Here is a 72,089-nt window from a genome sequence, read left to right as displayed (position 1 = left end):
TCATAAAAGTGCAAAGAAGGTGCTGAGTGGTCTTAATTGGGATATGAACAAATTCACGCGTATAAAAATAATTGCATTTTGTTCTACAAAGAGAATAAAGTGTTGGATACATGCCTTGTATGTAATGAGTCGCGGTTTAAAATGACCTCTTAGAATAGAACAACGAAGATTCCACAAAAAGTTATGCGTTATCTCCCATTAACGCCCAGGTTGCAGCGATTGTATATGTTGACACACACTGCATGCGACATCAGGTGGCATAAGGACAGATGAGTGGATAATGATGTTATGAGACATCCTGCAGATGGAGAGGCTTGGAAAGAGTTTGATCGGTTGTACCTTGATTTTGCACGTGAGCCCCAAAATGTTAGATTAGGACTTGCAACAGACGGGTTTAATCCGTTTGGGGTTCTAAACCAAAACCACAACACTTGGCCAATCTTCGCAATTCTGTATAATTTGTTGCCTTGGAAGTGCATGAAAAAAGAATATATGATGATGCCGTTGTTGATAACTGAAGATCCGAGCACGTTTATTGATTTGTATTTACAATCATTGGTCGATGAACTAAAAAAATTATGGGAAAATGGTGTTCCCACGTATGATAAATCTACCAGGAAGATGTTCACTGTGAGAATAGTAGTGATGTGGACTATAAACGATTTTCATGCGTACGTTATGATGTCTGGGAGTAGCATTAAGGGTTATTACGCATGCCCAGTTTGTAAAGAGAACACAACGTCTAATTGGTACGCGAGATAAGTTTGTTACTGAGGGCATCATAGATGGTTGTCGTGGGACCACGAGTGGCGTCAAAATAAGACAGCCTTCTTCAGTGGCATAAAGATTCAGCCAAGACCTAGAGAAAGGTCTGGAGATGAAATTTTGGCTCAGGTGAATAAGTTGGATTTTGCTCCGTTGGGCAAATTCGAAAATAGGACAAGACCAGACACACATCTGAACTGGACACAGAAGACGAGGTTGTTCGAGCTCCTGTACTGGTCCAAATTAAAATTGAGACACAACATCGATGTAATGCATGTTGAGAAAAATATGTTTGATACACTGGTCAGAACTATACTAGACATCGAGGGCAAAACAAATGACACAATAAAAGCTCAGATCGATCTGAAAAAAATGGGCATTAGGCCAGGTTTATGGATGACGATGGACAGAGACATAGCCAGAAAGAAACTTGCATCGTTTTTAGTGAAACCGGATAAGAGGAAAAAGTTTTTGCAGTTTCTATCTTCTGTAAAGTTTCCTGATGGGTATGCTTCAAACATCAGCCGTTGCGCAAACGTGGATGGAGGCAAATTTTCTAGCCTCAAAAGTCATGATTGTCATGTCATACTTAAATGCCTTATCCCAGTGGGAATTCAACATCTCTTGCCTGAAGATGTGGTAAAGCCGATTATGTTGTTGGCGAGATATTTTTCTTAATTAATTGCAAGATCTTTGCGCAAGTCCTATGTTAAACAATTGTGCAACGATATTATTGAAGTGCTATGCAAGTTTGAACAAATACTTCATCCATCTTTCTTCACAAGCATGATCCACGTCATGATTCACTTGTCGAATGAGGCACTTCCAACCAGACTTGTCAACTATCGATAGATGTACTGGGTGAATTAAGAAAGAGTGTACAGAACAGGGCAAAGGCTGAAGGATCAATCATGGAGGCATGGGTCACATTTGAGTCGCTTACATCATGGAGGCATGGGTCACATTTGAGTCGCTTACATTTTGTGCAATGTACCTACAAGACATTAAGACTATGTTCAATAGACAACAACGTAATAATGACGGTGGTGTGAGAAGCGAAAAACTTTCTATTTTTGCCCAAATTGCACGTTCATTTTCCTTGTCTTCTTCTTAAATAGTACTGTCGCGGGGCAGCCGTTGGGGTGGTGCGGTACGTCGGCTAATAGGGCCAGGAGTTGGCTCAGCATGAACCGAGGAGGTGTTGTGGCAGGGACCACTGCTTGGGCTGCTTGGTTTAGCTAAAGCCAAAGGCAGCTATGCGGCTAAGGCCATAGATTAAGGATCTGGGGTGCAATGCTAGGCGAGTCGCATGGCTCATGTCCTTTGGGCTCCTGGACTTGACGCGTGCTAGGTTGGCGATTGAGAGAAATGAGGAGGTCGCATGCCTTATGGGCTGCTAGAATGTTGGGCATGTAGGCCTTCTGCCAACTGGTTCGAGAGAAAAAATGAGGGAAAAACCAACATGGGTTGAGCTCATCTACTAAGTACTGTGAATGGCGTTGGCTGCTTAGTTATGTTTGTTGGAAGAAAGGTGGGCTGCCGCTGAGAAAGGAGATAAAATGAATCAAGGGATAGACGTTGGCTAGTCCGATCACTGTAGTAGAGCTTGCTACGAATAAAGATGGGAAAAAGAGATCTTCCTTGCCTGCTCAAGAAATGCCGGTAGAGAAAAAACCAAAGACTTATTCTATTACTCGTGATGGTTCGCTGGCTGCCCCCAGGCTTGTGATTGACTTGATTTCTTCCAAAGGGAAGAAAGATGGGGTTACTAGATCTGAATCAGTGACGCGTGTTATGCCAAAGATGGCTAGTTCGATTACTGATAGGATTTCTCAGCGTAGAGGCTCCATCGTGCCCCTAATACCGAAGTAATGCCAAGACGTCTGTTGGGAGCTAAGTCTAGTTCACCTTGTGAAGAGCGATAAGGTGGACTACTGGGAATGAGAAGATTGCTGAGACTGATTTGCCTACTGGGAAGGAGAAGATTGCTTGCATGGGCAGTTGTCAGAAATCCACTAAGCTTGCTTGTGGGGAGGCTGCTAAAATTTATACGCTTTTGAAACCATATCTGCTTGAAGACATGGACGCTTGTGCCAAGTTTGTCGATGGTGTTAGAGGGGTTATTTGCCCAAGTTCCTTTGCGAAGAATACAACCGAGTATAGGAAGACTACCCTACTTGCCATGATGCAGAAGATGGTATTTTGGCAGCCGAGTCTATGCTCCTTGACCAAAAGGATACCAAGAGGTTGGAATCTGAGCTCGTTGCTTCAAAAGGGTCTAATATCTCAACCCCCACTTCTCTGCAGCTTGAGATTGCTCGTCAAGAGATCGTTAACTTGAAGACTAGGTTTAATACGATACAAATTAAGTATAAAAGTGCAGAGAAGGAGATCGGATGTTATATACCTCATATTCAAGATCTTGAGCATGCTGTTTATGAGCTTCATTCCACTGCTTATGCAAAGGATGAAGAGTTGATTGCTGCTTATAACCGAGTGATCTACTTCAAGAAGGTTGTTGATAGGCTTGAACCCCAAGTGTTGGAACTCTAAGGTGCACTGAAGATCAATGAAAGTTTGAAGAAATAAGTGGATGAACTGCAGCGCGTCCATGTTGGTCTGCTTAAGGAGAATGAGCAGCTGAAATGTGATAAAGATGGGCTCAAGGCTTCGCTTGTTTAGAGTCAGGCTGATTTCTACAAGCTGGGTTGTGTAGATCATTAATTTGGTAGGCCGTCTGACTTCAAGCTTGTTGGGAAAGACTTCGAAACCTTATCTATTTCTCCGGAAGACTTGCTTACCTTTACTTTTGAGGCCCCCATTGGTGAAGTCAGAAAGGTTTATGCCCTAGTTGGAGCAACTGGGGGTGATGCGCCAGATGATGCAGCTGTTGGGAGTATTGCGGTTGCTGAACGTGTCGCGGCCGAATAGTCGTGGGATGTCCAAGCTGCTGAAGGATAATATTCTAGGTAGCCTTTATGATTTTCTTTGTTTTCCTTGTTGCTTTTTGCTTTTTTTGAACTCCTTCGATCTTTGTTAGTCGTTTATCAATTTTGCTAGAAAATTTAATAAACTTGTTTCCTTCGCTTTTCTCCATCTTCACTTGTTTTGTTCGTGCCCTAACCTTTAGGCTTTACAGACTAGTGGCAGTCGTGCTACTTTTCTATAAACAGATAGGCCCACGTAGCCTATACAACCATGGGTGTTGTTGTAGAACTTTGCAAAGTTGTTAGCCATAGGGTCAACAACCAGACTCCTTACTTATAGAAGTAGACAAGTCCGCTTGACCACTAGGCTATTAACCATAGCTTTCTTCAATCCTTTGAGCTGTGTGCCCTGCATCACAACGTACTAAAGATTTTTGGGTTGTGAAATTGGCTAAGCTTTTGTATCAAAAGTACGCGGTTGTGTGGAATTTTGAGATAACTCATTGATTTTATGTAACCAATTCTGTAGGTTGTGTAGCAAGTATCACAACACTTTAGAATTAGTGTAAATCCAAATGATCATTCTATGCTTGGCAAAGGTGAAGCTTATCGACTGCGTAACATGTCAACAATATATAAATGTCACATCCCGGCCCGGGCCGGATCACTTCCCGGGCCCGCTCCACCACCGTAGCACGATATTGTCCGCTTTGGGCTTACCATTCCCTCACGGTTTTGTTTTTTGGGAACTCACGAGCAACTTCCCAGTGGGTCACTCATCATGGGATTGCTCTAGCCCCCTTCTCGCTTAACTTCGGAATTCCTACGGAACCCGAAACCAGTGAGCTCCCAAAAGACCTCGTGCTAGGTAAGGATGAGAATATACATTTAAGGATCACTACCCTGGGCGATGTGTGATGTCACAATCCACCCTCCTTAGGGGCCCGACGTCCTCGTCGGCACACACACGACCAGGGTTAGGCTCTGATACCAATTGTCACATCTCGGCCCGGGCCGGACCACTTCCCGGACCCGCTCCACCACCGTAACACGATATTGTCCGCTTTGGGCTTACCATTCCCTCACGGTTTTGTTTTTTGGGAACTCACGAGCAACTTCCCAGTGGGTCACCCATCATGGGATTGTTCTAGCCCCCTTCTTGCTTAACTTTGGAGTTCCTACTGAACCCGAAGCCAGTGAGCTCCCAAAAGGCCTCGTGCTAGGTAAGGATGAGAATATACATTTAAGGATCACTCCCCTGGGCGATGTGTGATGTCACAATAAAACTTTGTATATGCACGCTAGCTTGTTTTACCTTTCACAAGAATGTGCGGTTGTATAAGTCTAATGTGGCTTTACTGCTCAAAAGGCAAGTCATAGGTAGTCTTCCGGAAACTGCAGGCTACCTTAGTGCACTCGGTAGCAGTTTTAGGGTTCTAGGGCAGTTGTCCATAGGGTGTACTGCATAATGTGCCTTTTTCATCTCTAAAGCCTGATTTCCCACGGATTAGGCCAAGAGACCCAAAATCCTTTAGTTAGCTAAACCTTGAAAAAGACTATTGTGGCTACTTCCAGGAATCCCGGCGCAAGCCATCGTGTACCTAGTTATACCAAGACAGCCCGACTCATCCATGTCTAGATATTCAGAGTGTAAAGTTTATCCTCCTGTATTGGAGAGCAAACCCATGTGGATGTCGGGGAATTGATTTACCCTCTCGCACTGAAGAGTAGATCCAGATAGGTGTCGGGGAATTGGTCTACCCTCTTGCACTGGAGAACATGGTTGGTCCCTCGGGGGGTGCAATTTATACGATGAGTCTCTAAGAAGGGCACGATCTTCTTTTGAAGTGTAGGAGTGATCAGTTGTTGTAAGCATACAGCTGAGCCAAGTTGCAAATAACAACTGGATAGTCCTCGACTTGCGAAGTGGTGCCCGTCGAGCTACCTGAGTCTTCGAGCTTTGATGTAGCGGGAGGTCACACATGGTACTTCCTCATATTGTAGGCATTCTGTTGCTTTTCAATCTTTTTGTCGTTTATGATGGCGATGGTGTAACTACCCTTGTTGCATACTTTGTTGATCTTATACGGTCATTCCAAAATGGGATCCATTTTTTTGGAGGCTTCTCTACGGGCAGTGATGAAAGTTTTTCTTCGGATCAGATTTCCAGGCTATAACTGCTGGATCTTAGCCCTTTTGTTGTAGCTGGAGATGAGTTGCTGCCAGTAGGCTGCAATGTAGGTGATGGTCTGTTCGCGTTTATCCTCTGCCAAATATAAGCTTGCGGCCATCTCTTTACTATTCAGCTCGATGCTTGGCAGTAGAATGCTGATACTGGGCACAATGACATTGGGAAGAATGATTGCTTTTGAACCAAATGTCGAAGAGAAATGAGTCTTACCAGTGGCTTGTCGTTTGGCAGTGCGATATGCCGATAGACATCTAGGGAGTTCATCTAGCCATTTTCCCTTCTTGTCGGATAGGGACTTCTTGAGGCAATCGAGGATCATCTTGTTGGATGCTTTGGCCTACCCATTACTTTAAGGATATCTTGGCATGGACATGTGCTGCTTGATGCCATTCTTTTGAAAGAACTTCGCCAAATCTTTGCCTATGAATTGCGGGTCGTTGTTTGTGACAATAGATTGAGGGATGCCAAATTGGTAAATGATGTTCCTCCATATGAAGCACTCTATGTCTGTCTGAGTCGTGGTTGTCATGGGCTTTGCTTCTACCAATTTGGTGAAGTACTCGGTTGCCACAATCATATACCTCTGCCCCTAGTAGTGGGCGGCATTGGCTTTACCAAGTCGATTGCCCACTGCATGAATGGCCAATGACTCATATGCGGGTGTAGTTCACTAGCAAGTAGTGCTAGTACTGGCTTATAGTGTTGGTAGCTGTCACACTTTTGTACTAACTCCTTAGCGTCTTGTTGCATGGTTGGCCAATAATAGCTTGCGTTAAGAGCCTTTTGCGCTAAAGATCGGACTTCAAAATGATTTCCACAAACACCTTCATGGATTGAGCTTAGAACTTTTAGGTTGTTAAGATGCGCTAGGCAACAGAGATGTGGTCCAATGTAGGATCTTCGGACAAGAATGTTGCTCCACATATAAAATCTTGCTAGTTTAAAGTTATACTAACCTATTACACATCGGCTGCTAGCTCCGCCTCTATGCTTGGCTTATTTGGATAATCCACCAGAATAGAGCGTTTGAGTTGGTGGTCGAGGGCAGAGCCTAGGCTGGCTAGCGCATCCGCATAGGCATTGTCTACTCGCGAAACTTGAGTGAGGGTGTAAGTCTGAAACGCCTCAAGTTGCTTTCGTACCTTTTTTAGGTATTGCGCCATCTTCAAAATTTTTTGGCATGTATTCCCTAGTAATCTGGCTGGTGATTAGCTGGGAATCATAATGGATCGGAAGTTTTTTTACAGCCAAGTGTTTTACCATTCAGAGGCCTGCTAGTAGGGCCTCATATTCTACTTCGTTGTTGGATGCTTTGATGCCTAGAGTGATTGCCTGCTCGAGAATCAAACAATATGGGGTGACAATGACCACGCCTGCTCTGGAACCCTTGTGGTTGGATGCACCGTCGACGTGCAAATGCCAGAAGTCTCTATTGGGTTAAGCAGGCATGGCTAGGTGTGCTCGGTTGCCTTCGAGGTGTCGTTGGGTCACTCTGTTGGTCGCCTGGGCTAGGCGTGAAGGTGCAGTAGGGAACCGTGGAGTTAGGTCCATGTTACATGCAGCATGAGATGCTCAACTGCCGGTATTAGGCCACTCTAGAGCTGAAATATAGAGCAAGGGTCGGCTGGGGCCGTGTGACATGCAACAGGAGGTAGTGTTCAGCTGCCGGTACATGTTACCCATATGTACAATCTTTTGGGGCGACGATGACAAAACTTACTTTCGAGTGTGTCCTTCTAGTGTTCATCTGCCCTTGGCGCACTTTGTAGGCTCAGTTGTTGTAGAGTGGTGGCAAATATCTTGCACATGATATCGTCATTATTTTGATAAAAGATCATTGCACTTCGGTAGTGCTTCAAGTGTCTCCCCGGATCTCCATCTCATTTGAAAGATGTGAAATGTGGCATGCTAAACTTGCGTAGAGGCTCTGCCTGCTCGATCTCGTTTGTGAAGTATGACCTGTTTATGTTAGTCATGTCTCATTGTAGTGCCTTATTGGTGACCTCGTTGCATTGGAAATCGCACAATCGCTCGGTCAAGATCTCTACTTCTTCATGAATTTGCCTTTGTTAGGGTAGCGGAGCTCTCGACTGCACTTAGTCGTTACCTGCTGGTCTAAGCTACTCATCCATGTGTTCAGCTCGTCTATGCCACAGCTGTGGTGCATGTGGTACGTTACTAGCGGGCGAGCAAGTTCTTCGCAAGCTACTTGTTGAACCTAAGCCCAATTGAGTGATTGATTTTCTTCGTCCGTCGTTCTGCTTACTGCGATGTGAGGTGGAGAATGCTCATCGCGGGCCTAGCCGTGAATGAACACTTCGCCTAAAAGGTTGCTCATGTTGATTATAAGAGAATGAACCCAACCATGAGTGTATGCTCATTCGTGGGCCTAACTAAAAGTGCACACTCCTCAGCACACTAAGACGAGAGTATACGCTATCTCGGGGGCGTAGTTAGGAGCATACACCGCCAGAATGCTCGGTTAACAGTTGGTCGAGTGGCTGCTTGTCGAGATGCTGCTGGAAAGCTTCTTCATATGCCCTTGTCCTATTTCAGGACACTTCATCAAGGGCACGTTGCATCTCGGTGCGCTGCAAGAGTTAGTTCACCAAGGTCGTCTGCTATGCGAGGGCACTTGTCAACTTCATGACTTGTCGAGACAAGTGTTAATCTCCATTCGGGTTGGAAAAGCTTTAGACGAAATGCGTCTTCTTGAGTAACGAAAATGTAAACGCCAAATCCGCGGAGAAATGTGGTGAAAATGCCCTTGGTTCAATCGTCGGCCAATAAATCTAAAGTTGGGATAGTTGAACCAATCTTAGAACAGTTTGGGCTGCTTGGGAAGCCACTGGTATGGGTTGGATCTGCTAGTCCTAGACTCGACCTTGGTGCGCACTGGGCCTGCGGTGGCCTTAGGCTCGAGAGGTCTAGGCTGCTCCAAGTGTTGCTGCTGCTTGGGCTGCAGCTGCCATTACAGCATCGTGGGCTTAAATGTGGGCTGCCTTGTGGCACGGGCCTAGGTCTACTGCTACGAGGTGGCCTGCTCACTATGGGCAGTGGGCTCGCTGAGGGTCGCTTCCGTGGTTGTTACCATGGTGGCTGCCACGGTGGTGCCCCGTAAGGGTGGTGCTCCTCTACTCGTTGTCGGGTTGAGCGTCACTAATCGTCATGGTCCAAATCCTTGAACGTAGGAAGTTTTGTTCATCGTGGTTTCCAAATTTCTTGTCATTGTACTTTTCTTTTTTTGTTTATTCAAAGAATTTTTGTATAAAAAATTCTAGGAATGAGAGCGTACGAAAAATCAACGAATGAACAAAAAATTAGAAACCTTGAATGTGAGAGTCTTCTTCAAGCGTGTTAATCAAGACTCTCAAGGAAAGCACTAATTTGTGAATGCAAATTTCTGCCTTCTTCTTCTTGAACGAAGTTAGAATTTGAGGGAAAAATGTTTAGAGAAATTTGGAGAATTTTGCAAGACAGTTGAAATTAGGTTTTTGGGAGAAATGAAGGCCATTTATAAGGGTGCGGCCGGCCCCTATTTGTAGAAAAGGGGTCCGACCACTTATGGTGGTTTTTGGATGTAATTGTAAGATATTATGCCAATTTGTATGTCACATCCCGGCCCGGGCGAGACCACTTCCCGGGCCCGACTCTATCGTAGCACGATATTGTCTGCTTTAGGCTTACCATTCCCTCACGTTTTGTTTTTGGGAACTCACGAGCAACTTCCCAGTAGGTCACCCATCATGGGATTGCTCTAGCCCCCTTCTCGCTTAACTTCGGAGTTCCTACGGAACTCGAAGCCAGTGAGCTCCCAAAAGGCCTCGTGCTAGGTAGGGATGGGAATACACATATAAGGATCACTCCCTTGGGCGATGTGGGATGTCACAATCCATCCCCCTTAGGGGCCCGACGTCCTCGTCGGCACACCAAGGCTAGGGTTAGGCTCTGATACCAAATTGTCACATCCCGGCCCGGGGCAGATCACTTCCAGGGCCCGCTCCACCACCGTAGCACGATATTGTCCGCTTTGGGCTTACCATTCCCTCACGGTTTTGATTTTGGGAACTCACGAGCAACTTCCCAGTGGGTCACCCATCATGGGATTGCTCTAGCCCCCTTCTTGCTTAACTTTGGAGTTCTTACGGAACCCAAAGCCAGTGAGCTCCCAAAAGGTCTCGTGCTAGGTAGGGATGAGAATATACATTTAAGGATCACTTCCTTGGGCGATGTTGGATGTCACAATCCACCCCCCCTCAGGGGCCCAACGCCCTTGTCGACACACACGCGACCAGGGTTAGGCTCTGGTACCAAATAGTCACATCCCGGCCCGGGGTGGTCACTTCCCAGGCCCACTCCGCCACCGTAGCACGATATTGTCCGCTTTGGGCTTACCATTCCCTCACGGTTTTGTTTTTAGGAACTCACGAGCAACTTCCCAGTGGGTCACCCATCATGGCATTGCTCTAGCCCCCTTCTCGATTAACTTCGGAGTTCCTACGGAACCCGAAGCCAGTGAGCTCCCAAAAGGCCTCGTGCTAGGTAGGGATGGGAAAACACATATATGGATCACTCCCCTGGGCGATGTGGGATGTCACATTGTAATCAATTAAGAAATTAATTAGAAAATTAATCAATTAATTTAGGTAATTAACCCTAATTTGAATGAATAATTGAGGGTTACCTTGTGGGGAGGATTTGATGAGGATGGATGAAATAGGTATTAAATAAATACCTATTTTGATCATTTTTGACCTTGATTGAGTCGTGATTGTCTGCTGCTTGAGCGTGGGAGTTCCAGTAATTTTGTCATGTTTACCCAAAAATCCACATGTCGTCTCCATATTCTTCTTGATTATTTTTCGCTCCATGGTTATAGTTTTAGGGGAGGTTCTGCCGAATTTTCAGTAGAAAATAGAATTAATCTAATGTTTACTTTGTTTATTTTGTAGTTCAAAAAAAAAAAAAAAAAAAAAAAAGGGGCCCTTGCAGACTACTGAAGACGTCACAAACCACTCGCACCACGACTGAGAAGATCACCTTTACATGGGATCCTTGACATCGTGCTGCTGCAACAAAGGAGCAACACAGTGCGTAGGCCAGCGGCATTGGGTCGGTGATCAAGAATCATTACCCCCTCTATGGGAGTTATGGAAAGCTATCCCACATGAAGTCAAGGAAACAGTTCTTCATGAATTATCTGTAAGTATTTTCAACCTCAAAAACTAAATTTATTAAAGTATACAAATATTACAAATTTTAACTACTATTTATATGTTGAGTTTTGCAACATTACTATGACCTCACAAACCTTGATGCCAATCAAACGCAGTACATCAACGACCTTTGCGCCGGTAGGTTCACCTAATGGAAGAGCAACCTCAACAAGCATTATAAGCTACATGACGGTCTTGAGGTCGCTCTAGCAGTTGGGTGCCCTATAGAGTTGGTGGACCACTGGGATGAATGGGAGTGGCTCTACGGCCATTTTCAAGACAAGAAATACCTCGTAAGTATAATATATATTTCAATCATATATTAATCAACATTTTTACAATTTTAAAAATAATTTTCATTTTTTCATTCATTTGTTATAAATATCTAAACTAATATATATATATATATATATATATATATATTTTTTTTTTTTTTAATTCAATAGAAAAAAGTGAAGGCAAACTCGATCAATTGGTCGAAGAAGAAAACGTTCCGGCTCATGATGCTTCTTTTATAGGTTGGAAGAGCAATGTAAGGTAACCGTATATTTATTTTAAGTTTCATTCTTTTTACTCTCTATTACACAATTGGTAATCTAGGCTAACAATTTTTAAATTTTTTCAGGGGGGTCAAAGTTTCCTGAGATGGACATGTTCAAGGAGGTGTACGTTCAGCCTGGGGTTGAGCTGACGAAGCAGCTTCATGTAAGTTATTTCGATTTTTTTAATATTCAATTAGTATTAATATTAATTACATGTATATTCAAATTAGTTTGTTTATTTCATTGTTCTAGTCCACCTTGGTGTTGAAAGGCTCACCCTTCTGGAGGAGGTTGCTTCCCAACTTCCCTTATAGGCCCCGATCGAGGAGGTGTTTCCCTTGAGGATGCCAGATTTCAGATCATGACAGACACACTCGATCATACGCTCTGTCGTAGGCATGAGAATGTTTACCAGGAGTTTGGGAACGCCCGTTTTCGGGACCCATCTGCCTCATCCTCCAGGCAGATAACATAAGAGGTCGAAACGCTGACATTTGAAGTGGTGGACCTGAAGGAGCGGATTGCTGCCCCGCAATCTTAGATTGCGGCCCAAAGCAATTTGATGAACCAAATTCATCGTGCACTTCAAATCTCTGGCATTCAGTTCCCTGATGTTGAACCACCTCCAGAAATGACCTCCCAGCCCCCCCTCCGCCGCAGCAGCAACACCACAAGCAGGCGATTGTGATATAGACCACTACTTATTTTAGTTTTTTTTAAAATTGTTTTCAAATTTAAAAATACTTTTTTCCATTGTATGTACATTTTCAATAATTTTTTAATTCAATATTCTTCTTTACATTTTCTATTTTTAATTTCATTAAATTAATTTTTACATAAAACAATATTAGCAACATTTAAAAGGAAAAAAATAATTAATAAATATTTAAAAAAACTAAGTTTAAAATCTTACTACGACGACCTCTATGTCCATCACGCAAGAGTTTGGGGGTCGAACACCTATGTCCGTCAAGCAAAAGTTTGGGGGTCGAAACTCTATGTCCATCTCGCAATAGTTTGGGGGTCGAACTTTTATGTCTGTCGTGTAACAATTTGGGGGTCGAAACCCAGTTTCGTTGCTTGATCACATGCAATGACCATCAATTCCGTCACGCAACCTTCATTTGGTGCAACAAAGCTATTTCCTCTGTCACGCAATGTCTGACGTCACGAGCTTTGCGCGATAGAATTTACGTGAGACTTCACCGCCCAATGTTTCCGGCGACAATATTGGCCTTTGTGCGACGCTTGCCTCTTCGTCGCCCAAGCAGTTATTCTTAGTAGTGAAACTAACAATAAAATACAAAATTTAATTACAAAATATATAATTTAGACCTAATTTAACTTAAATTAATGAAATAAATCACCATAAGACATAAATACATGTGGAGATGCTTCATGAAGATTTTGGTGACCATGTTCGTATGGATAAACCAAACCATGTAGGTGAATCTTCTTCCACCAAAAATCAAACGCCTGCTGAGCAACAATTTATAACATTCTACAAGAAGGAGACCATAAATTGTATCCAATTAGTATTAAAAAAAAAAGAACTTTGTGGTGAATTTATATCAGGCAAAGTTGTTATATTAGATGATTGATGTTGCATTTGCTACAATGTTAGCAATAATAAAAAAGCATTTTCCTATATGCGAGACTCTTTATCCAAATTTATACTATACAAAGAAGATCATCAAGGATTGGGGTTGGATTACTTATGCTGAAATTATTGCATGCTCTTTTGGAACGATTACGCAAATGACATTGTTATGCAAAACGTGGCAATAATATATATATATATATATATATATATATATATATATATAAATCTACATAGCTACCAAAAAATGTTTTATGCTACTTCCCAATTGGTCATAGACTACAAAGGATGTACATGTCCAGTTACTACACGGCTGAGTCCAAGATATGGCATTGAAAGATGAGAACCCACGGTGGTGTTTTTAGGCACCCTATGGATACCCCTGTTTGGAAGAATTTGGACAAGACATCCAGATTATTCAAGGGTGTGTTGCAATGTCCGCCTTGGACTTGCAAGTGAGCCCTTGGATCATATTCCAAGTGTGCATTTCAGATTCATTCTTAGTTAAGTAACAGATTTTGACACTTGTAACTATCTCATAGGATAGATTACAAGAATGGCTGGATTTGGTTGATGTAAGAGCAAGAAACTCTATTTTTCTCTCCTTGTGACGGTAATATGCTCAACACACATTGTGTGTGAGTTGTAAGTAATTGGAATCCAATTCTTGATGGTTCTCTCTGCAAGCATCCATCCATTTTCCCAGAAATTCAAAACCTTACACTCTCAATCACTCAAAGAAATAAACTAACAAATTCACAAACTCTAACATGGCCTCAAAGCCAAGTTCCTTCGTCTAATCTGGGCATTTGAATTTGTGTATTACTGCTGGAAAGCTTGAAGAAATTTCTCAGAGTTGAGCTTGTGCTTTCCTCATATCCAAGTCTAACATGGCAAGATCTGGTAGTGGTGAGCTGACAGCACCAATTTTTAACTGTGACAACTATGAGTTTGGAGTATAAGGATGAAAACCATCTTTAAATCTCATGGGCTCTGATAATTTGTAGAGAATGGGTTTGACAACCCAAAATCAAAGAAGAATGAAGGCATGGATATGAAAAAGAAGGATAAGGAAGAAGCTAATCGTTATGAGAAGCTATCCTCCACTGAAAGACTAATGAAGGAATGCTAAGGCATTGGGTCTTATTCAGAAGCTATCTCAAACAAATATCTCCTAGAATCTCCCAATAAGAAACTTCAAAAGGAGCATGAGATGTTTTACAACAAGAATTTCGTGGCGATAAACATGTCAGAAGTGTTAAATTGCAAGGCCTTTGAAGAGAATTTGAATATGCTTGAATGATGGATGTTGAACCATTATCTGTTTATCTTACAAAACTTTTAGATTTAATAAACCAAATGAAGAGCTATGGAGAGGAATTGTCTACAGAGGGTTGTACAGAAGCTACTTATTAGCTTACCATCTTTTTATAACTCTATGCTCAGTAAGTGAACATTCAAAGGATTTAGATGTGATTGAAGTATAGGAAGTTGTTGCTTCTTTGAAGAGTTTTGAGCAAAGGTTAGAGAGGCATACTGAAAATAAGACTAAAAGAGCTTCTGCTCATCTAAGTGTTACTTCCAAGCAACCTAAAGTTGGTGGTTATCTGAATGTGAAGGCTAAAAAAGAATTGGAAAGCAAAAGGGAAGAAGTGGTAAAATAAAACTAATCATCAACAACTGAAAGCTACTAGTACTGGTGATGCACGTAAAAAGGCTTGTAAAATATGTGATAAACTACATTTTGGAGATTGCTGGTTTAAAGGCAAAACCAAGTGCCATAACTGTGATAGGTATGGACACATTGCTAAGGATTGCAGCAGTAAGAAGGCTGTTAAACATGTAAATTATGCAAATCATGTTGATGACACTCCGATCATGTTTTATGCATATAATGCCGCAACTATGAAGTCTATTAAAGATGTTTGGTATGTGGATAATGGTTCTAGTAACCACATAACTAGTGGAGAAGATTTGCTAGTTGACATAATATAACAGCTAAAGTTGAAATCAGTACTGGACAACTTGTGGATGTTATAGGGAAAGGAAATCTCATTGTAGAAACCAAGATGGGTAGAAGATTCATTAGAGAGGTTATGCTTGTCCTTGGTTTGAAAGAAAAGCCACTAAGTATAGGCCAGGTCATGGAATATGGCTATTACCTTAAGTTTGGTGGAAATAAGGTTGAAATTTATGGTGATAGGTCATTTACAACTCTTATTACCAAGATACCAATGAAAGGAAATATAAGCTTTCCACTGAAGCTGCAACCTAGAATGCAAATGGCATTAAGGGCCAATATTTGTCAATTTACATTTATTTGTCATAGAAGGTTTGATCACCTAAACATGAAAAGTCTCAGATAATTGCAGTGTAACATCCCACATCGACCAACGGAGAGGGTGTAATGTGCCTTATATGTACATGCCCACCTCCACATAGCACGAGGCCTTTTGGGAGCTCAATGGCTTCGGGTTCCATCGGAAGTCCGAAGTTAAGTGAGTTTGCGCGAGAGCATTCCTAGGATGGGTGACCCACTGGAAAGTTCTCGTGTGAGTTCCTAGAAACAAAATCGTGAGGGTGTGGTGATGTCATAAATAATAGCACTCAAATTAAACCCTCTTGTTGACAATTGTTGTAAAGATGCAAGTAGGGATCGTTCTAGGCTGGGGATTAGGAGGGATTGCTAATCTAATAAAAACTGACTCAAGGATACAAAACTAGGCTTAAAAACACTTAAACAAACTCAAAGACTCTTAAATAAACTTATATGACTGAAAACAAACTAAAATGACTCAAAACATCACAAAACAATCAAATAGACTCAAACTAGACTCTAGGACTTATTTTGGACGAAAATTGAATTAGTTTTGACTCAAAACACTTAAAAACACAAATAGGACATATTCTAACTAATTTGACACAACAAAGTAAAGGGGATTGGGTTTTTGACAAATTTAAAGTAAAAACAAGTAACTTAAAGACTGAAACAAAGTTTGGCACAAAATTGAGTGAATGGATGGGTGATAAGCTAGCTAGAGGGTCCTTTTCCACACATGACACACTTGAACACAAATTGATTTCCTGTTGCTTTTTCAATAAACCATGAACCTCAACACCCCAGATTAACCGTGACATCACTAATTAACCCTCAGATTTTCCTTAAGTCATTGAATTGGATGGACAACGCATCGGCAACCAAATTATTCTTCCCAAGTTCCCTACATGAACTGCATAATAGAGACACAAGCAAAGATCATTAAGTTTCGTGAAAATCATAAGCATTGACAAGGCATTCATAACTATAACATCATGATACTCATGCCAGGAATTTAACTTAACATGATTGTGACAAGCAACCTTTACTACTTGTGAATATAAGTTTGTAACGATTATGTGAAACTCCCTAATATTCTAGCATAAAATTCAAGCATGCAAACTAAGTAGGCCTCCTTAATCAACATACAAAAACAAGTTCTTAATCCAACAGTTAAGTAAATTGCATTCACAATTTATGAAATCACAACTGGAATTAATCAATTCATATCACAAATATAATCATGGTTTCAAAGTCTCCCCTAGCTAAAACAAGTTTAGCCTCTCATGTTCACAACAAAACAAAGAGAACTTAAATTAAACATTGAAAACAAAAGATAGATTACACCTAAACATGTTCCAACAATCCAACTTGAATGCCAAAAACGTCCAAGGCTGCTTCTCCTCTCCTTCTTCCTTGCTATGCTGCGGCACAAGGGTTAAGGGTGTGAAAAGTGGGTTGTGGTGTGTTATGGTGAATGATAGATGAATGGTAGGTAGATATGGTGGAATAAGAGGTGTGGAATGGTATATGGAAGGTGATGAAGACTGCAGATGGATGTGTGGAAGGATGAATGATGGCTGGTTGTGTAAGTGAATGAATAGATGTGTGTATGGGTGTGGCACAAGGTATATATTTTAGGGAAAGGATCTAAACTTTAATTCAATGTTTTAGGAAATAATTGGACCTCAAATCCACAAGGAAAAGGAGAATTAAAGTTAGAATCCCAAGGGAAAAGGGATAAGAACTTGCGGCAAGGAAAATAGGAAAGGGAATGTTGTTTCCCTTGCACGGAAAGGAAGGATAAAGGCTAAGTTGGGTGTGGCATCCCCCTTTTGCTGGGATTAAGGCTTCTAGAACTTATATTTAAGTGTCCTAAATTAATTAGGGACCCTTTTTGGCAGCTGGAACTTATGTAGGAAAGATTTAGGGAAACAAAGTCAAAATAAGGAAGTTTGACTCATGTTTCCTTCTTTATGGCTGATTTCTTTACTTCCAAATCTTGAATTAATTTCTTCCATCTCTTTAGCAAATTCCTAGCCTCCTTTGGTCTTCAATTTCATCCATCCACCTTACTCCAAGCATATGCTATCCATTCCAAGCACAAAACTGATCCAAAATGCACCAAAATACACTTTCTTGCTACTCTAGCCATTTGAACCTACAAACACACGAAAATAGCTCAAAATACTAAAATAACTATGAACTAACAACATAAATGTAAAAAAAAAACAAGCTAACTAAGTCGCCTAAATATGCTCCTATCAAATTCCCCCCACACTTAGCTTTTGCTAGTCCTCGAGCAAAACAAAACAAACAAAACACAATCTAGACCTTCCAACAATTGTCTCAGGGATGTCCAATGAACATGACACATTAAAGAACATTAATCCCACATATTTTAGTCCTCTTTACACTTAAGCAAACACTTAACCATAGTTACCACTTACTAGCTCACATTTAATCAATTAAAACAACATTTTGAATGTAGTAACATGCCTTAGAGAATTCCCTCAATTCCTCACTAGATATACTCTTTATTTTCACACAGATTTTCTAACTACACTCCTTACACTAGGTATATGTGAGAAGATTGATGTAAACATGTAGACTAGCATTCACATATATTATAACAAAGAAAGCATTTTTTGGAATTATTACAATGACATGTATATGATCTCATGAATGAAATGCTACTACTTAGAATGAGAACTAGGGATTCCATATGCTCATACCAATTTCAAATTCCACATATTGAACACATAACATCAAGATAGAAGTCAAGGGGTTGTAATAAGGCTAAGGTATTGGTTAACAAAGAAAGGTAAAGGATAATCGAAGGTTCTTCAAGCAATAGGAAGCAAAGTAATGAAATTGACACTTAAATTCACTTTTGATGGCAGAGATTAACTTAAACACAAGGGGAAAATGCATGTAACACTTGGGGTCAAATTAAGATTTTTGGACCCTTTCTTCAACAATGAATACTTGCGAGTTCATTCTCACTTATTTCTTAACTCTCTTTCTTTCTTTTCACAACTTTTCTTCTTTTTTTCTTTCTTTCTTTCTTTCTTTTCTTTCTTTCTTTTCTTTCTTTGCCATGCCCTTTTAAACTCCCCACACTTGTTTTCTGCAATATGTAAGTCAAAAGGAATTCCTTCTAAGTCATGCTTCACTTTTCTTTAAGAACAAGGGTATGGATAATCCTAATCTAGGTTAGGTGAGGATAATGCGGTTAACAAAGAAAATAGGCTAGATAAGGCTTAAAAGGGTTAATCCTACAATACATATGCAAAAGGGTTAGGCTTTTTGGCTTTGGTTTAACTAAACAAGTTCATCTTATTGTATGTTATGCAATCAATATCATGCTTTGAATGAAATGGGCATGAGTTCTAGTATTTGGAACTATAATGATGAAACGCATTCTAAGTAGCAACCAAGCAAAGAATAATGAGATCATGCAACGACTCTAGAAAACAATAATCCACAGATTTATAACTCTCCAAGCAAAGTTTAGGCTCAAGTCTCTCGAGGTTGTAGCGTTAGTTTGAGTTCCTTCCTTCAAGCATGTTACAAAAATTGATTTTTTTTTTCTTTGTGATTACATGTAAATTCTTAAACAACAACTATAACTAAGCATAAACCAAAGAGAAAATCAAACTTCTATCCATGTTTGTAACTTTCTTTAATAGTCATGCAATTAAAAACCAAATCCTCATCATTGTGTTGGAGGGTACCCTAAAACACACAAACATACAAAAAACAACTCTAAAACAACTCTTTTTGGGTTTTTTTGAAAACTGTTTTCAACATTTTTTTTTAAATTTTCGTATTTTCTGAATAAGAGACATGAAAACACTTCAAAACACATTAAAATCACTTAAAAACAGTGAGAAACAACATTAGAAGTGATAGGTGATAAAATCCCACGAAAATCATGCAAAAACAGCTTGTTTACCCCCCCCCCCCCCCAAAAAAAAACACTTAAATCAAACATTGTCCTCAATGTTTCAAGCAAAGACTCACATTCAAACAAACAACACAAACTAACAAATGCAACTATCATGGCAAAGTAAAAGCAATGAAGAGAAGGGTTTAGCGTTCCACCAAGTATTGAGGCCTCTTCTTTGATGTCTCCCGCTTCGATGCCTTCCGCTCCTAGAGTTTTGCCCAGTAGAGGGGCTTCAAGCAAACGACCTTTGTGAAGGCTCCAGCCTATTATTTGTTTAGCAGTGCCTATCAATAAATCAAACATTTTCTCAATGTTCCAATCATATTCTCACACAATTAACAAACAAACAAACAAAATAACAACTAAACAACCTAACATGGCAGAAACGAAAAAGCAACAAAGAAAAGAGTTTTAGGAATCTGGAATTGGAGTGCTTTCTAAGTCTTCCTTTGTTGAATGCATGGGTTGCCTCCCAAGTAGCGCTTTCTTTTACGTCTTGCAGCCGGACGGTACCTCCGTTTAAGCTTGACTAGGTTCCACGGCATAGAGGGGTACCTCCTCCACGACATGCTCCTCAAACGTCTCGTAATAGGGCTTCAATCGATGCCCATTCACTTTGAATTCTTGCTGCGTCCTTGAACTTTTGATTTGTACTGCACCATGAGGGAAAACATTAGTGACAATAAAAGGACCAACCCATTTGGAACGCAACTTACCCAGAAACAACCGAAGGCGAGAATTGAACAACAACACTTTCTGCCCAATAGAGAATGTCTTGGCACGAATCATCTTGTCATGGAATGCCTTCGTTTTCTCCTTGTAAATCCAGGCATTCTCATATGCTTCATTTCGGATTTCATCAAGCTCACACAATTGAAGCTTCCTATGTAAACTTGCGGCATCAAGGTCCATATTGAACGTTTTGACGGCCCAATGTGCACGATGCTCTAATTCGACGGGAATATGGCATGGCTTCCCATAGATGAGCCGAAAAGGTGATATCCCAATGGGGGTTTTGTAGGCAGTGCGATACGCCCACAATGCGTCGTTTAAGCGCAAACTCCAATCCTTCCTTGTAGACCCCACGGTCTTCTCAAGAATCTGCTTGATTTCCCTATTCGAAACCTCGGCTTGCCCGCTCGTTTGAGGATGATAAGGTGTGGCCACCTTATGCATGACATTGTATTTCTTGAGCAACGCCTCGATGGTTCGATTGCAAAAATGGGAACCTCCATCACTGATTAGCACTCGTGGCATTCCAAACCTTGCAAAAATGTTAGTTTTCACAAAATCTGCAACCACTCGAGAATCATTAGTTCGGGTGGCTTTTGCTTCCACCCATTTCGACACATAGTCCACAGCAAGCAATATATAAAGAAACCCATGTGACGAAGGAAAGGGACCCATAAAATCAATACCCCAAACGTCAAAGATTTCAACACTAAAAATGGGGGTTTGCGGCATTTGTTGTTTAGGACCAATATTGCCCGTTCTTTGGCATCTATCACAAGACATGCAAAATGTTCTAGCATCCCTAAAGATGGTAGGCCAATAGAAACCACATTCTAACACCTTAAGTGCTGTTCTTTGAGTGCCAAAGTGTCCCCCACAAGCATAAGTGTGACAAAAGGTTAGAATAGCATTAAACTCAGAATCGTGCACACACCTACGTATAACTTGGTCAGGGCAATATTTCCATAAATACGGGTCATCCCACACATAAAACCGTGCCTCTTTCTTTAATTTATCACATTGGTGTTTAAGTAATTCACTAGGAACATGTTTAGACACTAAATAATTCACCAAATCAGCATACCAGGGTTCACTTACCTTGACGGACATCAGTTGCTCATCTGGGAATGTCTCTATGATAGGCACGGCATCCTCCTCATGCACCATACGGCTCAAGTGGTCAGCCACCACGTTTTCACTTCCTTTCTTGTCCCGGATTTCGATATCGAATTCTTGGAGAAGAAGCATCCAACGAATAAGTCGTGGTTTGGCCTCTTTCTTGGTGAACAAATACTTCAATGCTGCATGGTCAGTATAAATAATAACTTTAGTGCCAAGCAAATAAGAACGGAATTTATCTAAAGCAAATACAACAGCAAGAAGTTCTTTTTCAGTGGTAGAATAATTCAATTGTGCATCATTTAAAGTCCGAGAGGCATAATAGATAACATGCGGCCTCTTTTCCTTCCTTTGCCCCAAAACAGCTCCTAATGCGTAATCGGAAGCATCGCACATAAGCTCAAAAGGAAGGCTCCAATCTGGTGGAACTATGATAGGGGCCGAAGTTAGCATTTCTTTGAGGTGATTGAACGCCTTCTCACACTCCTCGTTGAAGTCAAATGCCACATCTTTCTGGAGGAGACGGCAAAGAGGGTTTGAGATCTTGGAGAAGTCCTTGATAAATCGCCTATAAAATCCTGCATGACCAAGAAACGAACGAACCTCTCGAACCGAAGTAGGAGAGGGTAAGTAGCGCACAAGATCTATTTTCGATTTATCCACTTCAATTCCTCTTTCAGAAACAATATGCCCTAGAACTATGCCTTGTCTAACCATAAAGTGACATTTTTCCCAATTAAGCATAAGGTTAGTTTCTACACATCGTTTCAAAATTATTGTGAGATTTTCCAAACAACCATCAAATGAATCACCAAACACACTGAAATCATCCATAAATACCTCAATAATCTTTTCCACAAAATCTGAAAAGATACTTACCATACACCTTTGAAACGTGGCCGGAGCATTGCATAAACCAAAAGGCATGCGACAATAAGCAAAAGTACCAAAGGGGCACGTGAAAGTTGTCTTTTCTTGGTCATCCGGCGCTATGACAATCTGATTATATCCAGAATAACCATCAAGGAAACAATAAAAAGAATGACCGGCTAACCTTTCAAGCATTTGATCAATGAACGGCAAAGGGAAGTGATCCTTCCTTGTGGTGGCGTTGAGCTTCCTATAATCAATGCACACTCGCCAACCTGTTTGGATACGGGTTGGCACAAGTTCATTCTCGGCATTCTTCACCACTGTCACTCCGGACTTCTTTGGAACACATTGCACCGGTGACACACAACGACTATCAGAGATCGGATAAATCACTCCACAATCAAGAAGTTTGATAATCTCCTTTTTCACAACTTCCATCATTGGAGGGTTGAGACGGCGCTGAGCCTCTCGAGTTGGTTTAGCCCCCTCCTCTAGAAGTATGCGATGCATGCACGTAGTCGGGCTAATTCCCCTAATATCGGCCAAAGTCCACCCAATGGCCGTCTTGTGCTCTTTCAACACTCGGATCAACTTCTCCTCCTCTATGGCGGTGAGTGATGAGGAGACAATGACGGGCAATGTCTCGTTGTCTCCCAGATAGACGTACTTTAAATGATCGGGCAACGGTTTAAGCTCAAGTACGGGTGCCTGAATCACTGAGGGTAACAACTTATTAGTGGAAACTGAAATTGAAATTGGGTTAGAAGGCTTACCATGGTGTTGAGGTAGTGACTCAAGGGCAGCCACTATCTCGGCCTCCTCTACACTTCTAGGCACGGCAAAACCAGATTTTTGCCCAATTCCTTGTGAAATTGTTGTTTCAAGTGTATCCCTCTCCAAACAATCGAGAAAATCCTGCGCCAAATCATCAATTATATCAATAGAAAAGCAAGAATGATCGTCCTTAGGAAATTTAATACTTTCAGAAAGATTGAAATCAATGACTTCCCCATCAAATTCCATCGTTAAAGTTCCTTTAAATACATCTATCTTGGTGCGGGCTGTTTTCATGAAGGGCCTCCCTAATAGAATCGGCAATGGGGTGGAATGGGGTGAATCCTCCATGTCAAGCACGTAGAAATCCGCTGGAAAAATCAAGTTACCAACCTGTACCAAAACATCTTCCAAAACACCCTTTGGATATGCATTAGAACGATCGGCTAATTGAATTATCACACCATCATTTTTAAGCTCACCTAAGTTTATAGATGCATAAATAGAGTATGGCATAACATTAATCGAAGCCCCTAAGTCTAGCATGCATTGTTCAAACTTAGTATTACCAATAACGCACGGAATTGTAAAACTACCCGGATCTTTGCATTTAGGGGGTAATTTCCTTTGTAACACAGCAGAGACATTTTCACTTACTTGAACCACCTCTTTGTTTGAAATCCTTCTCCTTGTTGTACAAAGTTCTTTTAAAAACTTAGCATACCTCGGGACTTGCTTAATCGCATCAAGGAGCGGGATATTGACTTGAACTTTCCGAAAGGTCTCTAGAATGTCCTTCTCAGCTTTTTCCTTCTTTGATTGCCTAAACCTACTAGGAAAAGGCACATTTAGTGGAATAGAACTAGAAAAAGTTGAATTGGGACTTACCTTGGTGGTTTGGAACGGTTTAGGAGGACTAGATGAATTCGGCAAGGTTTGGTCATCCTTGGCCGTGGGCTTTGCTCCCCGTGCTTCTTCTTGCAGCAACTTGTCCTCCTCGTCTTGACTTGATTTGGATGTATTTGAGTCCGTTCCAACTTGTTTACCACTTCTCAACATGATGGCCTTAGCGGTTTCAAATCCTCCCTTCGGGTTCATAACGGTTGAACTAGGCAATGTGCCTTGTTCTCTAATTTGCCCCATAAACTCGGCAATTTGACCCATTTGCTTCTCCAAATTATCCACCCGTTTGTCTTGGATTTGTCTCTCTTTATTTTGAGTTTGTACTTCCTGCGTCAAAGTAGTAAGTAACTTAACAACTTGATCATTATCCAAAGACATACCTGAGGTTGTTGGGGCAGATTGCACTTGGTTTTGATTGGGGATGAATGGCTTTGTATAAAAGCCCGGTGGTTGCTGCCTAAATCCTCCTTGTTGTTGGGGTTGTTGAGGATCCCGCCATTTGAAATTTGGATGGTCCCTCCACCCCGGATTGTAGGTATTAGAGTATGGATCATGGCGTGGTTGATTTTGGTTCCCAAAACCCACGGCATTGGCAGATTCCCAACCTCCATTCTCTATTAACTGAGGGCACGTCTCCGATGGATGCCCTTGCATTGAACACACGCCACACACTTGGTTTTCTTGTGGTTTTGACCCCTTGACAACCTGAGACACGAGAGAAGTAAGATTAGCCAATTGTGACTGAATATCAGAAATTGCACTTACCTCATTCACACTTTGTTGTCGTGGCCCCTCTCTTTGTCCAACACCTTCATATTGTTGAGCGTTGTGTGCTCGGTTGGCAATTAGAGCTTTGGCATCCATTAGAGTCTTGTCCACTAATGCACCACCCGCCGAAGCATCTAGCATTTGACGTTCCATGGGAAGGAGTCCCTCGTAGAAATATTGAATGAGCAGCTCCTCCTTCATTTGGTGCTGTGGACATGAAGCAACAAGTGATTTAAAACGTTCATAATAAGATGGAAACGACTCACCTTGATTTTGTTGAATGCCACTAATTCGTTTCCTCAAGAGAATGATCTTTGCAGTGGGAAAAAATTTCTCTAAGAATGCACGTTTCATACTTTCCCAAGAATTGACCGTTCCAGGAGACAATTCAAACAACCAATCTTTGGCCTTGTCCATAAGTGAGAATGGAAAGGCCTTCATCTTCAAAATACTCCCATCAACGTTGTTGGGTGTCATACATGAGCAAACTACCTCAAATTCCTTAAGATGTTTGTTAGGATCTTCCATGGACAACCCATGGAATTTAGGAATATGATGTAATAAACTAGACTTAAGTTCAAATTCTTCTGTCTTACCTTCAGCTGCCGTAGGGTATTGTATGCATAAAGGAGCGGCATTGCCCATACCTGAGGCAGAGAGCTCCTTGATGGTCCGATTGTCCACTGCCATGATTGGTACTTCTTCTTTAAATTCAGGTTCGGGACTAGGAGGATTAGATGCTTGTGATTTCTTTTTCCTTCTCAAAGTCCTCTCGAAATCACCGTCAAAGTCGGAGATATGCTCACGAACAGGTTGTGAGCTACGGGTCATAAACTAGTACCTACACACAAGAATAAACAAGATAAGTAATCAACTTAATAGACTTGGCAAAAAAAAACAAAACACATACACACGGTGCAAAAAATTAAAACAAAACAGAAACTAAACAATTTAAACAAGACTCAAGATAAGGGATTAGCAAATTTGCCAATCCCCGGCAACGGCGCCAAAATTTGATGCGATATTTATACGCACACAAACTAAACCCTATTTGTGACAATTGTAGTAATGATGTAAGTAGGGATCGTTCTAACCGGGGATTAACTAGGGATGCTAAACACTTGACTCAAATAAATAAAACTAACTTTTAAAACACTAAGACAAACTAAAAGACTCAAAACAAGTTCAAAAGACTCCAAATACTTAAAAACATAAAATAAGACAAATCAAATGATTAAGACTTAACAAAATAGGGGGGGGGAATTGTGGTTGGACGAGATTAAATTAAACGGACATATTATAATTTAAAACAGATAGTAAAGATGAATGTGATGAAAATATGGATGATGGAATAGCTAAGGGGTTCTTCTCCACACATGTTACACTTGCATACAAGATTGATTTTCGGTTGGTCTTTCGATAAATTATGAAACTCAATGCTCCAAGTTAATTAGGTCCGCTTAAATTAACTTTCAGATTTCCCTAGATTCATTGGATTGAATGGAATACGCATTACAACCAAATTATTCTTAATCAAAGTCCCTAACTATGGAATACGCATGATAGAGACATTCAACAAAGATCATTAAGTTCAATGAAAATTATAAGTGTTGATGAGGCATTCGTTACTATGGAATACGCATGAAACTTATGCCAAGAATTCGTTTAACGCGATTGTTTATAAGCAACCTCCACTACTCGTGAATATAAGTTCGTAACTATTAGGTGAAACTCACTTATATTCTAGCGTCATATTCATGCATGAAAATTAAGTGTGCACTCTCAATAAACATACATAAATAAGTTATCAATCAAACAGTTAAACGAATTGAATCCACAACTTATGAAATTCCAACGAAAGTAATCAATTCATATTGCAAGTATAAACATAGTTTTGAATCACCCCCTAGCTAAAGGGGGGTTTAGTTCCTCATAACTTTGAAATCAAAGAAACACCTAAACATTCCAACAACTCAAACTTGAATTGTATGAACGTTTAGGCACTCTTCTCTTCCATCCTCATACGTACAAAACAAAGAGAATTGAATTTAAACATTGAAATCAAAGAAACACCTAAACATTCTAACAACTCAAACTTGAATTGTATGAACGTTTAGGCACTCTTCTCTTCCTCGTTGTTGTAGCACAAGGTCTAAGGAGATGTTTAGGGCTTTAGGTGTATGTGGAATGGAGTGGGGAATGGTTGGAGTGGCTCCAATGGAGGAGAAAAACTGCCCAGAAAATGGAATGAATATGCACGGCTCAAAGAGGATTTTGTGTTGGTGTGTTGTGTGTTGTGTTGTGGTGAATGGAATCTGTTTTTGTGTTGGTTTGAGGTGTGTCTAAGTAATGGGAATGCAAGGGTTTTTATAGGAGGAATGGAGGTGTATATGGCTGTTTGTTTAAGCATTTATGTGGCTGGAATGTGGTGGAAAAACAGCTAGGAAAGCATGTGAAAGCTGGAAATGGAAGGTAGGCCACGGCATGGATGTGTTTTGGGTGCATGTGTGTGTTGAATGGTGTCCTTTAATTATGCACGGGTTAGGATTGTTAAGGGGAGAGAAATGGGAGTGAATGTGGCTTAATGATAAAGGGGGAAAGCTTGGAAAGCTGCAATCATGAAGGGGAAAGCTGGAAAGGAAATGGGAACTCACGGCAATGGAGAATGTTATTTGGTGATGAATGCAATGATGAAGAGTGAATGAATAATGCATGTAGGGTTAGCTAGGTTGGAAAGGTGTGGAGGATGGCTGGAATTTAGGGAAAGGAAATAGGTTTAATGCAGAAATAAAAGGGCAAAGTGGCTGCAATGATGAAGAAAAGCTGGAATTGGTGTGGAAGGCACGGCAATGGTTGTGTTTAGTGTTGGAAATGCATGTGAATGCATGCTGGAATTGCATGTGAATGCACGGCATTGAGTTGGGAATTGAATGATTAAATGTGCATGGCTGGAATGATGAAGAATAAAGGGTGCATGTGGGTTAATGTGAAGGGAATGCATGTGAATGACAACTAGGTTAGTTGGTGGAAATCTGAAAATGGCATAAGGGATGCATGGCACAAGGCTAGTGTTTGGTGATGGGTGCATGTGTTGGTGGTTTTGCATGGCTTTGATGGATTGTTTGATTGGGCTAGAGGTTTTCCATGGCTCAAAGGATTTGTTTGATTGGGCTAGGCCCTTTGTTTTATGTCCCAAAGAGCATACAAGGCTTCAATTTCGTCTATCCTCTTTGCTCCATGATTAAGCTATCCAATCCATGCCCAAAAATGCTCCAAATAGCCTCAAAATGCACTTTCTTGCTCCCTAAGCCCTTTGGACCTACAAACACACGAAAATAGCTTAAAGTACTAAAATAACTAAAGAAACATAACGTAAATGCACGAGAACAAGCCATTTAAGTCGCATGAATATGCTCCTATCGACGCAACTTATCTAAAGCAAACACAACAGCAAGAAGTTCTTTTTCAGTGGTAGAGTAGTTCAATTGAGCATCATTCAAGGTCCGGGATGCATAATAGATGACATGTGGTTGCTTGTTCTTCCTTTGGCCTAAAACAGTCCCTATTGCATAATCTGATGCATCACACATTAGCTCAAAAAGTATGCTCCAATCTGGTGGAACTATAATTGGTGTCGAGGTAAGCATCTCCTTGAGGTGTTTGAATGCCTTCTCATACTCCTCGTTGAACTCAAATGACACTTTCTTTTGAAGGAGATGGCAAAGGGGTTGTGCAATCTTTGAAAAATCCTTGATAAATCACCTATAAAATCCTACATGTCCAAGAAAAGAATGAACCTCTCTCACCGAAGTAGGAGAGGGTAAGTAGCATACAAGATCTATTTTTATCAATCTCAATTCCTTTTTCAGAGATTATGTGACCCAAAACTATGCCTTTTTTTACCATGAAATGACATTTTTCCCAATTTAAAACAAGGTTAGTTTCAATGCATCTTTTCAAGATTAAAGTGAGATTATGCAAACAATCATCAAACGAATCAACAAAAACACTAAAATCATCCATGAATACCTAAATGATCTTCTCAACATAATCAGAAAATATACTTACCATGCATCTTTGAAATGTGGCTGGCGCATTGCACAAACCAAAGGGCATTCGACGATAAGCAAAAGTACCAAAAGGACAAGTAAAAGTGGCATTTTCTTGTTCATCTGGAGCTATAACAATTTGATTATATCCCGAATAACCATCAAGAAAACAATAAAAAGAATGAGCCGCTAACCTTTCAAGCATTTGATCAATGAATGGCAAAGGTAAGTGATCTTTCCTTGTAGTGGCATTTAGCTTCCTATAATCGATGCAAACTCTCTTACCTGTTTGGATACGTGTGGGCACAAACTCATTCTCTTCATTCTTCACCACTATGACTCCAAACTTCTTAGGAACAACTTGGACTGGCAAAACACAACAACTATCAGAGATGGGATATATCACGCCACAATCAAGAAGTTTGATAATCTCCTTCCTCACGATTTCCATCATTGGAGGGTTGAGTCGGCGTTAAGCTTCTCGAGATGGTTTAGCCCCCTCCTCCAAGAGTATACGATGCATGCATGTAGTAGGGCTTATTCCCTTGATATCGGCTAAAGTCCAACCAATGGCTGTTTTGTACTCCTTTAGCACCCTCACCAATTTGTCTTCTTCTTGTGCCGTGAGGAAGCCACAATGACGGGCAAGGTCTCTTGTTTGCCCAAGAAAACATACTTCAAGTGGTAATGGTTTAAGCTCAAGGGAAGATGGCTGTATCACTGAAGGAAGCAACTTATTAGTTGAAACGGGAATTGAAATTAGGGTTAGGGACTTCAATTACATCATCACAAACAAATCACCATTTTTACAAAACATTATCAATACTAACAGTAAACATAGACAAAAGCACTGAAAAGGTTCAAATGGTGGTCCAGAAGGGGTTTGAACTACTGAGAAAGTCGAAAGCTGAGATGATCGATTTCACGAGCCATGCCAACTTGATGTCCCAACCAGCCCACTACATAATATATTGGGAGATCAAAGGAGAAGTTTGAGAGAGTTATTAGTGAGTGTTGTAGAGAAATGGACGCATCATTTTTGGATCATGGCTATGTGGCCTTAAGGAGAAGCATTTCGATCGGGCTCTTGAGCCTTAAATTGTGGAGAATGAAGCTTTCAAGGAAAATTTGAAGCATTTCATAAGAAATGGGTATGCAATGAGTCAACTTAAGACCCCTAGATGCACTAGCAACAAGGAGCTCTTAAGCATTCTCAATTTAATTATGCACCATTAAAAGGGTTTACAACACTTCTTTTGTTAATAAATAGCACATAATTTTATTTGGCAAAAATGCATGTGGTGAGTCAATCTCTCATGAATCAGTAAATGTACATATAGAATTCAAAATCAACACTTCAAATTGATGTTAAACAAAGTTCAACAACTAGTCTCGATTGTCATAATTGTAATTTTAAAGTTCTTGTATACATGTTGTATAGATAGATATACATTCAAGTGGAACTGTTAGTTCTTCAAACTATTAATGTTCAATAAGCCAATAACATATTGAAAATTTTGTTGCGTACCCAAATTCAAGCTAGTTAGCTATGAGGGGATTCTCTTTTTTTTTCTTTTTTTCTTTTTTTTGTCTGTTAGATCCAATTCAATTTGAGATCATATTTTATAAATGAGTGTAAAGATAACTTTACATTTTGAATTGGGTTTGGGAGAGTACTTTAGGTAATAAATTTAGGTTTAAAGAGATATTAATTTTTTAATTAAAAAATAATATAGGTGTAGAGAATAAGTTGCGTGTAGAAAGAGGTTACATGGGTTCAAATAAAATTTTCCAAATAGAAACTTGGAATACAAGGTTTAATAAGAAGGATTTTCTAGATCTGAAAAATTCCTAATTTATCTATACTTATGATTTAAACAATCACAAATATATTAGAATTATTGTAGGTCTAATTTACTAAATTATTCTTAGGGAATAGAGGGGGGGAGGCCAGCGGCAATAAGAGAGAAATTTAATTGTGATGTATGTGTTGTATCATCCCTATTGTGCCTTTATTTATAGTAGTAAGATAGGTTAAATCCTCACCCTAATAGGATTACAATTCTAATAGGATAATATCTAACTTAGGGAATATTCCAAGATATCCCTAGATACACTAAGATTTACACAATCACATTCCTATTCTAAATATGACTACAACACTGCCTGTAAGATCCCACTTCACCCAGGGGTGAGGATCCTATAAGCCTTATATGTATATTCCCATCTCTACCTAGCATGAGGCCTTCTGGGAGCTCATTGGCTTATGAGTTCATAGGAACTCCGAAGTTAAGCGAGTTCAGGCGAGAGCATTCCCAGGATGGATGACCACTGGGAAGTTCTCGTGTGACTTCCTAGAAACAAAACCATGAGGGCGTGGTTGGGGCCCAAAGTGGACAATATCATGTTATGGTGGAGTGGAGCCAGAGATGTGGTGGGGGCCCGGGCCGTATCAGAGCAAATCCCTGGCCGGAAATGTGCCAACGAGGATGTAGGGCCCCTAAGGGGGGTGGATTGTAAGATCCCACATCGCCCAGGGGTGAGGATCTTGTAAGCCTTATATATATGTTCCCATCTCTACCTAGCATGAGGCCCTTTGGGAGCTCACTGGCTTTGGAGTTCATAGGAACTCCGAAGTTAAGCAAGTTCGGGCGAGAGCATTCCCAGGATGGGTGACCCACTGGGAAGTTCTCATGTGAGTTTCCCAGAAACAAAACCATGAGGGCATGGTTGGGGCCTAAAATGGACAATATTGTGTTACGGTGGAGTGGAGCTAGGGATATGGTGGGGGCCCGGGCCAGGATATGACACTGCCTCTTGAGTGTGTAAATACTCAAACAAAATATTGCATCAGATCTTCAGCAATTGAGGTAGAACAGTTCATGAAGTCATCGGTACAATGAATGAATGTGAGTCTCAAATTAAAGAAAGTATGCATTGGTAGTAAAACTCACAAAACCTTGCTATGGTAAAACCTAAGGTAGGTAAAAACCTATAGACTAAGGACAAAAAAGTGAGAAATATGCATAATGTCTAAGACAAACATCATATAGGATGAAAATTATGAACTCAATGGAATTTGATCATCCCAGGATGGGTGCCTCATCAAAACCTCATTAGGTAGAACAAGCCCAGTGGAAAAAATGCTCCTAATCGTAGGAAAAAGAGTACATTAAGATTAACTGAGTATGCTTCAAGATACTCCTCCTGAGTTAGACATAATTTCAAAATAAGATAACTATAAGCAATTCAACTCAGATAATTTACGCATACCGATTCCTTGGACTGAAGGACAAATTTTGTCCTAGCTAAGAACATGTGAGAACATTTGAATACATAAGCAAACTATTAACACTTTAAAGTAGGCATGCATTCTAAAACAATTCTAAAACCCATGACTTTCAAAGCCTAGTGAATGGTGAACCATATGACTTTTTACGACATTAAAAAGAAGAAAGGATTTTGAGATTCATTACCCTTCAAACTCATCCTTAGATTTTCCTTGTGATTTTCTTCCCTTTTTATGCTCATTTTGCTCCTTGAGGATAATACCAAGGGTTTGGTACCTTTAAGTCTCCACACCAAGGATGATGGTGTGGAGATGAAATGGATTACCCAGAGGAAGTTAGATGCTAGTAAACTCCCCTAGGAAGGCTGGTCTTTATAAAGAAAAAGGAGAAAAAGTTTCTCTTCTTTGACTCAAGAAAACCCTAGTGAGAGAATGGCTATAAAGATCTTAACGATCAATTGTGAATTGAAACTACATTTCAATTCTCCCTTTGATGAAAATTAGTGTTTGCTAATCTTCAGGGCTTCCACAAACCATAAGTGAGACCTAGCAGTATGTCATGGCTACCCAAGCTATGTAGAAGTGCTTGGAGAACCTATCCAGTTACAATTACAATGCAATACTGTCATTCTCTAATACAATACTCTTAATCACAATGTTTGAGTGATAGTTTGTTCCATGTCTATTATCCAATGTGATACTTCTCTATATGATTCAATAGAATATGATTTGGAATAAACTTCCTAAGTCATATTCGTATGCTTTGGCCAAAGACTCCCGAATCATATCTCAGAGTATTCTCCCTCCACCATGGAAGGTTAGAGATCCCTTGTTGTGCATTCATATGCCTACATGACTAGATAGCTTGACCCCAACAATACCGTGGACACTCTCGATGGAATGCCTTTGACATGATTAAAGATCAAAGACCTAACCATTAGAGATCTATGATGTCTCAGTTCAAATGACTTCTTTGCATATTGCAACTTATGAGTTCTTACATGACATGTCTATTCGAACTCTCTTTTGATCATAGTTCAGTGTACTCAATTACCTTTTGAGCACCTATGTGTTTGTCTCAGTGTCCAACACTAAATGACTTGAGACTAGTCATACTTACGCTTGAGTAAACATAACACATACTAACCTTAGCTAATTGTCAATGCCAAATTGGCAATCCTATGGCTATGAACGTTTCAGGAATGAACATAAGAGAAAAATCTCATTAATCTAATGTACTTAGATCACTTCTTTCTTAGATTAAATACATTCATGGGATTCCCTTATTGCTTAAACACGTAATACAATAAATATTGATTAACAATATTTGCTCTCATCAAATGAGTGGCTTTGTGGGCATACTTCCAACAATATAATAGTTTAACACAATAAGTATTCCAAAATCTATTACATCAAATGAGTGGCTTTGTGGGCATACTTCCAACAATCTCCCACTTGCACTCAAAGCTACCTTCCTATGTATCTGATACCCATCTTTTCCATATGGCGATCAAGTTGGATTTGAGACATTAGCTTCGTTAGTAGATCTGCTATGTTATCGGCTAAGGCAACCTTGAGGATGTTGACTTTCCCTTCGACAACATATCTTCTAATGATATTAAAGCGTTTGTCAAAATGCTTGTTCTTTTTATAAGCCTTGGGTTCCTTGGCTTGAGATATCGCCCACTATTATCATAGTACAAAGTTACTGGTGATGTAATGGCTGGAACTACTCTAAGTTCAGTGATGAACTTCTTCATCTAGAACGCTTCTTTGCCGACTTCAGCTACAGTGACATATTCTGCCTCCGTCGTGAATCATTAACTACATCTTGTTTCTTTCTTTTCCAGCTGACAGCCATACTATTCAAAGTGAACACATACCCGAAGTTGGAACTTCTATCATCAACGTCAGATTGGAAATCTGCGTCTGTATAGGCTTCCACTCGCAACTCTTCACTCCTCTATAAATGAAGAACATGTCTTTAGTTCTTCTTTAAGTACTTAAGGACCGTCTTAACAGCTACTCGATGTTCTGATCCTGGGTTAGATTGATATCAACTAGTAATGCTCAAAGCATATGTGATATCAGGCCTTGTGCATATCATGGCATACATGAGACTTCTTATCACAGAAGCATAACGAGTCCTACTCATCTGCCATATTTCTTTAGGAGTTTTCGGTCTCAAGGACTTAGAAAGGTGAATTCCATGTCTCACTAAAAGAAGACCTTTCTTAGATTATTCCATTTGGAACCTACTTAGCACCTTATCTATATACATAGATTGGGATAATCCAATTAATTTTCTAGATTTATCATGATAGAGCTTTATCCCCAATACATAAGATGCATTTCCCAAATCTTTTATATGGAAGGTTTTGGACAACCATACTTTTACAGAAGAAAGCACTGCAGTGTCATTCCCGAATAGTAATATGTCATCTACATATAAGACTAGGAATACAACTGCATCCCCAATGACCTTTTGATAAACACAATTGTTGTCTTCGTTTTGAGTAAAACCAAACGATTTAATTTCAGTGTCAAAACAAATGTTCCAGCTCTTAGAGGCTTGCTTAAGTCCATAAATGGACCTCTGAAGCTTGCATACCTTAGTCTTTTTCAGACTTGGACATGAAACCTTCGGGTTGAGTCATATAGAGCTCTTCCTCTAGGTCGTCATACAAAAAGGCCGTCTTCACGTCCATTTGCCATATCTTATAATCATGGTACGTAGCTATAACAACGATTATTCATGCGATGAACGAGATAAGCACACGTGTACAAAATAATATTTTGTATTAATTTTGGGGTTACAATCTCTTTTACAATTTGATTGTCTGATTCTATCTTCGTAAGGTGTAGATTTGTGGATGGGTTGTCAATCCAAAGGGCCGTTAGGGCTTGATCTTAAGATGAACGAGGATGAACGGATCTTCAAGGGCCTTCGGGGCTTGATCTTGATGAATGAGGATGAACGTATCTTCAAGGACCTTTGGGGCTTGATCTTGATGAATGATGAACAGATCTTCAAAGGCCTTCGGGGTCTGATCTTGATGAATAGTTATGTGGGTTTCTTCGAGGATTTGATGAAGAACGAAGAGAGCTTTCTTGATCCTTCTGGATTCTTGGGAATTTGGGCGGTTGGATGCTTCAAAGCTTTAGAGTTTCATAGCTTCAAGGGTTTGGGAATTCTCTTCCAATTTGGGAGTAGAGAAATGTATGTGTTAATTCCCCCTCTGATCCCTTGATGGACAAGCCTATTTATAGACTTTGAGGATGAACCACCACCATCCTTTCTTTTTTGGTGAAATAAGTGGATGATGTAGGTGAAATGAGTGGAGGTTGTAGGTGAAGTAAGTGTATGATGTAGGTGAAATGAGTGGAGATTGTAGGTGAAGTAAGTGGATAATGTAGGTGAAATAAGTGGAGGTTGTAGAGGAAGTAAGTGTATGATGTAGGTGAAATGAATGGAGGTTGTAATTTTAATGCATTGGTCAACATTTATTTCACCGAAATTTTGATGTCTACAAATGCACCCACTTCAAGGCACATTGTATACATGTGCTTGTCACGTGTAGGAGATGCACTTTGAAGTCCCTTAATGTAGATGTCGATCCAAGGGCCTTCAAGGCTTGATCTTGAAATGGACTGGAAATTTCTTCAAGAGCCACTAAGACTTGATTTTGAATTAGGCTGAAAGTTTTCTTCAAGTGTCGTTGAGGCTTGTTCTTGAATTTTGTTTGCAATTTCTTCAAGGGTCGTTGAGGCTTGATCTTGAATGAAATTGGACCACAAGGAGCTTCACGTGGTATATGATCTTTGGCTTTGGTAGTGGATGAATCGGCATGTATTTCATTGCACTTGTTGACTTTCCATATCTTTGATCTTGTACTGGGTTGGAGGATTTTCTAGTTTCCTCCAATTGTTGACTTTCCACATGCTTATTCTTGAACTGGGCTGAAGGGTTTCTTCTGCTAGACTTGCACCAAGTGTCCACCACCCTTGAATCGAACTTATGATTTCTTCAAGGGCCATCGAGGGTTCTCGAGCTCTTTGATTAGAGCAACGATGTCGAGCTTGGATTTGATTTAGACTCATCCGTCTGGATTATATGGTTATGTAGAGAAGTGCATTGTGCTATAGTGATTTGTTACAGGTCATTATGTTGCACTCTGCTTTTCTTGTTTCTTTTGCATAGTAGAAGTGGTGCGCAACCTTTTGCATTTAAATGATCCTTTAGAGCATCACTTCTTAGAAACTCATCCATGCTTGGTAGCTTCAATGTAAAGAGCCAACATCATATCAACTGTCCTTGGAGTATCCGTTGAGGTAATTCGAGACCTACCAACAGTTGAAGACAAGCACTCGAGAGCAATGCTAGGTAAGCAACCAGGCAAAGGTTTCGGAAAATTAGTTCCAAATTGGAAGTTTGATTTCAGGTTCTGACTTATTGCTTTCTTTCTCCTTGTCTTCCAAGCAAGAGCAAGGGCAAAAGAAAAGACAGGGAAAAAACATGATATGAGATACCTTTGCTTTCAACCTTGATGATGTGAGATACTTTTTCTTTTGAAGAAGTAGCGGATGAATCAACACATATATTTGTTGAGCTTGTCTCCACATGCTTCAATGTGTCATTTTTGTTTGCCTTATCTATTCTCCATGCATTTGATATCTTATCTGGAAGTACATCAGCAGTTAAAGATGAGTACTCGAAAGCGATGCTAGGTAAGCAATCAGGGAAGGGGATCCAGGTAGTCGGTTCCTGACGGGAAGCTTGATTCCAAGTGCCGATTGATCACTCTCTTTCTCCTTGTCCTGCAGGGAACAACAAGAACAAAGAAAAAGGCAGGGAGAAGGCATGCTATGAGATACTTTTGCTTTCAGCCCTGATGATATAAGATACGTTTGCTCTGGTGTGACCTGGTTGAAGAGATGTTTTCAAGGGGGAAAGGAGGATGAAGGTTGACATATATAGGGATTTTGGAAGTGTGTCTTGGCAAGGAATAAGAGTCAGGTGTTTTGGAAGTGTATCTTGCCATAGAGGATGAAGGTTGACATATATAGGGATTTTCCAATAGCAAGTAGTGGTACGGGTGCGGCCTTGTCACCCACGCTTGTCGGCAAAAGTGTTGTAGTTGGAATAGTGAATTTCACGCGTTTTCATCTTTGTCAGAGATCTTTGACAAAGTTGCACGTGTTCTGAAAAGTGTTGATGGATTTTATGTAGGAAAATCAGGCTTTTGAAATTCTGAGAGCGGTGTTTCTTCGATTTTTGAATTGGTGGCTACGTTGCCTCTCCTTTTATAGAGGTATCGATCACATCCAACATGCATACTTTGAAGATTGCCCGCTTGTGAAAATTGTCTCTGGTGTATTTCTGAGATTTTACTCCATCCAACCTTTTTCTTTTACCATTTTTTTTTTTTTTGAAAATGGCCTACCCGTCTAACATTTGCTTAGATTTGAGTCTTGGAAGCGATACAGGAGCACCGCGTCAGGGTAATATATGGCGCCCATCCTTCTTATGTTCGAATGACGTTCTTACAGTTGAAGACTCCGTGATGAGGGATGCAACAACGACTACGGTAATAGCTAAGAATTTCCTTACTCCTAGAGATAATAGGCTACTTTCAAGATGGTCTGATGAGATGGTTGTCCAAGACTCCCTGGTTCTTAGTGTCCAGTACGCGGGCTCTGTGTCTAATATGGGTCAACGTCTACTTGCTCAAACTTACCAAGTTGAATCATTGACGACCAACGTTGCAAATCTTAAACAAAAGATCAGACAGCTCAAGTACGAGAATAGAGATTGGCACATACTTGCAAACAATTATTCGACGAGCATGAAGAGAAAGCTTGATCAGCTGCAGGACTTCGAAGGTCGAATTCAAAGTGACCATCAGAGGTTTGTGGCTGTACTCCATAGGCACATTTTGACTTCGTCATCTGGAGTTCGACCAAGTATTGAGGCTTTGAATAATCAAACTTTATTGCCTCTTCTTCCTGGAGTTCCGCCAAGTACTGTGACGGTACGTAAGCAACTTTTGTGAAGGCTTCGCTTTCTTTCCTCTTTTTCTTTTTTGTTTTTTTCTCTTTTTTGTTTTTTTTTATTTTTTTTATTTTTTTTTGTATTTGTAATTTCTCGAAGATATCAATAGACATGCTTCATTTCATTCAATGTATTGTGCTAAATACCATAAAGCATATATTTCACTAAGGTGTGTTACTTCCCTTTTTATTTATTTATTATTTATTTTTAGTGCCTGATGCACCATCCTTCCTCTACTTTCTACTTTTCAATAATTATGTTGCCATTGGCCCTTTTCTTTTTTTCTTCTTGACTTGCTAATAGGAGCATGTAATTGTGAGTGGTTTCAAGATGGCACGGCTGGGTTCCTTGATGGGTGTTTGAATTTGCATAGGATATCATTCCTCTTTAGAAAAATGTGAGCTTCACCTTTGAATTGGCACACGGGAACTCATGTCAAATGTGTTAATAGGTCGCTTTTGAACACGTACCTTTGTCTTGCAGCTTAATCCCACCCAAAACCTGTCACATGGTGCTGTGCACCATTCCTAAAGCCTTTACATATATATATATATATGTATGTATGTATATTTTTTTTTTATTATGTTTTTTTTTTTTTGTTGGCCAACACCTTCCCTTTCCATTCTATGTATCCCTACATGGTGTAGGGAGAAATGTAGAGGAGCTTGGAGTAGTGGGAAGCTAAGCACGAAGCAAGGATGCAAGTAGGTGTGAGTTGACAAACTTTGGTTTTGTTAATCACATTCAAAGGCAGCAGCAAAGCAAAAGAGGCAAGTATATATGAGTTGACAAACTTTGGTTTTGTTAATCACATTCAAAGGTAGCAGCCATGGCGGAGGTGCAGAAGTAGCTGGAGCTTGAGGTAGAGTGTAAGGCGTCAAGCTTCACGATAGGTTAGTCGTTTGACAGCGATCATTGAAACTCTTCGCTAATTTTGATCATGGTGGCTAGAATGATAAGCTTGAGGTGATGCAAGGCGTCGAGCTTCACGACCAACTAGTCGTTTAATAGCAATTACTGAAGTTCTTCGCCAATTTTAATCATGGCGGCCAGAGTGACGAGATCGAGGTTATTGGCAGTTGTTATTGCTAAAGAGCAAGACCTTTTGGATCCAGAACAAGAGCTAAAAAATGTTGTTCTTACTGCCATTTTAGAGGAAAAGATGACGAGATGCCGTTGTGCCATGTAAAGAAAAAGGTGAAGCAGCCGCAATCTAGGAATAAGAGGAAGCACGAGAAACAAACACCATCGTCCACCTGCAGATCCATCAATTTCTTAGCCCTCATCAAATCATCATCCAACCGACAGTGGTAGAAGATCGATCTGTACCGGTCCTTGTCGTTTGTACCACAAAACACAGCCAAAAGTTCGAAGAATATATTTGAAGGGTCTAAGCAAAGTACGGTGAGTGTCGTGGAGTTTCCGATATGGTGGACGTCTTTGTTGACTGAAATCTAACGGAGGATGATGGATTTGAAATCGTTGAGGAACAGGATTCCAAGAGCTCAAAGCTTCCGAAAGTCTGTGAGTGTGCAAGCAACCGGTGATAGAGACGTCGAATGAGAAACGCATAGTGTGCAGATGGAAGATTTTGATGAGCTTGATCAAGTCGCGGAATGAGATGAGAGCATACGAGAGAAGACGAGAGCATATATACCATTTTCTCTAAAAACCTTGTGGAGCTCTGACCAAGAAAAGATCCTCAGCAAATCCATGTCGCCCTTGGCTGGCTATGCAGCCTCATTCACATCCATCGCAGCTGTCACCTCATATGTTAACTACCTTGGCAGCCTCATTGCTCCGTTAAGCATCTTTGAAGCCATGTCCACGCTCCTTGTTAGCGTTTCTCAACGATGAGGTGGAGAAGTTGGTGTCGCAGCAAGTCATATTGAAGGAGATACGAATGACGAACCTGATCAAATTATAGGGGAGGAAGAGGTTCTGGGGGAAGAACCTAATCTTAGAGAAGAAAAATGGGGACAGCTACTCCCAGCAACTGCTTGCCCGCCGTTGGCTGCGCAGCCCAAGAGATTGCTGAAAGTGGGTTACTTCATTTGATGCTAGCTGAAGGTCTTCTTTTCAGTGAAGACATTGACGAGGAAAGTGGGCTGGAAGAATGGGCTATGACCTATGTTTTGAAAGGTAGGCCCGAGGTGTGTGGTGAGTTGAAGTCAAAGGAACGAATGGAGGAAAAGACGCAGATTAGGCTTTAAGAGCCGGGCCTAAGCCTGGATGGAGAAGAAGCAGAGCTCCTTGCACAGCAAGCTCAAAACAATTATGTGTTTGAGAAGGGATAGGCTTGGCATTTGGGCTCCTCTTTTTAAAGATCTCAACTTCTGTTTTCTTTGATTCGACATGGGTCTTCAGTGTAGAAAGACCCCCTCTAACATGTATACAATTTTTTTTTTTTTTGACAAAGAACATATATATATATATATATATATTAACATTGACTTTCATTAGTCGAGCCTTTAATAAAACCTTATTTTTTATTTTGATGTGACTGAACTCGAAGTTAAATGTTCGAGCTGCTTACGTACTCTTCCAAAGAAGAGATCAAGTCATAACATAGTTCAAATACATATATATATATATATATATATGTGTGTGTGTGTGTGTGTGTGTGTGTGTTTTTGGCATATATATATATATATATATATTAATTTTTTTTTGTGTATCGTACGCAGTTTATGCTCTTACTGGGTAGAAGCATGATGTGTTTATTTTAGGGATAGTAGCACTTCAAGAATCTGCCATTGATGGGGCCAATCTTCAATCCGTCTTCCACCATGATTAAGTAGGCGCCGTTGGTGTAAACTTTTTGTATTATGTAAGGTCCATCCCATTTTGATGTGAACTTGTTTTTTGTCTTATGAGTTGTGATGATAGGCCTACGCAATGCAAGGACGAGATCTCCCAATTGAAAAGAACGAGGGTAAATTTTCCTATTGAAATCCTTGGAGAGTCGTGCTTCATAACACTACAAGTGTTGCTGAGCTTTGAGCCTTCTCTCATCCAGTGCTTCCAGCTCTTGAAGACGTAACTTTGCATTCTCTTCATTAGTCAAGCCTTCTTATATAGTCATCCTTAGTAAGGGGATTTGACTTTCGAGCGGTAGGACAACTTCCACGCTATGCACGGGAGAATAAGGCGTAGCTTAGGTAGGAGTCCTATGTGTCGTCCTATATGCCCAAAATGCTTCGCTTATTATTTTGTGCCAATCTCTCTTTGTTCGGCCGATCACTTTCTTCTGGAGGTTGCATAATGTTTCGTTGAATGCTTCTGCAAGACCATTGGCCAGAGCATGATACATGGAAAACTTGTGCTGTTTGAATTTGTATTTCTCGCAGAGCTCTTCCATGAGTCGATTAGAGAACTGTTTTCCATTGTCAGTGATGATGTAGCGAGGCACACCATATCGGTGGATGATATGCTCCTTCATGAAGCGGACAACAGTTTCCTTCTTGAATTCCTCTAAAGGTATGGCTTCAACCCACTTGGAGAAGTAATATATTGTAGCTAGGATGTAAGCTTCTCTTGCAGACAAATTTGGCGTACTTTGTCCTACAACGTCCAATCCCCATGCATCGAACGGCCATGAAGCAGATGTAGGGTGTAATGGTTTAAGCAGTTGATGTATGAAGTTGGCGTGGAATTGGTAGGCTTGGCACATTTTGAGCTGGAAATGTAGCTTTGGTCCATACTGATACGCCTCACACACACCTGAGTATGCTTCTTCCATGGCTTGATTGACTTCTTCCTCACCTTGGCATGTCAGGAGCACTCTTTCAAAAGAGCGTCGGTAGAGTGTTCCTTTGTAGTAAAGGAAGCAAGGTGCTCATCGACGTATTTCAGAACGGTGTCTAAGATCATGTGGAAGCTTTCCATGCTCCAAGTAGTCGATCAACGGTTATCTCCACCCTTCAGCGTTGACTGGAAATATTGAGATGACATTTGTATCATCCAGTAGCATTTCAGTAACGAGCGAGATTACCTATCTTTTGCAAACTAGCACGTCTGCAGCTTCATCTTCCCCTAGTGTCATACTCGAGGCTATATTGGAGAAAGCGTCTGCCGTTTGATTTTCCTTTCTTGATACATGTTCTAGTGTCACGGCCTCGAACTTTTGTAGCAGTTGAGTTGTTAGCCGTAAGTATGGGACGAGATCATCCTCACCTCATATTCAGTTAAAAGTTGATTGATTATGAGCTTGGAGTAGCCATAGACCTCAAGGGTTGTGATTTCTACGTTGATCGCCATTTGGAGCCCGATGATCAGTGGTTGGTACTCAGGGACGTTGTTAGAGCATAGTTCGCTTAGTTGGAAGGAATAAGGTAGTATTTACCTGTGTGGCGACATGAATACTACTCCTGCCCCCACTCTGTCTACTTGTGCAGATTTATCGAAGAACATCGTCCATGTCGAAAAAATGTCGATGTAGAACACCTCTTTGTCAGGCAAGTCGTCTGAGATTTTCCAATCAGCTGGGATTGGGTGATCGGCAAAGAAGTTTGCTAGCGCTTATCCTTTGATAGCTTTAGCTGGAACGTAGATGATCTCATACTAATTAAGAAGTAATGCCCATTTAGCGAGTCGCCCTATCAAGACTGGTTTGGACATGACGTATTTGACAGGGTCAGCATTAGCAACTAGGTGGATGGTGTAAGCATGCATGTAATGCCTGAGTTTCTGGATGGCGAACACTAAGGCAAGGCACATCTTTTCTATTGGGGAGTAGCTCAACTCAGCGCTAGTGAGAGTTCGACTAAGGTAATAAAATGCTCATTCTTTTTGGGATTCATTTTCTTATGCTAAGAGCGCTCTAACTGAACTTTCCTAAACAGTGATGTACAATATGAATGGTTTCCCAGGCACAGGTGGACTTGATAAATACTTTTTTATTCTTTCAAAAGCATTGTGGCATGCTTCATCCTATACGAACGGAACATCTTTCTTCATAAGTCGGCTGAACAGTTGACAACGCCCTGTAAGGTTGGAGATGAAGCGTCTGATGAAGGCTAGCCGTCCTTGTAGACTTTTCAACTCGTGCAGGTTTCTTGGCTCAGGCATGCTTAGAATGGTCTTGATCTTTGATTGGTCCACTTCATTGCCACAGTGTTTGACAATGGAGTCGAGGAACTTTCCAGCGGTGATGCCAAATGCACACTTTAATGGGTTCATCTTGACTGCCACATCATCTACGTAACATTCTACGTTTTTGTGTAGCATGTCATTGAAGATTTTCTGCATTGCGCATTGATAAGTAGCTCCAGTGTTCTTCAGACCAAAGGGAAATCATGATTTTGATGATTTTGATGATTGGCAAAGGGAAATCATCCTTTGGGCAAGCATCGTTGAGGTCTCGGAAGTCTATGCAAACACGTATTTGTCCAGATTTCTTAAGGACAATAACGATGTTGGAGATCCACTTAGGGTACTGCACCTCTCAAATGAAGCCTGCTTCGATTAGCTTGTCAATCTCGGCCTCAATTTATAGGATGAGCTCAGATCGATAACGTCTTTGAGTTTGCTTTATCGGTCATGTTCCAAGCTTGACTACAAGATGATGCACAGCGATGATAAGGTCAAGGCTAGGCATTTCTTTGTAGGTCCAAGCAAAAATGTCTTTATACTCTAATAGCAACTGGTTATACTCCTCTATCTCGTCCGCACTTAATAGTGCACTTACGAATATAGGCTTCGATTCTTCGCTTATGCCTAAGTTGAGTTTTTTGAGATCATCAACCGTGGCTTGCCCCTATCTTCGAGATGTGGTGGCACAGCAGTAACATCTTTCTCGATGATTTTGTCTTCTTTGCCTTCTTCGATCATGATGTGGAAGACATCTTGGACCTCCTCTTCAGTGTTATCCTCTCGAGTTTGTTGGCATGAAGATTGTCTAGTATGGATAATAGTACACCTTCTTACTTTCAGTGATCCATTTGTGTCAACCTCTAAGATTGCTTGTCACTTCATCCTTGAAGGAATCGAGCTTCGAATGTCACCTTTTTCTGCTAGCCCGTCGAGCTTTTATTCCTTTGGCATTGTCTTCCATTTTCTATAAGGTTTCTTATTATCTTCAACTCTTTCCAAAGCTGACCGGTGTGGAGAAGAGATAGCATGTTGCTTTGTTTCTTAGGTTTTGACAACCTTTCGAAAACAGAGCTTTGGGATGTTAACGCGTTAAGCCTTTTAAAAACGGAGGTTTGGTCTTGACTACTAATGCGATTAAGTGCTGAAATTTTGGGCCTTGAATGATTCATCCTATAGAAAACTGACGTCTGAAGGGCAAACTTAAGCTTTTCTTGATCTTGTTCAATGCTCACGCTGATGTGTTGAGTGCTAGCGTTTTTCGCTTTGCTTGAAATCTTCACAGGTGCTTTTGGTGTGAAGCCGAGTCCAGCTTTGTTGTTGTAAACTCCGTAACCATGCTCCTTCAACTTCTTTTAAGTCTTGGTGAGGTTGTGTTCTTTGTCATTGACGGTGTTTGAAACCTTCTTTCCAGGATTCAAAGAGGAAGCGAAGTCGTACCCAACCTTTGACATGAGTTTGTAGGAGTTTGGATCAAAACATTCTTCGATCTTTTTAGTTGGAAGAAAGCTTGGTTCCACCCCCTTCAGCAGAGCTTTTAGGAAGCCTTGAGGTAGTCTTGCTACATTAGCATTGCTTAGCTATGTTAGACGCAAAACTGCATTTGTCTTGAGTAACTTTACATTATCCTTCTACAGCTATGTGTCGGGTTTGCTTGCTCTAATTTCAAACAGAGATTGACAATTCTTTCTTTTTAACATCGGGATGTATCGAAAGACGGGTGTGTTTGGTCCTTTGGTAGGCGTCCTACTCCCTTTGGTCATTGCAGGTTTAGCAGACTCATCATTGTTTTTGCTTGAAGAAGGCACGACTTTTCCTTCTTGCTTCTTGGGCATGACTTGCCACTCCTGTTTTTTAGGTGCTGCTTTGCCCGTGGATTTGATCTATTTTGGAAGAACTTTGGGCACTATATCTTCATCCATGTAGAACTTGGCGTCTACGAAGTGTGATTCAACTTCGATGAATGGCTTGGTATCCTTCCTGGTAGAATTTTAAGCATTGGTGGAGGGTTGATGGCACTGCTCTATTCCCATAGATCCAAGGCCTTCCTAAAAGCAAGCTATAGGAAGTTCTTACATCAATCACATGGAATATCGTGCTTGATTTGAGTTCGCCAATGGTCTTCTCCACTCGGATCATGCTCATCGCTTTTTGTCCTCCTTGGTTAAAACCTTGGATCAACATAAGGCTTAGGGATAGTTCAGCCACTTTGATGCCAATTGTTGTCATTGTTGACTTTGGCATGATGTTTATGGTTGATCCGTCATCCACAAGCATACGGTTGACTTTGTGCTCCCTTACGTACCCCGAGACGAAGAGAGGGCGGTTGTGAGGCTTTGATCCCAGCAGTAAGTCTTCGTCAGTGAAGTTAATTACGTCATAGGCGACACAACATGTGGCCGAAGCTCCAAGCCCTCGTCCTTGCTTTCTTGTACCTCATGGTCGTCGAGACTTGCCAAGACTGCTGCTAGTGCTCTTCGCATCTTCTTTGGCAATCGTAGAGCTTCCTTAATGCTAAAGTGTTGATGCGAAACTTATGTGACACACAAATTAAACCCTATTTGTGACAATTGTAGTAATGATGTAAGTAGGGATTGTTCTAACCGAGGATTAACTAGGGGTGCTAATCTACATTGAATTGACTCAAAAACACAAAATAAAACAAATACGAATGACTAAGACTCAACAAAATATGGGGGGATTGAGTGTTTGATGAAGTTAACTAAAATGCACAAATTGTAATTAAGGGCAAAATGTAAATATGAATGTGATGAAAATATGGATGGAATGCTAGCTAGAAGGTTCTTATCCACACATGTTACACTTGCATACAAGATGATTTTCAGTTGGTCTTTCGATAAATTATGAAACTCAACACCCCGGGTTAATTAGGTCCGCTTAAATTAACCGTCAAGTTCTCCTTAAGTTAATGAATTGGATGGGTTTGCGCAACGCAATTCACAACATTCTCCAAAAGTCCTTTACGTGAAAAGCACAATAAAGATACAATCAAAGATCATTAAGCATCATGAAACTTATAAGTGTTGACGAGGCCTTCGTTACTATGATGAGCATGAAACTAGTGCCAAGAATTCATTTAACGCGATTGTTTATAAGCAACCTCCACTACTTGTGAATATAAGTTCATAACTATTAGGTGAAACTCACTTATATTCTAGCGTCATATTCATGCATGAAAATTAAGCGTGCACTCTCAATAAACATACATAAATAAGTTATCAATCAAACGGTTAAACAAATTGAATCCACAACTTATGAAATTCCAACCAAAGGTAATCAATTCATATTGCAAGCATAAACATGGTTTCGAATCACCCCCTAGCTAAAGGGGGTTTAGTTCCTCATACGTACAAGACAAAGAGAATTGAAATTAAACATTGAAATCAAAGAAACACCTAAACATTCCAACAACTCAAACTTGAATTGTATGAACGTTTAGGCCCTCTTCTCTTCCTCTTTGTTGCGGCACAAGGTCTAAGGATAGGTTTTGGGGTGGTGTGAAGTGTTTTGGAGGGATGGGGAATGGTTGGAGTGGCTGTAATGGAGGAGAAAAACTGCAGAAAATGGAAAGGGATGCACGGCACAAAGGTTGTGTTTGTGATGGTGTGTTGTGTGATTGTTTTGTGGTGAATTGGAATTTTTGTGTATGAATGCATTGCATGGTTTTATAGGGAGAGAATGGATGGGAGAGCATGTGAATGGCAGCTAGGAGGGAATGATTAAAGAGGGAATGCATGTGGAATGACAACTAGGTTGGTTGGTGGAAAGCTGAAAATGCAAAGGGGAATGCTGAAAATGGGATGGGAGTGCACGACATTGGTTGTTTGGGTGCATGTGAGAAAATGGATGAATGATTAAGAGTGCATGTGGGTGAATTATAGAATGGGAAAGCATGTGAGTGACAACTAGGGTGAATGGTGGCTGCAATGATGAAGTGGGATGGCTGAAAATGGGATGATGTGCACGGCAAGGTTGTGTATTTGTGATGCATGTGGCTGAAATTGGTAGGTTATGTATGGGTTAGGATGGTTTTGGGAAGAGAATGGGCTAAGCCCTTTGTTTTATGTCCTAAAGTGCATACAAGGCCTTCAATTTCGTCCAACACTTTGGCTCCAAACATAAGCTATCCATTCCAAGTCCAATTTTGCTCCAAAATGCTCCAAAATGCATCTTTTTGCTTCCTTAGCCATATGAACCTAAAAACACACGAAAATGGCTTAAACTACTAAAACAACTAGGAATTAACAATATAAATGCACGAAAACAAGCTAAGTAAGTCGCCTAAATATGCTCCTATCAAATTCCCCCAAACTTAGCTTTTGCTAGTCCTCGAGCAAAACAAAACAACAAAAGAACACGAACTTAGACAAAACGAACAAAACACAACCTACACCTTCCAACATTTGCCTCAGGGATTTCCAATGCACATGACATGTTAAAAATCATCAATCCCACAAATTTTAGTCATCTTCACACTTAAGTACATTCTTAATCATAGTCACCACATACTAGTTCACAATTAAGCATTTAAAACCATGTTTTGAATGTAGTAACATGCCTTAGAGAATTTGCTCAATTCCTTACAAGATATGCACTCAATTTTCACTCAGATTTTCTAACTACACACCCTAATCTCGTTACATGTGAGAAGATTGATGTAAACATGAAAACGAACACTCACATATATGTATCACAAAGGAAGCAATTTCTGGAGTTAATAAGCATGTTTAGGTATGATCTCATGAAAGGAATGCTACTACTTAGATGCAAGAACCATTGACACCATATGCTCATATCAATTCCAAACTCCACATTATTGAACACATAGCGATCAAGATTGAAGCATAAGGGTTGAAACGGGGCCAAAGGTGTTTGGCTAACAAAGAAGGGATATGGAAAACAAAGGTTCTTAAAGAATTAGCGAGCAAAGTAATGAATTAGACACTTAGAATTCCTTTTAGAACGCAAAAATCAACTTTGAACACCCAAGGGGAAGTCACACAAAACTTTAGGGTCATATTCAACTTTTTGGACCCTTTCTTTAACAACCACCACTTGTGAGTTCATTCTCCTTTTTTTGCTTTTTTTTTTTTCAACTCCTTTTCTTTCTTTCTTTTTTTTTTCTAGCCGTGCCTATGGCACAACAACTCACATCAATAATCCTTCCCCCGCACTTATTTTCTGCAACACATTAATCAAAAGGAATTCATTCATATTTACTATGCTTCAAGAACAAGGGTACGGATGGTCCTAATCTAGGCTAGGTGAGGATGATATGGGTTAACAAAGAACATGGCTAACACGGCTCAATGGGGTTAAACTTAAACACAAAATGAGTGAAGGGCACACGGCTTATTCGGCTTTGATGGTGGTCACTACACAACTTCATCTTGAATATGTGTTATGCAAATCAATAACATGCTTTGAATGAAATGGGCATGAGTTCTAGCATTTGGAACTAAGTGATGAAACGCCTTCTAAGTAGTAACCAAGCAAAGAATAATGAGATCATGCAACGACTTTAGAAAACAATAATGCACAGATTTTAACTCTCCAAATAACGTTTAGGCTCAAGTCTCACAAGGTTGTAGCGTTTGTATGAGTTCCTTCCTTCAAGCATGTTACAAAAACGAATTTTTCTTTTATGATTGCATGTGAAGTCATACATTATAACCATAACCAAGCATATACCAAGAGTAAATCAAACTTTCATCCATGTTTATAACTCTCTTTAACAGTCATGCAATTACAAACCAAATCCTCATCATTGTGTTGGAAGGTACCCTAAGACACAAACACACAAAAATGACTCAAAACACTCTTTTTAGGCTTTTCAAAACATGTTTTTCAAATTTTTATGTGATTTTCGGAGTTTATAAGTCAACACACTCTCAAACATTCTGAAATGGCTTAAAAACACTTAAAAACAGCAAGGAACAACATTGGAAGTTATGGGTGATAAAATCTCACGAATTTGCATCAACAACATTAGTTACCCCCCCACACTTGAATCAAACATTGTCCTCAATGTTTTAAGCTTAAAATCACACCTGACAAAAATAAACACATAAACAGCAACTAAACACACTAAACATGGCAGAATGTAAATAACAAAGAGAAGAGGTTAGGGACGCAAATCTGGGTATGGAGTGTAGATTACTTCTTCTCCTTGGTGATTGCATGGGTTGCCTCCCACGAAGCGCTTTCTTTTACGTCTTGTAGCCGGACGATGCCACATTGATCATCCTTCATGGGAACCCACGGCATAGTGGGCGGTCTCCTCCACATCATGTTCTACAAAGCTCTCGTAGTAAGGCTTCAATCGATGCCCATTCACCTTGAACTCTTGACCTGTTTTGAAACTACGAACTTGGACTGCACCATGAGGAAAAACATTAGTAATAACAAAGGGTCCAATCCAACGTGAACGTAACTTACTCGGAAATAGACGAAGACGAGAATTAAATAACAACACTTTCTGTCCAACAGAGAAGGACTTGGTGCGAATCATCTTGTCATGAAAGGCCTTTGTCTTTTCCTTGTAAATTCGGGCATTCTCGTAAGCTTCATTCCGTATCTCCTCAAGTTCATTCAATTGAAGCTTACGATGAATTCCCGCCTCATCTACATCCATGTTGAACTTCCTCACGGCCCAATGAGCCTTGTGCTCCAACTCCACAAGTAAGTGACATGATTTGCCATAAACAAGCCGAAAGGGGGACATTCCTATGGGTGTTTTGTAGGCGGTCCTATAAGCCCACAATGCATCCTCTAACCTCAAGCTCCAATCTTTTCTTGATGGGCCAACCGTCTTCTCAAGAATCTGTTTTATCTCGCGATTCGACACCTCGGCTTGCCCGCTTGTTTGAGGATGATAGGGTGTCGAAACCCTATGCGTAACTTTGTACTTCTTGAGCAGTGCTTCGATTGTGCGATTACAAAAATGTGAACCTCCATCACTTATAAGGACTCGAGGCATTCCAAACCTAGCAAAAATGTTAGATTTCACAAAATTTGCAACCACTTTGGAATCGTTAGTACGGGTGGCTTTTGCTTCCACCCATTTGGAAACATAATCCACCGCCAACAAGATATAGAGAAAACCATGTGAGGAAGGAAAATGACCCATAAAATCAATGCCCCACACATCAAATATTTCAACAGAAAGTATAGGGTTTTGTGGCATTTGATCCTTAAAACTTATATTACCCATTCGTTGACAACGATCACATGTAAGACAAAATGTCCTAGCATCCCTAAAAATGCTTGGCCAATAAAACCCACATTCTAAGACTTTAAGGGCAGTGCGTTGGGTGCCAAAATGTCCCCTACATGCATATGAATGACAGAATGTTAAAATAGATTGAAACTCAGATTCATTCACACGTCTTACAATCTGATCGGGACAAAATTTCCAAAGGTATGGGTCATCCCAAACATAAAACCTAGCATCCTTTTTAAGCTTATCACGTTGATTCCTATTAAGTGTGCTAGGGGTATGTTTAGACACTAAAAAGTTCACCAAATCTGCATACCAAGGCTCACTTACCTTGATAGACATTAATTGCTCATTGGGGAAGGTTTCAGAAATTGGCAATGCTTCCTCATGTACCATTCGACTTAGGTGGTCAGCCACCACGTTCTCCACGCCCTTCTTATCCCGAATCTCAATGTCAAACTCTTGTAGAAGCAATAACCAACGAATTAGTCTAGGCTTGGCCTCCTTCTTCGTGAGCAAATACTTGAGAGCTGCATGATCCGTAAAAATAATAACTTTAGTACCAAGTAAGTAGGATCGGAACTTATCTAATGCAAATACCACAGCAAGTAATTCTTTTTCAGTGGTTGAGTAATTCAATTGAGCATCATTTAGTGTCCTAGATGCATAATAAATAACATGAGGTTGTTTGTTCTTTCGCTGCCCCAAAACAGCACCAATCGCATAGTCCGAAGCATCGCACATCAACTCGAATGGAAGGCTCCAATCTGGAAGTGAGAGCCTCTTTTAAGTGCTTGACTGTCGTGGAGCATGCATCATCAAACTCGAAAGCCACCTCTTTTTTAAGCAATCGGCATAGTGGTTGCGCAATCTTGGAGAAATCCTTTATGAAACGCCTATAAAAACCTGCGTGACCAAGAAACGAACGAACCTCTCTAACCGAAGTTGGAAAGGGTAAGTGACAAACAAGGTCCACCTTAGATTTATCCACTTCAATGCCTTTTTCAGAAATAATATGTCCTAGAACAATACCTTTCTTAACCATGAAGTGACATTTTTCCCAATTAAGCACAAGATTCGTTTCAACACAACGTTTCAAAATTAAGGTCAGATTATTCAAGCAATGATCGAATGAATTACCAAACACGCTAAAATCATCCATGAATATCTCAATAATCTTCTCCACATAATCAGAAAATATACTCACCATGCATCGTTGAAATGTCGCAGGGGCATTGCACAACCCAAATGGCATACGCCTGTATGCAAAGGTGCCAAAGGGGCACGTGAAAGTTATCTTTTCCTAGTCCTCTGGAGCTATCACAATTTGGTTATATCCGGAATATCCATCAAGAAAGCAATAAAATTTATAACCGGCTAACCTTTCTAGCATTTGGTCCAGGAATGGCAATGGAAAATGATACTTCCTTGTCATAGCATTTAACTTCCTGTAATCAATACAAACACGCCAACCTATCACAACACGAGTGGGTACAAGCTCTTGTTCTTCATTCTTCACCACCGTGACTCCGGACTTCTTTGGAACAACCTGCACGGGTGACACCCAACGACTATCAGAAATAGGATATATAACACCACAATCAAGCAATTTTATAATTTCCTTTTTTACTACTTCCAACATGGGTGGATTAAGGCGACGTTGAGCTTCACGAGATGGCTTGGCTCCCTCCTCCAAAAGGATGCGATGCATGCATGTGGTGGGACTAATGCCTTTGATATCCGCCAAGGTCCATCCAATGGCAGATTTGTGCTCCTTTAACACCCTTATCAACTTGTCTTCTTCTTGGGCCGTGAGTGAGCTAGTAATGATGACAGGTAGTGTCTGATCTTCTCCCAAGAAAACATACTTCAAGTGACTAGGTAATGGCTTTAACTCAAGTGTAGGTGGCTGCACAATTGATGGAAGTAACTTGTTAGTCAAAACCGAATCTAAAATTGAGAGTGGAGACTTACCAGAGTGTGAGGGCAATGACTCAAGGGCCGCGACCATTTGAAGCACTTCACTACAAGGGGGTACGGCAATATGGTCAGATTGCATGCCGTGGGTTGCAAGAATGCCCCCACCTTCATTTGTTGCTCCTATGCCGTGCACTAAGGCTACCTTGAGTGAAGGAAAATTTATGTCCGAGCTAAGAACATGTAAAGAACATTTGAATACATAGGCAAACTATTAACAAATTAAAGTAGGCATGCATCCAAAAACAATTCATAAAACCCATGACTTTCAAAGCCTAGTATATGGTGAAACATAACTCTTTAACAACATTAAAGAGAAGAAAGGATTTAGAGAATCATTACCCTTGTAGCTCATCCTTGATTACACAAGGGATTCACCCAAGTGGAGGGCCTTCAAGTCACCTCCTTTGCTTCTTTGAGGATTTGAGGATATGTTCTCCAAAACACCAAAAGCTTGATGTCTCCAAGTCTCTACACCAAAGATTAATTGTGAAGATAAAAATGGATGACTTAGGGGAGAGGAAATTGCTAGATATCCCTCCCTAAGTGGCCGGCCTCCCTTGTTGAAATAGAGAGAATAATTTCACCCAATTTCATCAAGAAAAACCCTTAATGAAATAAAGTTATAATTTTGAATTTATACTTCATTTCTTGTGAGTGGCAAACTTGTAATTAACACAAGTTTGGTATCCCTCACTATTCATGGCCGGCCTCTCTAAGTGTTTGGGCTAATTGCCTATTTTGTTTTAGTTGTCATACAACTTAAACATAATGGGCCTTGTGGACCAAAACACTTTTGGGCCCCTAAACCCAAAACCAACTTAGAAGTCCAATACGAACGTTTCGTATAATTAATTAACTTTGACCATACTTCAATTAACCATTTAATTGCTTATCCATTTCATTTAATTACTTCACTTTCATCCTTACTCGGTGTACGATCCATTACGTTCCAATTAGCGAGGCAGTGGGCGATGTTACTCTTAACTATCGATTGTGAATTGAAACCATATTTCAATTTTCCCTTAAGATTAGTGTTTGCTAATCTTTAGGGCTTCCACAAACCATGAGTGACACCTAGCAGCATGTCATGGTTACCCAAGCTAAGTAGAAGTGGTTGGAAAAAGCTATCCAGTTACAACTACAATGCAATACGGTCCTTCTCTAATACAATACTCTTAATCACATTGTTGAAGTGATAGTTTGTTTCATGTCTACTATCCAATGTGATACTTCCCTATATGATTCGCTTGAATAAGATTTGGAATAAACTTCCTAAGTCATATTCATATGCTTTGGCCAAAGACTCTCGAATCATATCTTAGAGTATTCTCCTTCCACCATGGAAGGTTAGAGATCCCTTGTTGTGCATTCATATGCCTACATGACTAGATAGCTTGACCCCAACCATGCCGTGGACACTCCAAAGGAATGTCATTTGACACGATCAAAGATCAAGGACCTAACCATTACACATCTATGATGCCTCAGGTCAAATGACTACTTTGCATATTGTAACCATCGAGTTCTTACATGACATGTATGTTTGAACTCTCTTTTGATCATAGTTCAGTGTACTCGATTACTCTTTCGAGCACCTATGTGTTTGTCTTAGTGTCCAACACTAAATGACTTGAGACTTGTCATATCCATACTTGAGTCGACATAACACATACTAACCTTAGCGGATTGTCAATGCCCAATTGGCAACCCTATGGCTAGGAACGTTTTAGGAATGAACATAAGAGAAAGGTCTCGAAAATCTAACTTACTTAGATCACTTATCTCTTAGATCAAATACATTCCTTGGATTCCCTTATTGCTTAAACACAAGATACAATAAATAGTGATTAACAATAAGCTTTGCCCTCCATTAAACATATAAAAGTTTAATACATTAAGTATTCCAAAAAGCTATTACATCAAATGAGTGGCTTTGTGGGCATACTTCCAACATCGAGTGCATCTTTGTTCATTTGATCCAAATGCATCTGTGCCAACGAATCCATAATGTCAATAGCAAAACAAGAATGGTCCTCAATTGGATATTTAATGGTTTCAGAAAGATTAAAATTAATAATGTCCCCATTAAACTCCATGGTTAATGTTCCCGTATACACATCTATCTTTGTTCTCGCTGTTTTCATGAATGGACGGCCTAGCAAGATTGGCAATGATGGAGCATGGCTCGAATCCTCCATTTCTAAGACATAAAAATCTGCTGGAAAGATAAGATGATTGACCTGTACTAAAACATCCTCAAGGACTCCCTTGGGATAAGCGTTAGAACGATCGGCCAATTGAATTATAACGCCATCTTGTTTTAACTCACCAAGGTTCATAGATGCATAAATGGAATATGGCATGACATTAATAGAAGCACCTAAATCTAACATGCATTGTTCAAATCTAGTGTTTCCAATTGTGCATGGAATAGTAAAGCTCCCTGGATCCTTACATTTTGGAGGTAACTTTCGTTGCAAAACTGCGGATACATTTTCACTTACTTTCACAACTTCTTTGTTTGAAATTCTTTTCCTAGTTGTGCATAACTCTTTTAAAAACTTTGCATACCTGGGCACTTGCTTAATGGCATCAAGTAAAGGAATGTTTACTTGGACTTTTCGAAAGGTATCCAAAATGTCCTTTTCGCTTTCTTCCTTCTTCGATTGTGCAAATCTGCGAGGGAAAGGAACATTGGGCAGATTAGTGTTCGAAATCACAACATTTGGGACAACATTACCTGAGATGGACGGATGGGAAGGCTTAGATGGTTGCGGCTTGGGTGGTGCTACACTTGCCGTGGGGTAGGATTGCTCATCTTCCTTGTTTTGGGCAGATTCATGTGCTTTGCTTCCCACTTCTTTTCCACTTCTTAGGGTGATAGCTTTTGCAGATTCGAAACCACCCTTTGGATTGACCACCGTAGTGCTTGGTAACTTACCATTTTCACGAAATTGTCCCAAAAATTCGGCCATTTGTCCCATTTGCTTCTTTAGCTCATTAACCTTCTTTGCTTGGTTCTGCATTCCCTGTGCCATTGTGGTTAATAATTGATATGTTTTATCATCATTCATAGACGTACCTGAGTTGGTTTGGGATGATTGTGCTTGAGGAGGTGGTTGTGGTGCCATTAACCTTGGAAAGAAACCCGGGGGTTGTCGGAATCCACTTTGTTGGGCAGGTTGTTGTGCATCTCTCCATCTGAAATTTGGGTGGTCTCTCCAACCTGGATTATATGTGTTAGAATATGGATCGTTCCTTGGTTGGTTTTGATTCCCATAGCCCATGGCATTGGCAGATTCCCACCCTCCGTTCTCAATTAATTGAGGGCATTGATCAGATTGGTGTCCTTGAATGGAGCATATACCACAAATTGTAGCTCCTTGCGCTTTGGGGCCCTCCACAAACTGCGACAACATAGATGTAAGGTTAGCCATTTGGGATTGTAACTCAGAAATAGAACTTACCTCATTTACATGATGTGGCCGTGGGGTGTCTCTCTGCCCAACACCTTCATATTGTTGTGCATTGAGTGCTCGATTAGCAATGAGAGTTTTGGCATCCCTAGGTGTCTTGTCTACTAGAGCTCCTCCCGCGGATGCATCCAACATTTGCCGTTCAAGTGGTAGAAGACCTTCGTAAAAATATTGAAGAAGTAGCAACTCCTTCATTTGGTGTTGTGGACATGAAGCAACAAGAGTTTTAAAACGTTCATAATAAGTTGGAAAAGATTCACCTTGGCTTTGCTGAATTCCACTAATCTTCTTGCGAAGAAGAATGACTCGTGATGTCGGAAAGAACTTCTCCAAGAAGGCCCGCTTCATACTCTCCCATGATGTGACAGTTCCGGGAGCCAACTCATACAACCAATCCTTGGCCTTCTCCAATAAAGAAAAAGGAAAAGCCTTCATCTTCAATATGTTGCTATCCACGTTCACCGGTGTCATACTTGAGCATACGACTTCGAACTCCTTTAAATGCTTATTGGGGTCCTCCATTGATAACCCATGGAACTTGGGTATATGATGTAGCAAACTGGACTTCAACTCAAACTCATCGGTCTTCTCAGAGGCTGCATTGGGGTATTGGATGCAAAGAGGGGCTGCATTGGCCAAACCCGAGGCAGAAAGCTCTTTGATGGTTCGATTGTCCACTGCCATGATTGGTACTTCCTCTTTAACCCAATCTGTGGCTTCCTATTCTACTTCAGGTTCAGGACTAGGAGGATTAGACTCTTGCAATTTCTTGTTCCTTCTCAAAGTCCTCTCGAAATCACCGTCAAAGTCGGAGATATGCTCACGAACAGGTTGTGAGCTACGGGTCATAAACTAGTACCTACACACAAGAGTAAACACGATAAGTAACCAACTTAATAGACTCGGCACAAGTAAGAAAACAAGTTGCCACACACGGCACAAAAACAAAACACATACACACGGTGCAAAAATTAAAACAAGACAAAAACTAAATAATTTAAACAAGACTCAAGACAAGGGATTAGCAACTTTGCTAATCCCCGGCAACGGCGCCAAAATTTGATGCGAAACTTATGTGACACACAAATTAAACCCTATTTGTGACAATTGTAGTAATGATGTAAGTAGGGATCGTTCTAACCGGGGATTAACTAGGGGTGCTAATCTACTTTGAATTGACTCAAAAACACAAAATAAAACAAATACGAATGACTAAGACTCAACAAAATATGGGGGGATTGAGTGTTTGATGAAATTAACTAAAATGCACAAATTGTAACTAAGGGCAAAATGTAAATATGAATGTGATGAAAATATGGATGGAATGCTAGCTAGAAGGTTCTTCTCCACACATGTTACACTTGCATACAAGATGATTTTCAGTTGGTCTTTCGATAAATTATGAAACTCAACACCCCGGGTTAATTAGGTCCGCTTAAATTAACCATCAAGTTCTCCTTAAGTTAATGAATTGGATGGGTTTGCGCAACGCAATTCACAACATTCTCCAAAAGTCCTTTACGTGAAAAGCACAATAAAGATACAATCAAAGATCATTAAGCATCACGAAACTTATAAGTGTTGACGAGGCCTTCGTTACTATGATGAGCATGAAACTAGTGCCAAGAATTCATTTAACGCGATTGTTTATAAGCAACCTCCACTACTTGTGAATATAAGTTCATAACTATTAGGTGAAACTCACTTATATTCTAGCGTCATATTCATGCATGAAAATTAAGCGTGCACTCTCAATAAACGTACATAAATAAGTTATCAATCAAACGGTTAAACAAATTGAATCCACAACTTATGAAATTCCAACCAAAGGTAATCAATTCATATTGCAAGCATAAACATGGTTTCGAATCACCCCCTAGCTAAAGGGGGTTTAGTTCCTCATACGTACAAGACAAAGAGAATTGAAATTAAACATTGAAATCAAAGAAACACCTAAACATTCCAACAACTCAAACTTGAATTGTATGAACGTTTAGGCCCTCTTCTCTTCCTCTTTGTTGCGGCACAAGGTCTAAGGATAGGTTTTGGGGTGGTGTGAAGTGTTTTGGAGGGATGGGGAGTGGTTGGAGTGGCTGCAATGGAGGAGAAAAACTGCAGAAAATGGAAGGGGATGCACGGCACAAAGGTTGTGTTTGTGATGGTGTGTTGTGTGATTGTTTTGTGGTGAATTGGAATTTTTGTGTATGAATGAATTGCATGGTTTTATAGGGAGAGAATGGATGGGAGAGCATGTGAATGGCAGCTAGGAGGGAATGATTAAAGAGGGAACGCATGTGGAATGACAACTCGGTTGGTTGGTGGAAAGCTAAAAATGCAAAGGGGAATGCTGAAAATGGGATGGGAGTGCACGGCATTGGTTGTTTGGGTGCATGTGAGAAAATGGTTGAATGATTAAGAGTGCATGTGGGTGAATTATAGAATGGGAAAGCATGTGAGTGACAACTAGGGTGAATGGTGGCTGCAATGATGAAGTGGGATGGCTGAAAATGGGATGATGTGCACGGCAAGGTTGTGTATTTGTGATGCATGTGGCTGAAATTGGTAGGTTATGCATGGGTTAGGATGGTTTTGGGAAGAGAATGGGCTAGGCCCTTTGTTTTATGTCCTAAAGTGCATACAAGGCCTTCAATTTCGTCCAACACTTTGGCTCCAAACATCAGCTATCCATTCTAAGTCCAATTTTGCTCCAAAATGCTCCAAAATGCATCTTTTTGCTTCCTTAGCCATATGAACCTAAAAACACACGAAAATGGCTTAAACTACTAAAACAACTAGGAATTAACAATATAAATGCACGAAAACAAGCTAAGTAAGTCGCCTAAATATGCTCCTATCAAGTGTGTCAGCATGCCTTCTTTGGGCATGATGGTCTTCTCTTCCTCGGCGACGATAGCTTTTCCTTTTGAGGGCTATTCCATCTCTATTTCAACCATGTGATAGGCAACGGCAGGGCACCGTTGGAATAAGTTCTTCGGGAAGTACTCATGCAAGGAGACAGGAATGCGTGGCTCTTGCTCTATAGGTTCCCTAGCATATGTTGGCTTAGCAATTCGTACGTTTCCTTTAGGCTTCCTATTGTTGCAGCGATGGTGGTTTCATAGTAAAATCACATTCATGCTTTATGAAACAATAATTGGAGGAAATCAATTCATATAAAACATATGTCCATGGCTTCGAATTCACCTCTACCTAAAAAGAAATTTAGTTACACATGTTTATCATAGTTGAAAAGCAATCTAAAATAAACATGAAAACTAAAACTAAGAAAGAACCCAAGACGCTCCAACAATCCAATGGCAGATTGCACAATCCTTGGATGCAGCACGACTCAAAACTCCTTCTCTCCTTCCTTCCTTGCAAGCACGGCACAAGTCTCTAAAATTCTCAGAAACCTATGCACACTGATGTATTTTCTCTCTAAAACTCTCGCTCTGAAAAATCACCCTCAAAGCTGAGGCACAATGTAATTTATATATATGCAGACTCAATCCTTGCAGGACAAGGATAGGGCACGGCACAATTCTAGGAGAAAAGGAATTAAATTGTTTGCATGATTTCAGGACTTCTAGAATTAGATATGCATTGTTAAAACATGATAATGACTCCTAAATTCAGATGGGAAGGATTTTGAATAGGATAAGGACTCCTTTTGCAGCTAGAGATGAGTTTAGATAATGTTGGATTAAATAGGACAATGTTTGGATAATATGGGATAAGATAAGATAAGACTGGATAAGATAGGATAAGGTTGGATAAGATCTCCTTGTTTTCAACTGATTCCTTGTCTTCCAAGCCTTAATTTAATTCTTCCAGATTTGTAGTACATTTTTAGTATCATTTGTTACCAAAAACACCCATCCATTATGCTCCAGACACATGCTATCCAATCCAAGTCCAAAATTGCTCCAAATTGCTCCATTTAGCCTTTATTGTCATCTTTGCCAATTAGACCTACAAACACACAAAACTAGCTTAAATCACTATAATAAATAGAAACTAACCCACTAAATGCAAAGAAACAAGCTAACAAAGTCGCATAAATATGCTCGTATCAAATTCTCCCATACTTAGCTTTTGCTAGTCCCTGAGCAAAACAAAGAAACAAAACAAAACCTAAACCTTCCAACAATTGCCTCAGGGATTTCCAATGGAACATGGCATTTTAAAAATTACTACTCACATAGATTTTAGCCATCCTTACTCTTGAGTATACACTTAACCGCAGTCACCACTCACTAGCTCGCATTTAATCAATTAAAACAATATTTGAAAGTAGTAACATGCCTTAGAGAATTCACTCAATTCCTCACCAGATATACTCTCTATTTTCACACAGATTTTCTGACTACACTTCCCATACTAAGTATATGTGAGAAGATTGATGTAAACATGTAGACTAGCACTCACATATGTTATAACAAAGAAGGCACTTTCTGGAATTATTAATACAAACATGTATATGATCATATGAATGGAATGCCACTACTTAGAAATGAGAACCAGGGATTCTATATGCTCGTACCAATTTCAAACTCCACATATTGAATCACATAACAATCAAGATAAAAGTCTAAGGGTTGTAATGGGGCTAAGGTATTGGCTAACAAAGAAAGGTTAAGGATAAACAAAGGTTCTTGAAAGTGATAGTAAGCAAAGTAATGAAATCAACACTTAGAATTCAACTTTTGATTGTACCACCCAACTTGAAACACAAAGGGGATATTCGTGCAACTTTAGGGTCAAATTCACATTTGTGGACCTGATAGGAGCATATTTATGCGCCTTAGTTTGCTTGTTTTCTTGCATTTATGTTGCTAGTACTTAGTAATTTTAGTACTTTAAGCTATTTTCGTGTGTTTGTAGGTCCAAAGGGCTAAAGGAGCAAAAAGATGCATTTTGGAGACTTTTGGAGCACTTTTGGGCTAAGGATGGATAGCTTATGCTTGGAGCCAAAGTGTTGGACGAAATTGAAGACCTAATTGAAGACCAAAGTGTTGGAACCTTGTTCCCTTTAGTTTTAGGACATTTAAACCTTTCCTAATCCCAATCATGCCATGCATAACACACCAACAACAACCTAATTCACATGCACCCTAGATTCTAATCAGCCACTCCACATGCATTTCCAACCTAATCCACATGCATTCATCATCATAACCTTGTCGTGCACTCCCACTTCATCATTCCAGCTTTCCAACCTAATTCACATGCATTCCATCCTTTAAAACATTGCACATGCACTCCCTTTAATTAGTTTAACCTAGCTATCATTCCACATGCACATTCACTCCCATTTCAGATTGCATTCCCATTCACACACCAACAACACCACTCATTAGCCGTGCATTTCATTTCCAACCTAGCAGCATATCCACATGCATTTCCACCCACATACACTTTAATCATTCAATCATGCAGCCACACATTCACCCACATGCACTCTTAAACATTCAAATTCCCATTCACACATCAAAATCTGCCCATGCCGTGAGTTCCCATCCCATTTCCAGTTTTGCACATGCATTCACTTAACCTAGCTGTTTTGCACATGCATTCACTTAACCTAGCTGTCATGTTTCCCCTTTCATCATTCCCTCACATTCTTTAATTCAACCAACACATGCTTTCACATGCATTTTCAGCACCAAACAATCCTTGCCGTGCACATTACTTTCATTTCCAGGTTGTCCCCTTGCATTGCAGCCACATATTCATTGCACATGCATTTCCAACCCACATGCATCCTTTAATCATTCAAACATGCAGCCACATTCCCTCCTAGCTGTCATGTTCCCCCCATTTCACCTATAAATAAGCATCCATTGCAGCCACAATTCATACACTCTTCCATACACATTTCAGTCACAAACACCAACCATTTCCTTATTGCCGTGCATTCCCTACAAATCCAAACACCATCTCCATTCACACACCAAATCCTTACCATTGCCGTGGCCTCCCCCTTCCATTTTCACCACTCCCCAAACCATTCACACCATCAAACTATCCTTAGACCTTGTGCTACAACAAAGAGGAAGATAAGAGGGCCTAAACGTTCATACAATTCAAGTTTGAGTTGTTGGAATGTTTAGGTGTTTCTTTGATTTCAATGTTTAATTTCAATACTCTTTGTTTTGTACGAATGAGGAATGGAAGAGAAGAGGGCCTAAACGTTCATACAATTCAAGTTTGAGTTGTTGGAATGTTTAGGTGTTTCTTTGATTCTCTTTGTTTTGCACGTATAAGGAACTAAACCCCCCCTTGCTAGGGGGGGATTCGAAATATATGTTTATGCTTGCATTCTGATTTGATTACTTCTAATTGCGTTTCATAAGTTGTGGATTCAATTTGTTTAACCGTTTGATTGATAACTTATTTATGTATGTTTATTGAGAATGCGCGCTTAATTTTCATGCATGAATATGACGCTAGAATATAAGTGAGTTTCACCTAATAGTTACGAACTTATATTCACAAGTAGTGGAGGTTGCTTATAAACAATCGCGTTAAACGAATTCTTGGCATAAGTTTCATGCGTATTCCATAGTAACGAATGCCTCGTCAACACTTATAATTTTCATGATGCTTAATGATCTTTGATTGTATCTTTATTGTGCTGTTCACGTAAAGGACTTTTGGAGAATGTTGTGGATTACGTTGCGCTAACCCATCCAATTCATTAACTTAAGGAGAACTTGACGGTTAATTTAAGCGGACCTAATTAACCCAGGGTGTTGAGTTTCATGGCTTATTGAAATGCAATTGGAAATCCTTTTATTATGCAAGTATAACATGTGTGGAGATGAACCCCTTAGCTAGCATTCATCCATTCAATTCCATCAATTTCATCTTTAACTTTTGGAGTTCTTTCTTCTTTTGTTTCTGTTTTCATGTTTAATTTAACTTGTTGTTCAATTATATTAAACATGTGGAACTAATTTCTTTTTAGTTAGAGGCGAATTTGAAGCCATGTACATATGTTGGTTATGATTTGATTTACTCCAGTTATGAATTCATGAACTTTAGATGTGGTTTACTTTTCTGTTTTGATTAAGAACTTGTTTATGTATGTGGGTTGAGGGTCGACACTTAATTTGCATGCCTAAACTTGATGCTAGGATATAAGGGAATTTCACCTAATCGTTATGAACTTATATTCATGAGTAGTAAAGATCGCTAGTCACAATTGTGTTTAGTAAACCCTAGGCTGGATTATCATGCGTATTCCATAGTTATGAATGCCTAGTCGATGTTTATGATTTCCGTTGAACTTAATGATCTTTGTTGAATGTCTCTATCATGCGTATTCCATGGTTAGGGACTTTGATTAGGAATAATTTGGTTGTAATGCGTATTCCATTCAATCCAATGAATCTAGGGAAATCTGAAAGTTAATTTAAGTGGACCTAATTAACTTGGAGCATTGTCATTCATCGTTTGTTGAAGTCATAACTGGGAATCAAATTATATGCTTATGTTCATGTGTGGATAAGGAACCTCATCATTTTATTTCATCAATTTCGTTTTTACAATCTGTTTTAATTAGAATCTGTGCATTTAGTTTAATCTCGTCCAAAACTCAATCCCCCTTTACTTTATTGTTCAATTTAGTTAGAAAGTATCTTAGTTTGTGTTTATAAGTGTTTTGAGTCAAGTTACAACTTAATTTCGTCCAAATTTGTGTTTGTGCTCAAATCTGCCCAGAAAGTGGTTTTTAGGCAGATTTGAATGTGTTTGTGTTGTTTGAGTCTTTTGGTTTGTCTTAGTGTTTTAAAGTTTAGTTTTGCATTCTTTGAGTCTAGTATAGTGTTTTATATTGTGTTTTTACGTTTTTGAGTCAGTTTCCAAGTGATTTGCAATCCCTCCTAATCCCCGGTCCAGAACGATCCCTACTTACATACTTACTACAATTTGACAAAAAGAGGGTTTAATTTGTGCGCGTATAATTCTCGCATCAGGACCCTTCTTCAACAACCAACACTTATGAATTCATTCTCACTTCTTTTCAAACATTTTTTTCCTTTTCTGTGCAACTTTTTCTTTTCTCTTTCTTTTTCCACTTTTTTTTTTTCTTTCTTTTTTTTTCTTCTTTCTTTTGAAACACAAAACGTACTCCTTCACCAATTCACAAAGACAAATTCTTCCCCCACACTTGTTTTTCTACATATTGTAGATCAAAAGGAATTCCCAACAAGTCATGCTCCACTATTCTTTTGAGAACAAGGGTATGGATAGTCCTATACTAGGCTCGGTAGGGATAATGCAGGCTAACAAAGAAAATAGGCTAAATAATATTCAACGGGGTTAAACCTACAATACATATGCAAGGGATAAGGCTTTTTAGCTCTGGTGGTAACTAAACAACTTCATCTTGTTATTTGTTATGCAATCAATTTTATGCTTTGAATGAAACGGGCATGAGTTCTAGTATTTGGAACTAAATTGATGAAAAAGCATTCTAAGTAGCAACCAAGCAAAGAAATAATGAGATTATGCAACGTCTTTAGAAAACAACAATATCACAGATTAATAACTCTCCAAACAAAGAATGGGCTCAAGTTTCTAGGGTTGTAGCGTTAGTTTGAGTTTCTTCGTTCAAGCATGTTACAAAAACTGATTTTTTTTCTTTTTGTGATTACATATGAATTCGTAATTGACAACTACAACTAAGTATTAATCAAAGAGCATATCAAACTTCCACCCATGTTTGTAACTTTCTTTAACAGTCACGGAATTAAAAACCAAATCCTCATCATTGTGTTGGAATGTACCCTAAACACACACACAAGCAACAAAGACGACTTTTTTTGGTATTTTTTTTCAAAATTTTTCGATTTTTATTTTTATTTTTTCTTTCAAAATTTTCGAATTTTGACTTTAAAACACAATAAAAACACTTAAAAACAATGAATAACAACATTGGAAGTGATAGGTGATGTAATTCAATGATAAGTCATGAAAAGCAATCTGTTTACCCCCCCCACCTTAAACCAAACATTGTCCTCAATGTTTCAGAAATAAACTGAAACAAGAAAGCAATAAAAGACAACTAACAAACAAGACAATCATGGCAAAGTAAAAGCAATAAAGAGAAGGGTAAAAGAGAGCAAATCTAGTTGTAGGAGCCTGAAAGTCCATCGTCTTCCTATTAGAACACATGGGCTGCCTCACAAGAAGCGTTTTCTTTAACGTCTTCCAGCCGGACGATACCTTCAATTAAGCCTCACTAGGGCCAACGGCATGGAAGGGTATGTCCTCCACGGCATGCTCCTCAAAACACTCGTAGTAAAGCTTCAAACAGTGTCCATTCATTTTGAATTCATGTCCCGTCTTCAAACTTTGAATTTGGACTGCAGCATAGGGAAATACATTAGTAACAACAAAAGGACCAATCCATTTAGAATGCAACTTACCTGGAAACAAACGAAGGTGAGAGTTGAAGAGTAACACTTTTTGCCTTACAGAAAACATTTTACTACGAATCATCTTATCATAGACAGCCTTTGTTTTCTCCTTGTAAATGTGAGCGTTCTCATAAGCCTCGTTCCGAATTTCCTCAAGCTCATTCAATTGTAACTTCCTATGGATTCCAGCGGCATTAATGTTCATGTTGAAAATCTTGACTGCCCAATGTTCACAATGCTCTAACTTAACTGGAAGATGACATGGTTTCCCATAAATGAGCCGAAAATGAGACATTCCAATTGGTGTTTTGTATGTAGTACGATATGCCCACAATGCATCATTCAAATGTAAGCTTCAATCCTTTCAAGTTGGTCCAACTATCTTCTCCAAGATTTGCTTGATTTCCCTGTTAGAGACTTTGGCTTGCCCACTTGTTTGAGGATGATAAGGTGTCAAAACCTTATGTGTGACATTATACTTCTTGAGCAGCGCCTTTATGGTCCGATTACAAAAGTGAGAACCCCCACCACTTCTAATTACTCACGGCATTCCAAACCTTGCAAATATGTTAGTTTTAACAAAATCTGCAACCATTTTGGAATCATTAGTATGGGTGGCTCTTGCTTCCACCCATTTCGACACATAATCCACAACAAGTAAAATATAATTGAAACCATGTGAGGAAGGAAAATGACCCATGAAATCAATACCCCAAACATCAAAAATCTCAACAGAAAAGATAGGGGTTTGCGGCATTTGATCTTTTGCACCTATAGTGCCCATTCTTTGACAACGATCATAAGTCATACAAAAGTTCTAGCATCCTTGAAGATAGTAGGCCAATAAAATCCACATTCTAAAACCTTAAGTGTTGTGCATTGTGTGCCAAAGTGACCTCCACATGCATAAGTGTGACTAAAAGTTAAGATTGAATTAAACTCAGAATCATGCACACATCTACGAATAATTTGATCAAGGCAATATTTCCACAAATAAGGGTCATCCCACACATAAAATCGTGCCATAAGTTTATCATGTTGGTGCCTAGTTATGGTGCTTGGAACTTGTTTAGACACAATATAATTCACAACATCAACATACCATGGCTCACTTACCTCAATGGTCAGCAATTGTTCATCTAGGAATGCCTTTGGAATAGGTAGAAGGTCTTCTTTATGTACCAAACGGCTCAAGGTGGTCAGCCACTACATTCTCACATCCTCTTTTGTCCCTAATTTCCACGTCAAACTCTTAAAGAAGAAGCATCCAGTGAATAAGCCTTGGTTTGGCTTCTTTCTTTGTGAGTAAGTACTTCAAAGCTGCATTGTCAGAGTAAATTATAACTTTAGTACCCAGTAAATAAGAACGAAACTTATCTAAAGCAAACACAACAGGAAGAAGTTCTTTTTAATGGTGGAGTAATTCAATTGAGCATCATTCAAGGTCCGGGATGCGTAGTAGATGACGTGTGGCTTCTTGTCCTTCCGTTGTCCCAAATAACCCCTAAAGCATAATTTGAAGCATCACACATAAGCTCAAATGGAAGGCTCCAATCTGGTGGAACAATGATAGGTGCCGAAGTTAACAATTATTTGAGGTGATTGAACGCCTTTTCACATTCGTCATCAAACACAAACGGCACATCCTTTTGTAGAAGTCAGCACAAGGGTGTTGAAATCTTCGAGAAATCTTTGATAAAATGTCTATAGAATCCTGCATGTCCAAGGAAAAAATGAACCTCTCTCACTAAAGTGGGAGAAGGTAAGTGGCGTACAAGATCTATTTTTGATTTATCAACTTCAATTCCCTTTTCTAAAACTATATGTCTTAAAATTATGCCTTGTTTTACGAAGTGACATTTTTCCCAATTTAAAACAAGGTTAGTTTTAATGCATCGTTTCAATATCAACGTGAGATTATTTAAACAACCATCAAAAGAGTTACCAAAGACACTAAGATCATCCATGAAAACTTTAATAATCTTCTCAACAAAATTTGAAAAGATACTTACCATGCATCGTTGAAAAGTGGTTGGTTCATTACATAAACCAAATGGCATTCGACGATAAGCAAAAGTAGTCTTTTCTTTATCATCTGGAGCTATAACAATATGATTATATCCCGAATAAGCATCAAGAAAGAAATAAAAAGAATGACCGGCTAACCTTTCAAGCATTTGATCAATGAATAGCAAAGGGAAGTGATCTTTCCTTGTGATGGCATTGAGTTTCCTATAGTCAATACAAACTCTCCAACCTGTTTGGATACGAGTAGGCATAAGTTCATTCTCTGCATATTTTACCACAGTAACTCCAGATTTCTATGGTACTACTTGAACCAGTGAAACCCAACGACTATCCGAAATTGGGTAAAAGACCCCACAATCAAGAAGTTTAATGATCTCCTTTTTCATAACTTCCATCATTGGAGGGTTAAGTTGGCGTTGAGCCTTTCGAGTTGGTTTAGTCCCCTCCTCTAGAAGTATGCTATTGTAGGACTAATTCCCTTGATGTTGGCTAAAGTCCATCCAATGGTTGTTTTGTACTCATGCAACACTCGAACTAGTTTTTCCTCCTCCACTGCCGTGAGTGATGAAGACATTATGATGGGCAAAGTCTCTTTATCTCCTAAGAAGATATACTTTAAATGATTCGGTAACGGTTTAAGCTCGAGAGTGGGTGCCTGAATCATCGAAGGAAAAAACTTGTTAGTAGAAACGGGAATTGGAATTGGGATTGGAGGCTTACCAACATATTGTGGCAATGACTCAAGGGCAGCCACCATCTCACCACTTTCTTCATGATTAGGTTTGGCCCCATTGGTGATGAGTTTATTTCCTCGAGCAATGGTTGTTTCAATGGCATCCCTATCTAGGGATTCAAGATATCGCCATCAAATTCCATTGTCAACTTCCCCTTGAACACATCGATCTTGGTTTGGGCTGTTTTCATGAAAGGTCATCCAAGTAAGATTGGCAATGGTCTAGAATGGGCCAAATCCTCCATCTCAAGCACATAAAAATTTACTAGAAATATCAAGTAACACTTGCACCAAAACATCTTCCAAAACTCCTTTTAGATATGCATTAGAACGATTGGCTAATTGAATTATAACACCATCATTTTTAAGCTCTCCTAGGTTCATAGATGCATAAATAGAGTATGGCATGAGATTAATGGAAGCACCTAAATCTAACATGGCATTCCATTCACCACAAAACAATCACACAACACACCATCACAAAACAGCCCTTTGTGTCGTGCATCCCCTTCCATTTTCTGCACCTTTTCTCCTCCATTGCAGCCACTCCAACCACTCCCCATCCCTCCAAAACACTACCCTACCATCACACATCCATTCCTCCATACAAATACCACCCCAAAACCTATCCTTAGACCTTGTGCTGCAACAAAGAGGAGGAGAAGAGAGGCCTAAACGTTCATACAATTCAAGTTTGAGTTGTTGGAATTTTTAGGTGTTTCCTTTCCTTGATTTCAATGGTTAAATTTACTTATCTTTGTCTTGTACGTATGAGGAACTAAACCCCCTTTAGCTAGGGGGTGATTCGAAACCATGTTTATGCTTGCAATATGAATTGATTACCTTTGGTTGGAATTTCATAAGTTGTGGATTCAATTTGTTTAACTGTTTGATTGATAACTTATTTATGTATGTTTATTGAGAGTGCACGTTTAATTTTCATGCATAAATATGACGCTAGAATATAAGTGAGTTTCACCTAATAGTTATGAACTTATATTCACAAGTAGTGGAGGTTGCTTATAAACAATCGCATTAAATGAATTCTTGGCACTAGTTTCATGCTTTTCATAGTAACGAAGGCCTCGTCAACACTTATAGTTTTCATGATGCTTAATGATCTTTGATTGTATCTTTATTGTGCTTTTCATGTAAAGGACTTTTGGAGAATGTTGTGAATTGCGTTGCGCAAACCCATCCAATTCATTAACTTAAGGAGAACTTGACGGTTAATTTAAGCGGACCTAATTAACCCGGGGTGTTGAGTTTCATAATTTATCGAAAGACCAACTGAAAATCAATCTTGTATGCAAGTGTAACATGTGTGGAGAAGAACCTTCTAGCTAGCATTCCATCCATATTTTCATCACATTCATATTTACTTTTTGCCCTTAATTACAATTTGTGCATTTTAGTTAATTTCATCAAAAACTCAATCCCTCCATATTTTGTTGAGTCGTAGTCATTACAATCTATCTTATTTTGTGTTTTTAAGTATTTGGAGTCTTGTGGACTTGTTTTGAGTTCTTGTTAAGTGAGTTAAGTGTTTTAAAAGTTAGTTTTATTTATTTGGGTCTAGTGTTTAGCACCCCTAGTTAATCCCCGGTTAGAACGATCCCTACTTACATCATTACTACAATTGTCACAAATAGGGTTTAATTTGTGTGTCACATAAGTTTCGCATCAAATTTTGGCGCCGTTGCCGGGGATTGGCAAAGTTGCTAATCCCTTGTCTTGAGTCTTGTTTAAATTGTTCAGTTCTGTTTTGTTTTAATTTTTTTTGCACCGTGTGTGTGTGTTTTGTTTTTGTGCCGTGTGTGGCACCTTGTTTCCTTACTTGTGTGCAGGTACTAGTTTATGACCCGTGGCTCACAACCTGTTCGTGAGCATATCTCCGACTTTGACGGCGATTTCGAGAGGACTTTGAGAAGGAAAAAGAAATCGCAAGCATCTAATCCTCCTAGTCCCGAACCTGAATTAAAGGAGCAAGAAGTTGAAATTGAGGTTGAAGAGGAAGTACCAACCATGGCAGTGGACAATCGAACCATCAAAGAGCTTTCTGCCTCGGGTTTGGCTAATGCAGCCCCTCTTTGCATACAATACCCTACGGCAGCTGAAGGTAAGACGGAAGAATTTGAACTTAAGTCTAGTTTATTACATCATATTCCTAAATTCCATGGGTTGTCCATGGAAGATCCTAACAAACATCTTAAGGAATTTGAAGTAGTTTGCTCAAGTATGACACCCATCAACGTTAATGGGAGTATTTTGAAGATGAAGGCCTTTCCATTCTCACTTATGGACAAGGCCAAAGATTGGTTGTTTGAATTGTCCCTTAGAACTGTCAATTCTTGGGAAAGTATGAAACGTGCATTCTTAGAGAAATTCTTTCCCACTGCAAAGATCATTCTCTTGAGGAAACGAATTAGTGGCATCCAACAAAATCAAGGTGAGTCGTTTCCATCTTATTATGAACGTTTTAAATCACTTGTTGCTTCATGTCCACAACACCAAATGAAGGAGGAGCTGCTCATTCAATATTTCTACGAGGGACTCCTTCCCATGGAACGTCAAATGCTAGATGCTTCGGCGGGTGGTGCATTAGTGGACAAGACTCTAGTGGATGCCAAAGCTCTAATTGCCAACCGAGCACACAACGCTCAACAATATGAAGGTGTTGGACAAAGAGAGGGGCCACGGCAACAAAGTGTGAATGAGGTAAGTGCAATTTCTGATATTCAATCACAATTGGCTAATCTTACTTCTCTCATGTCTCAGGTTGTCAAGGGGTCAAAACCCCAAGAAAACCAAGTGTGTGGCGTGTGTTCAATGCAAGGGCATCCATCCGAGACATGCCCTCAGTTGATAGAGAATGGAGGATGAGAGTTTGCCAATGCCATTGGTTTCCAAGGCCAAAACCAACCCAAACATGATCCATACTCCAACACCTACAACCCCGGATGGAGAGATCACCCCAATTTCAGATGGAGAGATGCACCACAATATGCCCAACAAAGTGGATTCCGACAACCCCTGGGTTTCTTTCCAAGGCCAATGGCACCACAACCACCTCCTCAAGCACAATCATCCCAAACCAACTCAGGTACGTCTATGAATGACGATAAAACATATCAGTTACTAACCACAATGGCGCAGGGAATGCAGAACCAAGCAAAGGAGGTTAATGAGCTAAAGAAACAAATGGGCCAAATGGCCGAATTTTTGGGACAATTCCGTGAAAATGGTAAGTTACCAAGCACTACGGTGGTCAATCCCAAGGGTGGTTTTGAAACCGCCAATGCAATCACCTTAAGAAGTGGCAAGGAAGTTGAAACCACCGCACAACCACCAAAATCAAGCCAAGAAGAGGATGAAAGGTTGTTGCAAGAGGAAGAGAGGAAGGGCAAAGCCACGGCAAGGGTGGAGCAACCCTTGCCGCAACTACTTCAAGCTCCTAGGCCGTCCAACAAATGTAAGGTAGGTCCAAACTCAATTGTTTCTAACGTGATTCCACCAAATGTGCCCTTTCCTAGCAGGTTTATGCAAACCAAGATAGAGGAGGATGAAAAAGACATCCTGGAGACGTTTAGGAAGGTGCATGTCAATATCCCGCTCCTTGATGCAATAAAGCAAATTCCGAAGTATGCGAAGTTTTTGAAAAAGATTTGTACAACAAGGAAACGGATTCGGGAAAAAGAGGTGGTACATGTAAGTGAGAATGTCTCTGCCATATTGCAAAGAAAGCTGCCACCTAAATGCAAAGATCCAAGTAGTTTCACTATCCCTTGTGTAATTGGTAATAAAAGGTTCGAACATGCTATGCTAGATTTAGGTGCATCAATTAATGTCATGCCATACTCTGTTTATGCATCTATGAATCTAGAAGAGCTTAAAAATGATGGTGTCATTATTCAATTAGCTGATCGATCTAATGCATACCCGAGAGGAGTTTTGGAAGATGTTTTGGTGCAGGTGGACCACTTGATTTTTCCTGCAGATTTCTATGTGCTTGACATGGAGGATTCAACCCACTCTCCACCATCGCCA

At 40.0% G+C, this 72,089-nt stretch overlaps 1 protein-coding gene across 1 annotated transcript; it reads right to left on the bottom strand.

Annotated features, from left to right (window-relative positions):
• Nucleotides 1–17,705: 17,705 nt before the first annotated feature.
• Nucleotides 17,706–56,844, bottom strand: LOC148696363 (uncharacterized). Its single transcript, XM_088695197.1, has 3 exons — nt 56,535–56,844; nt 22,507–25,362; nt 17,706–17,719 (listed from the first exon to the last, which is right to left on the bottom strand). Coding segments are annotated over exons 1-3 (2,871 nt in total). The 5' UTR covers nt 56,536–56,844.
• Nucleotides 56,845–72,089: the final 15,245 nt, after the last annotated feature.

The sequence above is a fragment of the Pyrus communis genome, chromosome 6, assembly GCF_041283825.1.
Source record: "Pyrus communis isolate YQ-2024b chromosome 6, ASM4128382v1, whole genome shotgun sequence".
NCBI classification, from domain to species: domain Eukaryota; kingdom Viridiplantae; phylum Streptophyta; class Magnoliopsida; order Rosales; family Rosaceae; genus Pyrus; species Pyrus communis.
The sequence above is the reverse complement of the archived record's forward strand: the minus strand, read 5'-3'. Positions and strand labels throughout refer to the sequence as shown.